The following is a 70589-nucleotide window of genomic DNA, read 5'->3' as shown; positions in this document are numbered from 1 at the left end:
GCCATAAAAAGCTTTAGTGAAAACAAAACAATGTTAGTAAGTTCTAGATTGCTTATATTCCACTTATATATATCTACTTATATATATAAGTAGACTTATTTTTAAAGTTTTTTTGTACTTAAGGGTCATTCTTTAGAAAGCAGTACAGGACGTTCTACTGTCTTTATTTTTTTTGGAGGGGGTGCCCCACATGGCTTGTGGGATCTCAGTTCCCCAGTCAGGGATTGAACCCACCCAGGCCACAGCAGTCCTAACCACTAGGCTACCAGGGGGACCTAGGACTTCATACTCTTGGCAGTAATGTCTGCATATGTCCTTGCTTTCACCAACCCTGGGAGTCAGAATCCATGCCACCTTGATAGATCAAATAATATCTCATTGTACAAACTATTATGTATAAAATAAGCTACAAGGATATATTGTACGACACAGGAAATAGAGCTAATATATTATAACAGCTATAAATGGAGTATAACATGTAAAAATTGTGAATCACTATATTGTAGACCCTGAACCTGGGTCTCCTGCTTTGCAGACAGATTCTTTACCTTCTGAGCCACCAGGGAAGCCAATTTATATAATATTGTACATCAATTATCAGTCAATAAAAAAAGGGAAAAAAATTGTTTGTTGGTTTGTTTGTTTTGGCCATCTCACAGAGCTTGCAGAATCTTAGTTCCCCGACCAAGGATTGAACTGGGCCATGACAGTGAAAGTGCTGAGCCCTAACCACTGGACTGTCAAGGAAGTCCTTTATTGTTGTTGTTGTTATTTTTTTATATAATTCCATTTTGAGATTTATTTAGTATATAATTTACATACATGACATACATGGAGGTATTTGGGGGACATATCTACACATTCATTCACTCATTTGTTTCTTCTCTCACTTATTAATTTGTTCATCCACTCATTCAAAAAATATTTAGCAATGATTACTCCAGGCATTGGGATGCAGACTCTCCCTGTGAGCTCACGGTCCACTGGGACAGACAGTTGGACAAATAAATGACAATAATGTATCCTGATAAATTGTACAATTAATGTTATATACATTCTTGATAATGTCATGTACACACACACACACACATATAATGACTATTTATAGATACTCTGGGGCCAAATAAAGAGCTGTTAGAAAGGCAATGGGTATTTATCTTACTTATTCTGTTTACTTAATATTTGAAGGAGTGATTTCAAATTTGTGATTATTTTGTATTTACTTCTGCATTTGGACTTGCTTTCAACATAAAAAAATGTTTGTTATTATTGTTTTAAATAGCATTTTGTGGTAGGGTTAACATTATTTTCATCTGTTTAGTGGCTGTTCATGGTTCTTCTTTCATGAGTTGCCTGTCCTTGATTCTGTCCCATTGTCCTATGCATGTCATTTTCATTTTCCCATCACTTTTCTTGGTTGAGGAGACAGCTGTGGGTGTAGAGACCTCAAGCAGAAGAAATCTAGTATGAAAAGTTCCTGCTTTTGCACTGTCTGCGTTGCTGACTTGGACTGGGGAGTAGATTTTGATCACGAGATGGGAAAGGAAAATAAGAAGACACCAAGTTTCTCGTGCAAACTGAAGAAGACCTGAGTAGAAAGAGCTTAAACTCTCCATTTTTGCCATCTTTTTGACCTCACACTTTTTGTGGAAAGTAGTCTGGGGCATTAGGCTGGAACTTGAGAGAAAAAAGAGGAAATGGTAACAGAGTCAGAGAAAGAATGGTTAGGTAGAAGGGGAACCTTTAGTGTGGTGGGCAGAAGCTAAGTTTAAGGACAATGTCAGGAAGGTGCACAACCCACTTCTTGCTTATCTGTGCCTAAGATCTTGGGTTAGACAATGATGTTTTTACATGCGACACCAAATGTGCATGCAACAAAATAAAATACTAACACATTGATCTTCATCAAAATTAAAAACTTTTGTGTTCCAAATGGCACCTTGAGAAAGTGAAAAAAGCAACAGAATGGGAGCAAATATTTAACATCATATATCAGATAGCATCACTGACTCAATGGATATGAATTTAAACAAACTCTGGGAGATAATGGAGGACAGAGGAGCCTGGTGTTCTTCAGTCCATGGGTCACAAAGAGTCAGACATGACTTAGAGAACAAGCAACAACAATTCAGATAAAGGACTTGTATCTGGAATATATAAAGAAACTCTTATGACTCAATAATTAAAGTTTAAAAATGGGCAGGGAATTCCACGGCAGTCCAGTGGTTAGAACTCTGAGCTTTCACTGCTGAGGGCCTGGCTTCGGTCCCAGGTTGAACCTAACAAGCTATCTAACCACTCCTCTGTTTCTGTCCCAGCTTACCAACAGGGGAATAAACCTTCCTAAAGAGATCAAATTGCCAACATCTGCTGGATCATGGAAAAAGGAAGAGAGGTCCAGAAAAACATCTATTTCTGCTTTATTGACTATGCCAAAGCCTTTGACTGTGTGGATCACAATAAACTGTGGAAAATTCTGAAAGAGATGGGAATACCAGACCAGCTGACCTGCCTCTTGAGAAACCTATATGCAGGTCAGAAAGCAACAGTTAGAACTGGACATGGAACAACAGACTGGTTCCAAATAGGAAAAGGAGTACGTCAAGGCTGTATATTGTCACCCTGCTTATTTAACTTCTATGCAGAGTACATCATAAGAAACGCTGGGCTGGAAGAAGCACAAGCTGGAATCAAGACTGCCGGGAGAAATATCAATAACCTCAGATATGCAGATGACACCACCCTTATGGCAGAAAGTGAAGAGGAACTCAAAAGCCTCTTGATGAAAGTGAAAGTGGAGAGTGAAAAAGTTGGCTTAAAGCTCAACATTCAGAAAATGAAGATCATGGCATCTGGTCCCATCACTTCATGGGAAATAGATGGGGAAACAGTGGAAACAGTGGCTGACTTTATTTTTGGGGCTCCAAAATCATTGCAGATGGTGATTGCAGCCATGAAATTAAAAGACACTCACTCCTTGGAAGGAAAGTTATGACCAACCTAGATAGCATATTCAAAAGCAGAGACATTACTTTACCAACAAGGTCCGTCTAGTCAAGGCTATGGTTTTTCCAGTAGTCATGTATGGATGTGAGAGTTGGACTGTGAAGAAAGCTGAGCACCAAAGAATTGGTGCTTTTGAACTGTGGTGTTGGAGAAGACTCTTGAGAGTCCCTTGGACTGCAAGGAGATCCAACCAGTCCATTCTGAAGGAGACCAGCCCTGGGTGTTCTTTGGAAGGACTGATGCTAAAGCTGAAACTTCAATACTTTGGCCACCTGATGTGAAGAGTCGACTTATTGGAAAAGACCCTGATGCTGGGAGGGATTGGGGGCATGAGGAGAAGGGGACGACGGAGGATGAGATGGCTGGATGGCATCACTGACTCGATGGACGTGAGTCTGAGTGAACTCCGGGAGTTGGTGATGGACATGGAGGCCTGGCGTGCTGCGATTCATGGGGTCGCAAAGAGTTGGACACGACTGAGCGACTGAACTGAAAGGAGGTCAAGGACCTGTACACGGAATACTGCAAAATTGATGAGAGTAGCTGAAGATTACACAAACAAATGGAAAGATACATAGTGCTCATGGATTAGAAGGATTAATATTACATTTTTGTTTTCTTTTTTTTCTCTTTTAAAATAAAAAAAATTGGAATGTGATTGCTTTACAATGTTGTGTTCGTTTCTGCTGTACAACAACATGAATCAGCCATAAATATACATACATCCCCTTCTTCCTGAACCTCCCCTATTCCACCTCTCTAGATGATCACAGAATACAGAGCTGACTCCCTGTGTCATACAGCAGCTTCCTGCTAGCCATCTATTTTACACATGGTAGTGTACATATGTCAATGCTACTCTCTCAACACGTCCCACCCTTTCCTTCCCTCACTGTGTCCACAAGTTCATTCTCTACATCTGCATCTCTAAAGAATTAACTGTTACAATGACCATACTACTCAAAGCAATCCACAGATTCAGTGCAATCCCTATCAAAATACCGATGGCATTTTTCACAGAACTGGATCAAATAACTATGGAATTTGTGTGTAAACATAATGAATCTTGAATATTCAAAACAATCTTGAGAAGGAAGAACAAGCTGGAGGTCTCACACTTCCTGATTTTAAACTATACTACAAAACTACAGTAATCAAAACATAATGGTTGGTTCAGTTCAGTCACTCAATCATGTCTGACTCTTTGTGACCCCATAGACTGCAGCACGTCAGGCTTCCCTGTCCATCACCAACTCCCACAGCTTGCTCAAACTCATGTCCATCGAGTTGGTGATGCCATCCAACCATCTCATCCTCTGTCGTTCCTTTCTCCTCCTGCCTTCAATCTTTCCCAGTGTCAGGGTCTTTTCCAATGAGTCAGTTCTTTGTATCAGGTGGCCAAAGTGTTGGAGCTTCAGCTTCAACATCAGTTCTTCCAATGAATATTGAGGACTGATTTCCTTTAGGATTGACTGGTTTGATATCCTTGCAGTCCAAGGAAATCTCAAGAGTCTTCTCCAATACCACAGTTCAAAAACGTCAGTTCTTTGGTGCTCAGCTTTCTTTATGGTCCAACTCTCACATCCATACAAGACTATTGGAAAAACCATAGCTTTGACTAGACAGACATTTTTTGACAAAGTAATGTCTATAATTTTATGCTTTTAATATGTTGTTTAGGTTGGTCATAGGTTTTCTTCCAAGGAGCAAGCATCTTTTAATTTCATGGCTGCTGTCACCATCTGCAATGATTTGGAGCTTCTTGGACTTTTGGCTAAGATCAAGTGTAAACATAATGGTACTGGCACAAAACAGATACTTAGATCAATGGAAAGGGATAGAGAGTCAGGAAATAAACCCACACTTATGTGATCAATAAATCTATGCCTTCTTTAGGCAAGAAAGTGCAATGGGAAAAAAGGAGTTTTTTCAATGAACACAGGAGTATTGTTAATACTGTGATTCTGGGGTTGAATTTATTTCAGAAAATGTTACTATTTTTTAGAACAGCACACTGAAATTTGTGGGCGTAAAATGACAAAATGACCAGGTTTTGCTTCAAAATAGTTCAGGGAAAATTAAGGGAAGGATGAGGTAAAAGAGACAAAGTTGAAAATTCTAGAATATGGGTATGAAGAGTTCATTATATTGTTTTTAACTATTTTATGTTCAAAATTTTTCATAATTATGAAAAAGAACCAGATTAGAGCCCAACTACTGAAAATGTAGTTTTCAAATTAGGAGCATTGACATCACCTGGGAGTAGGCATGTCAGACTTAGCAAATAGCAATACAGGATGCTCAATAAAATTTGAACTTCAGATAAACAATAAACAATTTTTTAGAATAAGTAGGTTTCATGCAATGTTTTATTTATACTAAAAATTATTTGTGAAAATAGCTTGGCAGGGTTTTGTTCTGTTTTTAAATAAAACTAAACATATAATTTCTTGGCTTGGCTAAGAAATTAAAAGATGCTAACTCCTTGGAAGGAAAGTTATGACCAAGCTAGACAGCATATTAAAAAGCAGAGACATTACTTTGCCAACAAAGGTCCATCCAGTCAAGGCTATGGTTTTTCCAGTAGTTGTGTATGGATGTGAGAGTTGGACTGTGAAGAAAGCAGAGCATGGAAGAACTGATGCTTTTGAACTGTGATGTTGGAGAAGACTTTTGGAAGTCCCTTGGACTGCAAGGAGATCCAACCAGTCCTTCCTAAAGGAGATCAGTCCTGAGTGTTCATTGAAAGGACTGATGTTGAAGCTGAAACTCCAACACTTTGGCCACCTGATGCAAAGAACTGACTCATTTGAAAAGACCCTGATGCTGGAAAAGATTGAAGGCAGGAGGAGAAGGGGACGACAGAAGATGAGATGGCTGGATGGCATCACCAACTCAATGGACATGAGTTTGGGTAAACTCTGGGAGTTGGTGATGGACAGGGAGGCCTGGAATGCTGCAGTCCATGGGGTCGGAAAGAGTCGGACACGACTGAGCGACTGAACTGAACTGAACTGAAACATGTAATTACTTTATGACCCAGAAATTGCATTCTTGGGCATTCATTCCAGACAAATGGAGACTTATGCTCACACAAAAACTTACAAGAATGTTTATAGCAACTTTATTCCTAACAACCCCAAACTGGAAACAACCCAGATGACATGCAAAGGGTGAATGGTTAAACAAACTGTGTGTCTCCATACCACAGAAGTAATATAGTGTCTAGGATATTTTAGACATTATATTATTTCTATGATAAATATTTTATTTATTTATTTTTATTTTTTATTTTAATTGTAAGCTAATTACTTTACAATACTGTGGTGGTTTTTGCCATGCATTCACATGAATCAGCCGGGTGTACATGTGTTCCCCATCCTGAACCTCCCTCCCCATCCCATCACTCAGGGCTATCCCAGTGCATCAGCCCTTAGCACCCCGTCTCATGCATCAAACTTGGAGTGGCAATCTATTTCACATATGATACTGTACATGTTTCAATGCTATTCTCTCAAATCATCCCACCCTCCCCTCTCCCACAGAGTCCAAAAGTCTGTTCTTTACATCTGTGTCTCTTTTGCTGTCTTGCATATAGGGTCATCGTTACCATCTTTCTAAATTCCATATATATGTGTTAATATACTGTATTGGTGTTTTTCTTTCTGACTTACTTCACTCTGTATAATAGGCTCCAGTTTCATCCACCTCATTAGAACTGATTCAAATGTATTCTTTTTAACAGCTGAGTAATATTCCATTGTGTATATGTACCACAGCTTTCTTATCCATTCACCTGATGATGGACATCTAGGTTGCTTCCTATTTCTATGATAAATATTTTAGTATCTTTTAAGGATAAGGGCTCTTAAATATATCCACAGGACTTCCTTGATGGTCCAGTGGTTAAGAATCCACCCGCCAGCAAATAAGGGACATGGATTTGATCTCTGGTCTGGGAAGATTCCACATGCTGTGGGGTAACTATGCCTGTGGGATAACTACTGAGCCTGGGAGCTGCAACTACTGAAGTCTGCGAGCCCTAGAGCTGGTGGTCCTCAACAATAGAAGCCACCGCAATGAGAAGCCTGTGCACCGCAGCTAGAGAATAGCCCTGACTTACCACAGCTAGAGAAAGCCCGTGCATAGCAGCAAAGATCCATCACAGCCAAACAAAAACAAAAAATCCATATCCATAGTGTTATTATGATGTCTATCAATTTTCAATAATTCTTTAATATCCTAAAATGTGCAATGTTGAAGTTTCCCAAATTTTCTAATAAATACATATGCAGTTTATTTGGTTGAATCAGGGTCAAAACAAGATCCACTCATTGCCTTTGGTTGATGTGTCTCTTTAGTCTCTCTGTCTTCTAAGAAGAACTGTTTTTAAGAACAGTTTTAGTTTTATAGAAAATTGGAGTCATAGTATAGAGTCAAGGACCCTGTAGTGTGTTCACTATTATTAACATCTTATGAGTAAAGTACATTTGTTATAATTCATGAATCAATATTGATAAATTATCATTAAAGTTCATAGTTGCCTTGGATTTTCTTAGTTTTTACTTATTGCTCTTTATCTGTGACAGGATTGCATCCCAGATGTCACATACATGTAACTGTCCTGTATCCCTGGGCCCTTCTTGGCTGTGACAGTTTTGCAGACTTTTCTGTGTTTGATGATCTTGACAGTTTTGAAGAGTACTGGTTAGATATTTTGTAGGATGCCTCTCTTTTAATATTAGTTTGGTGTTTTCTCATGGTTAGATTGGAAGCTTAAGTCTCCTTTAATCTTTTCTTTCCTTGGCATTTATTTGTTGAAGAAATGGCTTGTTTCCTGTAGAATTTTTCACATTCTAAAAAATGACCCAAAGAACTAAACAGACACTTCTCCAAAGAAGACATATAGATGGCTAACAAACACGTGAAAAGATGCTCAACATCACTCATTATCAGAGAAATGCAAATCAAAACCACTATGAGGTACCATTTCACGCCAGTCAGAATGGCTGCTATCCAAAAGAATAATGCTGAAAAAGAAAAAGCAATAAATGCTGGAGAGGGTGTGGAGAAAAGGGAACCCTCTTACACTGTTGGTGGGAATGCAAACTAATACAGCCACTATGGAGAACAGTGTGGAGAGTCCTTAAAAAACTGGAAATAGAATTGCCATACGACCCAGCAATCCCACTGCTGGGCATACACACCGAGGAAACCAGAATTGAAAAGAGACACGTGTACCCCAATGTTCATCGCAGCACTGTTTACAATAGCCAGGACATGGAAGCAACCTAGATGTCCATCTGCAGACGAATGGATAAGAAAGCTGTGGTACATATACACAATGGAATATTACTCAGCCATTAAAAAGAATACATTTGAATCAGTTCTAATGAGGTGGATGAAACTGGAGCCTACTATACAGAGTGAAGTAGGCCAGAAAGAAAAACACCAATACAGTATACTAACGCATACATATGGAATTTAGAAAGATGGTAACGATAACCCTGTATGCAAGACAGCAAAAGAGACACAGATGTATAGAATAGTCTTTTGGACTCTGTGGGAGAGGGAGAGGGTGGGATGATTTGGGAGAATGGCATTAAAACATGTATATTATCATATGTGAAACGAACCAGTCCAGGTTTGATGCATGATACAGGGTGTTCGGGGCTGGTGCACTGGAATGACACAGACGGATGGCATGGGGAGGGAGGTGGGTGGGGGGTTCAGGATGGGGAGCACATGTACACCCATGGAGGATTCATGTCAATGTATGGCAAAACCAATACAGTATTGTAAAGTAAAAAAAAAAAAAAAAAAATCTGCTAATTGCAACCCTGTGCCATTTACCATTTCCCTCTGCCTCCCTCATTTTTTCCCTGTAAGCTGGTAGTTAAATTTAAAGGCTTGATATGATTCAGAATCTATTTTTTGGCATGGACATGTCATAGGTAGTGTTTGTACTGTGTTTTTCCACCAGGAGGCATATAATTCTAGTTGGCAGTCATTGATAAGCATTGCCTAGGCCCATGGTTTTATTAAGGGTTGTAAAATAGTGATATTTTAATTCTATCACTCTGTCTCTGTTATTTTATTTATACAGAGAAATTATGCCTCAATTACTCTTTCAGTATGATTTATTTAGGAAAGGCATTTACTTTACTCTTCATTTTACCATGTTTCAGAATAATGAATTCATTCTCTAGTATTCTCCAAAGGTAACTAATGAATTTTTTATTTAGTATAATTATGAATAAATCCATTTAATGTGTGTTAATCCCTCTCAGTGATTATTTTTATTGATGCTTAATTTTTCCCATATTTGGTGAGTTTGAGCCTCAAGTTGACAAGATTCTAATACCTTTGATAGCCTTCTTGCCATCAATATCATTTCGTACATATATGGCTACTTTTTTTTTTTTAGTGGAACAATGGTACAAAAGATCTCAGTTTGGTTTTTACTTGTTTATTTTTTAAGATAGGAAGTATAACATGTTTGTTTGGTAATGGGTATGATTCCCTGCAGAGGTAAAGGTGATGGTGTGGGAGAGGGATTTTTGCTGAAAGAATATCTTTGAGTAGATAAGAGGGGATGGGTCCAGTGCCTGAGTGGAGGGTTGGTTATCAGTTGAAAGTGAAGAGGAGGGAGGGTGTATAATGGAGAAAAAGGAAATGTGAAATAATTGCCTTGAAAGTGTGTGATCGAGTGGCCAAGAAAATGGCCAACTAGAGGTTTGTGATGATATATACCCCATGTTTTTATCCAACCACTTCAATTGCTTGGGTGCAGGGATGGAGGAGGTGGGAAGTTCAATTCAGCCAGAACTGGGCTTTTGCCAGGCTGGTATGATGTGGGAGAGTGAGGGAGACTAAGCATGCAAGGTGGCTATTAATGGGTCATTAAATTTAAGAGGGATAAGGTTGGAACAGGGCAGTATCTCATATCAGGGGCAAAGGGGTGGGAAGTCTGGGGAGTAGAATAATTGTTGGCAAGAGGGCCCACGAGAGAGTGACTTGCAAAGTACAGGGGGTGTTGAGCATAGGGTGGGAGGCTTAAAGCTGAGATTATGGAGAGGTTAATTACTGGTCCAGATAATGAGAAGACCAAGGTATGACCGTGGGGCGGGGGCTGCAGCACAGGGAAAACAGCGTCAGTGGAGATGAGGAGACACAGGGGTCAGGGTGTGAGGCCGGGGTGCTGGATGGATTGCCTTGGTTGATGAGAAATCACCAAGAATGGTAGTAAGAATGGGATGAAGAAAAGACAATGACCCAGAGGCTGAACTGTTCAATGACGGTGGAGGAAAGGCAGTCACATCTGGAAGGCTGCTAAATGCTGGCAACTGGAGCAGCTGAAGGTGGTCTAGAAAGCAGCGGAGGGCCCCAAGATGTGTGGTGTGGGCAGGGAGTGGTCTGTCTGCAACCTGTGATGGAGGCAGCTGGAGGTGGTAAGATCACCAGGCTGGCCTGGTCTGCTCATAACCTGCCATTCCTGAGTGTTTGGGGTAGTAGGTAAATTCTCCAGTCCACAGCCTGTGCTGACCTCAAGGCTGGCAGTGACTCCTTTGTGTCCCGGGCCCCAGACTGGTGCAGTTGAGGGTCAAGGGCTGCCTAACCATGGCTCACGTTCCTCATGGGGACTCTGAGCCTGACCCAACTTCGGGTGGCAGGAATTTCTGTCTGCATTCAAGGATCTCTGGCTTCCCATGCTTTACCCTCTGGAGGTTCCCCATCCAGGTGGCAGATCCTGACAGTTACAAGTAGAGCCCTGTGTGTGACGGAAAGTGGTGTGAACATTAGCAGTGGACGCCCTGGGGAGAAACCCTGTGGTTCTCTATCCCCACAGCCCCCTCTACCATCAGATGGTCCTGGAGCCCACAATGATGTCTCCAGCCCAGATCTCAAGGTCTACATGTTCAATTGCGTCCTCCACTTCTTCTTGCTGGGATGTCTAGTAAGGAAGTCCACAGAATCGCGTCTAAATCCAAACTCTTGCTTCCCTGCTCCAGCAGCTTTCCCTGCACCACCTCCCCACCCTCCCGCACCCATCCTGACAAAGCTGTTGTCTTATTGCTCAGGCCAGATAGCTGCCAATCATTCTCTTTCTCTCACATTTCATATCCAGTTCACCTGCCAATCCAGTCACTTTTGCCTTCAAATAAATCCCCTACTGACCCCTTTTTATGCCCATTTCGAACATGGCACAACTGGTCAAAGCAGTGGGGCCCAAATAGGACTGGCAGAGGCTCTGCCCCTCCCTGGTCTTGCCTGGGTCTTGGCTGTGGCCTTCCTGCTGGTCTCCTGCTTCCAACCTTCTGAGTCTCTTCTCCAAATATTAACTGAGTGATGCTATTAAAGAGGAAGCCTTGTTTTTCCTGGGGTATGAAATGCCAGGAAACAGACATGTTGGTAGATGAAATGATATGAGTCCTAAGATTTGCTTCACAATAATCCAGGAGGAGGGGGAAGTGGGTGGGAGTAAACACGGCTGAAGCCAGGAGGTGGGTAAGCGGGTATTTATTATACTGTCATCTGTATACTACTCGGTCTACTTTTTATAAGTTTAAAACATTTTATAATAAAGGTAAAGGCTGATGGAGGTGGTCTTGAAGGACAAGCCGACTGAAGGAAGTGCAGGTCTGGGGTCCACAGAGCCCGAGACAGACACTGAGCCCTCTGCTCCCGTCATGGTCATTATGCATGGTGGGGCTGGTGGGGCTGGTGGGGCTGACTGGCCTGTCCTCTCTTCAGAGAAGGAGGCGGGGGTGCACAGAACTGTGGTGGGTTTGGGGCCCCCACGCCTGCATGCTGGGAAGAAGAGCATCTTCTGCCCTGTGAAGATTTATAGGGTGCTGATAAGACTCCTCAGGGTGATGGCTCTTTTTGTATGTGTGTCTGTTGATCTGAAATCCTGCAACCTTGCCAACTCACATTAGTCCTTGGAGCTTTTTTGTTTTAAGAATAACTTATTTATTTTTGGCTGCGCTAGTTCTTTGTTTCTGCCCGAGGGGCTTTTTCTAGCAGGGGCTACTCTTCATTGCAGTGCACAGGCTTCTCACCGCGGTGGCTTCTCTTCTTGCGGAGTGCAGGCTCTAGGGATGCAGGCTTCAAGAGTTGTGGCACTCGGAGTTATTGCCCCCTGGCACGTGGGATCTTCCTGGACCAGGGATTGAACCCATGAGGGAGTGAGGGAGGGGGAATTGCTTGTGGCTTCTCATTGGGTTTGGCCAATGGTAGGCACTAGGGGGATGGGAAGGAGAGAGGATGGGGTACTTCTCTCATATTGTCTCCCTGTCAGTGTCCAGGCTCCTCCTTTTGTCCTCTCACGTGTGTGTGTGTGTGTGTGTGCATGCCCGTGGGATGGGGGCTATAAACCTTCCCAGTGCCTCAGACTCCCCTTTGTTCCCTTCACCCAGCCCTCACTCATATTAACAGCTTCTTCTTTACAGCTCTGTCCTTGAAACTTCTCAGTGGAGTTCTGCTTCCCGCTGAGACCCTTCATCTCTCATTCTTCTCCCTCCTGTCCTCAGAGGGGCTGGACCAGGATTGAGTTTCTCCTGGGCAGGGCTAGGGGTGGGGGTGGTGGGGTGGTGGGGAAGACACTCCCTTCTCACTCTGGACTGTGCTTTTTCTCAGCAGAACCTGGAGGGTAGAGTTGGCAGCTTCATCTTCACCTCCCTGCCTTCTGGGATTCAGCCTTTAACTTCTCCCTCTACCCAGCTCTCTAAGTCAAAGTGTTTTCAGCGAGGAAGATGTCTCTAAGATGTCTCTTCTGAGAGGTCAGGCCATTTTCAGCTTGAAAGTGAAAGTGAAAGTCGCTCAGTCATGTCTGACTCTTTTCGAACCCATGGATTATACAGTCCATGGAATTTTCTAGGCCAGAACACTGGAGTGGGTAGCCTTTTCCTTCTCCAGGGGATCTTCCCAACCCAGGGATTGAACCCAGGTCTCTTGCATTGTAGGCAGATTCTTTACCAGCTGAGCCACAAGGGAAGCCCAAGAATACTGGAGTGAGTAGCCTATCCCTTCTCCAGTAGATCTTCCCGACCCAGGAATCGAACCGGGGTATCCTGCATGGCAGGCGGATTCTTTACCAACTGAGCTATCAGGGAAGCCCAATTTTCAGCTTAGTTCCAGGAATTTGGAGTTTGGGAGTCCAAGCTGAAACTGAGATCACTTCTCCAGCAACTCTGCCCAGGGCCTCCGTTAGGTGCATTTTATGTTTGGTGTACCTGAAGGTTCTCTTGTTTTGTGATTTTGTCCACTTCACCACGAGTCCTGTCAGGTGGCCAGGGTGTGAGGCTGCCTGAGCATGCCTTTTTGTCTTCCCCAGATGCCTGCCGTGGCTGTCAACAAATGCCCACTGAGCCAGTGATTGTGGGGAGTGTGTCCTGTAAGTTTCTATTAGGGATGTGGGAGAGGTGAAAGGGGAGGGGGCAGGTGAAGGAAGAAAGAATTCTGTTTGGAGGAAATGGCAGACCCAAGGCTGGGCCTTTGCAAAGTCGGGGTGTGTGTGTATGTGTGCGTGCTCTCATGAACGTGTCTTTAGGAGGGGTTTGGCGGGGGGGTCCATGAAGGGGGAGATCCTCCCTTCTCAGACTTCAGGGGAACAGTAAGACTGGGGAGCCTTGGGGCATAAACTGGTGCGTGGGGACCGGGTTGATCAGAGATGCTGATATTGTCGTGACACTTTCCTGTGGGAACTCAGTTTTGTTCTTAAAACAATACTATTTTATTAAAAATAACCAAACAAAATAAAAGTAATAAATAAAATAAATAAGAGCTAACTTTTCAGTAAGTCAATAAGTATTTGAATTAATTCTCCCCACCCCAGGACTCTCCTTCAGGTCCCTAACCCTAAACCCTACAGCAAGCCAGGGACCCCCTCTTCTGACTTCTGTGACAGACACATTTTGCGCATTATTTAACTTCATATACGAGGAACTCTGTAGCCTGCAGTCTTTTGTGTCTGGTTTCCTGTGTCCGTGTCCATTTTTCTAACATTCCTTGTCTGCATCTCCTTTCCTTCTCTCCCTCAGCGTCCTTCGCCAGAGAAGCCCTTTCTCAGTTCACCGCATTGGCCACAAGGGGGCAGCAGAACCCAGTGGAACCTGGGCTGACCTAGCAGAGCATTGCGGCTCTCGCCCGGGTTTCTCCTCCCACCCAGGTAGCATCCTCTTTCTGGGCTGCCTCCCAGGGAGCTGCCACAGGGTGGTGCTGCTCCCTCCCTCTCTGAAACCTGCTGCTTTAGAGAGGATTTCTGGAGCGAAATTTTGGAGTTTGGGTCTCCAGACTTTCTAGATCATGCACTCCTTTCAGTAATGTATTTTAAACATATGCCTAACATATACAAATGTTGTACAGATTGTAAAAATCAACACAAATAACACACTAAAAGAGATCGATTAGAGCATTTATAGTAGAACTTCTAACATTTCTTCTGCCTCCCTTCTTGCCCCCAGATCCCTAGGGCACCCCTGGGGCGGGTTCTCCCCTACCTGGGGGCTCCCGTTTAGGGCTCAGTTGAGCTTTAGGGGGGCCTTGAACCTGTGGGTTTGACACACACAGGCATGACTCTGGGCAGGTCCCTTCCTGAGTCTTTCATCTCAGCTGTAAAATGAAGAAAGTAAGAGTTTCCTCTGAGGATTATAATAAAGTATGAGCTGCTCAGAGTAAAATTGGCGCTGGGTGAACAGTGTACCTAAGTATTTGGTGACATCATTAGAGAGCAGGGCCTGGCCTCAGGGCTTTAGCCCACAACCCAGCCTGTGGAGACAAGTCTCCTGACATGAAGGAACAGGGTGGGCATCCTAGGGACTGTTGGAACCAGCCTCTCAGGGTTGGTCAGGCTTCTCCCGCTTCTATTGCACCAGACCTCTCTCCTCTGATTCTCTCAGGGATGGAGGCCAAAGTGCCAGAACTTCAGTCCTTTCCCAGAAATTGGTACTCAAATGCCTCCAAGCAAGACTTGCCTGATTTACCCTTGGCCATGGGTGGGCTTGACCTATGGGCTTGGGAGAGTGAGTAAGTACTTCCTAGGTCACTGAGTGAGTCATGCATGTGGGCAGTGCAGTAACTCATCTCTGTAAAATTCACTGGCATCTCAGTGACTGGGGAACGTGTTTGACACACTCTGGGCAGATCTGCCAGGGCTGAATGCCAGGGGGATCCTACCCCTAACTTTTGGCTTCTTCTCTCCCTCCCTCCCTTGCACTATCTTTTTCTGGTTCCTTTCCTTCTAATCTTTTATTTTCTTTTGTTATTCATCAAAGTAATAAAATTTATAACATTTTCTATAAGACTGTCTTCTTCCCCAGTCTCCCTCCTTTACCTTTACACATCTCAGGGTTTGAGTGGGACATACGTCGCCTGGAAGGAATCTCAGACTTTGGAATCAGAGTGAGTTGTCTACTCAGAGGGTGGTGGGGTTGGTGCTGTGGGCCAGATGGGCTCTGCAGCTGATCTCTGGATAGGCCGGGCAGCACTCACTCTCAGGAAAGCCTGAGGGGCTTAGGGTGTCCTGAGCTGCCTTTGCTGGATATTCTAGTTTTGGAGATGACAGCCTGTTCTGGGAGGAGCTGTTTTTACTCAGAGGAGGGGCAGAAGTGCAGGTTCAGAGGAAGGTCTTGGCCCCAGCTGTGCCCTTGCGCTCTGCCCAGCAGACTTCCAGGGCAAAGCCTGGTCACCAGCCAGGATAACTGTGCTGAGAGAAGAAAGGAAAAATTGTAAAGTCAAAACAAGCCATCACTTTGTGTGTGCTTGTGTTTGTGTGTCTTTACGTAAATAAGCAGAAAACAGTTCTTCAGCTTTTTCCTGCAGTACAGTGAACTTTTCACCTTAACACTGTCAATTAATTTATTAATTATCTCTTTAAGAAAAGGGATTTAATCCTTTTTATAAACTGTCACATTTTAAAATTACAATTCATTTTACATTCACATTTGTTTTATGGCTTAGATCTGCTATATGTGTTAAAAAGGAAAGTAAAATATTAACCCCGCTAATGTTAGGATAATTTGTAATTTGAAAAAAGGGCTTTCCCATAGCTCAGTTGGTAAAGAATCTGCCTGCCATGCAGGAGACCCTGGTTCGATTCCTGGGTCGGGAAGATCTGTTGGAGAAGGGATAGACTACCCATTCCAGTATTCTTGGGTTTCCCTTGTGGATCAGCTGGTAAAGAATCTGCCTGCACTGCGGGAGATCTGGGTTCGATCCCTGGGTTGGGAAGATCCTCTGGAGAAGGGAAATGCTACCCACTACCCACTCAGTATTTTGGCCTGGAGAATTCCATGGACTGTACAGCCCACTAACATTAGGATAACTTGTAATTTGAATATAAATGGCAACCCACTCCAGTACTCTCGCCTGGAAAATCCCATGGACGGAGGAGCCTGGTAGGCTGCAGTCCATGGGGTCGCTAAGAGTCGGACACAACTGAGTGACTTCACTTTCACTTTTCACTTTCATGCATTGGAGAAGGAAATGGCAACCCACTCCAGCGTTCTTGCCTGGAGAATCCCAGGGATGGGGGAGCCTGGTGGGCTGCCGTCTATGGGGTTGCACAGAGTTGGACACGACTGAAGCGACTTAGCAGCAGCAGCAGCAGCAGCAGGATAACCCCACTAACATTAGGATAATTTATAATTTGAAAAAGAAAAATCATCTGTGGCCAGTGAGCAGTCTTTCTTGTTAAGGCAGCTGGCACAGGACCCTGATGCCTTGGCGGGAGCGGGGGTGTGGGGTGGGCAGTGAAGTTGGCTGTTTTTGTCCATCTTGCCACTGTGTTCAAGTGTTCTTGCAGCGTGCTAAACATTCCCTCTACTTTGTCGTTCCCACCCATTCCCCCTCCCAACATGGACTCAAAGGGCTGGTGAGATAAGCTTTCTGGTCAGAAAACCTTGGGACTTTTCTGAGTCCAAGGTCCCTGCTTGCTCCTGCTTCCTGTGGAGTCGTGTGGAGCTGGGGGTGGGGTGGGCTGGCTTTGAAGGCTGGGGGAGGACATGGAGGGGCAGTCTCCCTGCAGCTCTAACCCCTCCCTCCTCTGTTAGGGGTCTGGACTAAGTGTCGTCAGTGACAGGACTTACTAATAAGAGGTTCATGACCTGGGCAGGAAAATGCACTGGAGGGGGTGGGGCTGGAGATGGGGTGGGAGACCCGAGAGGAGACTACTCTGAGACTGTGGAGAATTGATGGCAGTCTGGAAGTATGTACTGGCCACTGACGTGAATTTGTGAAAAATCTTAAATGTGTTGGAAGCACACTGGTGGGAGAGTGGTGTGTGAAAGATGCCCCTCAAGTTTCTGGCAGAGAAAACTGAGTGAACACAGGTGCCCTTTACTAGGTAAGGAAAATGCAGGATGGGATGAGCTGGAGAGGAAAAGCCAATCTCCTTGGGTTTGTTTGTTTTTTTGAGACCAGAGGATCAGGCCTTGCCTGGTATTCACTGGAACCGGGCTGGGAGGGGATCTGGATGGCACTGGGTGACACACAATCTTAACAAGCCTTAGGGCACTGTCTGTTCAGCCTGGAGCTGGTCCCGGAAGCTCCTGATATCAGGTTAACCCATGGGGGACCAGGTTGTGAGAGCTCCTGGGTCACCTGTTGGGGAAGAAAAATCAGCCAGGCTGGGGGCCATTCTCGGCGCAATTTACCAGCCGACATGGAATCGTTTCAGTGGTGAGCAGCTGGTGCAAACAGACCAGCAGGGGCTAGATGTTAGTCTTGGCTGTGCCACCCACGGCCCCGCTTCCAAGGTTAGAAGCCTGCCAACCTGGAGTGGAGCGCTTGTGGAGAACAGTCATCGAGTGTGTGTCTGTGTCCCCCTCAGGGTGGTTTCAGCTTCACTTGAATCCCCTCTCTTGTTGCTGCTCCGATCAGGCTGTTTCCTTCTTGATAACCGGGTGACTGTCCAGAGGGCAGGGCAGAGTCTGCCGGGACTGGTTTTTCCAGGTTTCACTTTCCAATGGTGAAGGAACCAGAGAAGGGCGGACTGAGCTGTCTGGGATCGTTCCCGAGGGTCCCACGGTCCAGTCTCTGCAGACACCCCTGGGCCGGGCTCTGCTGCTTCTCCACTCTCCTGAGACCACCTGGCCCCGGACATGAGGAACTCAGACTTGGATCTGGATCAGGATTGGGGCTCTGAGTGACTAACTTCAGGTGCGAATTCTGAGGGCAGATTTGGGGTCTGCCAGGGTCCCTGAACCTTCTCATGCTGCTGCGTTTAGAGACGCCCCTGAAGTCCTGGCCTTTCAGAGCAGGTAAGTGGGCTTTGAAGACACTTGTGGGTGAGAAGAGCAAGCAGGGAGCAGCAGGGTTGAGGAGGAGGCTGAGCAGGTGGCGGGGTGGGGGCAGGGTGGGTGGTGCTGGATGGTGGGGTGGCTCTAGGGAGACCCCGGACCACCACAGTGAGGGGGGTACCTTCACTCATTTGTTTCAGTGTTATTGCTGTAGCACTTACTAGTAATAGGCTGTTTTCTAATTCCATGTAGTGACTACAAATATAAATTCATGTGATTCTCATGAAAACCTTGAGATGGAAATGCCGTTAATATCCTCATTTTGCAGATGAGGAATAACACAAAGATGGTTGAGAAACTTGGCAGACAGGGGCCCAGTCTTGGGGGGAGGACTCAGCGTTTAGCCCTTAGTATCTGTCCTTCCCAGGACCCTAAGCTACCTCCTCCCTCACCTCAAACATTTAGTGTTTTGGGGTCTTTTCTCAGACAAGGACTCATTTTTTTAACTTCGGCTGCTCTGTTTCCACCGGGATCTCCAATCCCAATGCAGAAATCTTCTTTAAATTCAGTGGGGATGAGGATTAAGCCCTCTGTGGGGACTGACTGGGCACCTGGGTGCGGGCCTTGTCCTTGGTCCCTGCAGGAAAGGACTGGGTGGGGTTGAAGTGCAGGTGAACTAACCCAGCAGCAAAGGCAGCTCACAGTGCCTCTGAAGGACCCACAGTCCCCTCGAGGAAGACGTTTGTGGGGCCCCAAGTGGGAGCTGGCCTGTACTTCACAGTGAGGAGCTGAACCTGGGTCTCTGTCCCTAACTGGTGGACAGGCATCACTGGTGGTTGTGAATAATGGGGAGATGCAGGATGGTCCCAGCTCGGGGCCCCCGGTGCTGGGAAAGGAAGCACCTGGTGTTCTGGGCAGAGCGGGCTGGGCTGCAGGTGCCATTGGGGTGGGAAGGCAAGGGGGGCATTTTCCCAAGCAAACCTTGAGGTTGTTTAGCTCCACAGAGGCTTCCACAGGGCTGGGAGGAGCCCAGGCTCAGTGCTTTCTGGGTGTCAGAGTTGTGGGGAGCCCAGCACCTCATCAGCACAGGGATCCGGGGGGGGGGGCTATGCTCCTGCAGGACTGTTTCTGGCCCTGAGCCCTCCTCCCCACTGGGGTCCCTGAGCTCTGGGCCAGCCCTGGGTCTGCCTTCTGCCCTGTGTCTCCCCAGCTCTGAAGAGATGGAGGACTTCTCCCGCGGCTCTGGGCTCTGCCACCTCACCATGCTGCTCCTCCTCCTCCCGCTGCCCACTGGGGGGTCCACAGGTGAGTGTGTCCCCACCCCCTTCCTGTGTGGGTCCCCGGGAGCTAGGCCGGCTCTCTCCACCAGCAGTGGGTGGGTATTCAAAGAACCCTTTCTCTAGAATAATTATGATGCTTCCCCAGGCACTAACTGTAATTATATAATTGAGAAGAGTCTCTAAACCATAAAATAAGGGACCTTGACAGTTTCCAATGTGGAGATTATGATGTTTTCAAAAGTCAACTATCAGGACTTGCCTGAAGGTCTAGTGTTTAAGACATCATGCTTCCATTGCAGAGGCATAAGTTTGTAGCTGGTTAGGATGCCTGGTCATGCATGCCTTGCAGCAAAAAAGGCAACTATGAAAAATGTTACCATGGGAGAATGGATACACATGTATGTATAGCTGAGTCCCTGTGCTGTCCACCTGAAACTATCACAACATTGTTAAATGTCTATGTGTTGTGTGCTAAGTTGCTTCAGTCACGTCCAACTCTTTGCAACAGCATGGACTGGGGTCAGCTAGGCTCCTCTGACCACGGGGATCCTCCAGGCAAGAATGCTAGAGTGGGTTGCCATGATCTCCTCCAGGAGATCTTCCCAACTCAGGGATCAAACAGAGGTCTCCTGAATTGCATGCGGATTCTTTACTGACTGAGCCACCAGCTATCCTCCAATATAAAATAAAAAGAACAAAAATGTGACAGTAAGAAAGTGAAAGTGTTAGTCACTTGGTCGAGTCGGACTCTTTGTGACCCTGTGGATGGGGCCGCCAGGCTCCTCTGACCATGTGGATTCTCCAGGCAAGAATACTGGAATGAGTTGCCATGCCTTCCTGCAGGGGATCTTCCCAATCCAGGGATTGAACCTGGGTCTCCAGCGTTGCAGGCGGATTCTTTACCGTCTGAGCCACCAGGGAAGTCCATTAGGTGCTGTACTTGAACAAAACAGACAGATCCTATCTTTATAGAGCTTACAATGTAGAAGGAGGCTGTGAGTAAGAAATGCACAGAAGACTGTAACTGACAGTTTGTTGTAAGAGATGAGAGGAGGGGCAGTGGAGTGATGAGGCTGGAGGGAGGCAGCCAGGGGTGGGGAGGTGGGAAGCAGGCACCAGCATGTTCAGGGAGAGGAGAACAAAGACCTGGAGGAGGGGGTGAGTCTGTGACCGTTCCAGTGGAAGGATGGTTTCTGCAGGAGAGAAGAGCCAGTGCAAAGCTGCCTGTGTGCCTGTAATGCTCAAAGGACTGTGGAGGCAAGTCTTGGCTGGAGCAGAGTGTGTGAGAGGGAGAAACCAGGAGTAGGGGTCGGGGAGGCCCCGGGGTTCAACCTCAGTGGGCCTGAGGTCCACTGAGGGGACTGAGGAGCCATGGCAAGGCTTTGAGCCGAGTAGGGACAAGGTGTACAGCTGTTTAGAGTGGCCTGTCCTTCATGGTGAGGGGCTGACTGTGGGCCCTCACCCCATGGGAGTGGGGAGAGGAGACCCAGGGTGCTCATTGTACCATTGTCCTCTACGTGAGAGACGATGGTGACTCAGACCAACTCTGAGCAGCTGAAATCTTTCTTTGGAGATCTAGCAGGGCTGTCTCACACAGGGGTCATGTCGTGACCCATCCACCAGGTCTCAGAAGGACAAAGGCTCTGGAAAGATGTCAGTGGGGTGGATATGGGTTCCTGTGTGATGAGAAGAAAGGCAGCTTTTTAACGAAAACAGCATTCGGATCTGGGTTTTAGTGCATGTTTGAGCCGAAGAGAAAGTCATGAACACACATGATAAAGTTAGGGCTGGAATAGAGTAGCCCCGGGTGTGGCTGATGATCAAGAATTTCTGACCTAGAGCCCGGGTATGTTCTTTGTTCAGAGTTCAGTCCTGCCCAAGGAGTGGGGGGCAGGATAGAGCTGTGGTTCTCAATGTGTGGTCCATGGAGCATCAGTATCAGCCTCCCAGGGACGGTTTATAAAGGCATATCCTTGGGTCCACCCCAGACCTACTATATCAGAAGGTGTACTGGGAGTGGAGGGGGTCCCTGCCAATTGTGATTCCCCTGATCTCATGACGATTCTGTTGCATATTCACGCTGAGGGCCTTCACAGAAGGGCCTGGGGACAGGAGAACAGGAGAGTGAGGGATTCTCCTTGAAACTGTTTCTGGGTCACAAAAATGTGATCAGAGATGTTGCTCAGATTCAGAGTCATCAAGCTCAATCCATCAGTCCCGTGGTCATCTCATTCGAGACTGGGGCCTTCCCACCTGATGCTGTGTGTCCCCTGCCCTCGGTCTGCATCTCTCCTGCTCTCTCACTGCCGTCTCTGTGTTCACAGAGAAGTTCCGGGTGACTGGCCCTTTGCACCCCATCGTGGCAGTGCTGGGTGGAGAAGCTATGCTGCCGTGCTCCCTATTTCCAGCTGTGAGTGCAGAGGACATGGAGCTGAGGTGGTTCCGCTCCAAGTCTTTGGAAGCCGTGTTTGCCTATCAGAACCGACAGGAGCAGAAGGAGGAGTTGATGGCTCCTTACGCAGGGCGGACCTCGCTGGTGGGGGGCCGCCTCAACCAGGGATATGCTGCCGTGCGCATCCAGAGGGTCCAGGCTTCTGACAATGGGCTGTACACCTGCTTCTTCAGAAAAGGACACTTCTATGAAGAGGCTGGTTTGGAGCTGAAGGTGGCAGGTTGGTGACTTGGGTAACTAGATTAGCGTTTTGGGGTGTTGGAACTGGGAGGGATCTGAAAGATAAAATTCAGCTCCACATTTATCACAGGAGGAAGGGAAGCTCTTTGATCCATTCATTCATTCAGTGCAAATATATAGAGTCCCTCCTATGTGTCTGGGCTTCCCAGGTGGCTCAGTGGTAAAGAATCCACCTGCAATGCAGGAGACATGGATTCTATCCCTTGGTTGTGAAGATCCCCTGGGGGAGGAAATGGCAACCCACTTCAGTATTCTTGCCTGGAGAATCCCATGGACAGGGAGCCTGGAGGGCCACAGTCCATATGGTCGCAAAGAATCGGATCCGACTGAAGGGACTGAGCATGCACATACTATGTGTCTGATCCTTTCTAAGCACCTTGGATGCATCAGAGAATGTAATAAAAATCCCTGTTGTTATGAGTGTATATTCTCAAGTGGATGATCAAGCAGTCACAATGAAGAAACAGATTATAGGTGATGTTAGAATGTGGTAAGTGCTGAGGATGAGAAGCTGAGTGGAACAGGGGAAGGGGATCAGGACCGAGGGTTGGGAGTGAGGCTGGGCTGCAGTGTTACACAGTGGCGCAGGCCGGTCCTGATGGAGAATGTGTATCTGAACGTAGACTGGAAGGAGGGATTCAGCGTCTTGGACATCTAGGGGTTGCAAGTTCAAAGGGGAGGGAACAGCCAACCTTAATGGCCTGGGGAGGGTGTGTGGCTGGTGTGTTCTAGGGACACCTGGGGTCCTCATAGCTGGTGGGAGTGAGTGAAGGGACAGGGTGTTCAGAGGGGACAAGAGTGTGGCAGACAGGGACAGGGACTGGATATAAAGATGAGTGGAGATGTTGGAATATTTTCACAATCAAGCCATCATAGATGGGGCCAAAGCACATATTAGTTCTGGAATTATGAGTTTGAAGTCTATGTGAGGAGTCCATGTGGAGGTAAACCTGAGGATAGAAGGAAGCGGAGTTCAGGGCATAGGGGTGTCAGCTGACCTAATTTTCCTGGTGATTTACAAAGAGAGGCAGTGGGTGTGGAAGCAGATGCCCTGGGAGAGTGTGAGGTGAGGAGAGCAAGGATAAGTGTGGACCTGGGACCACATTCCTCCCCCTGTTTACACGGCATCAGCCCTTTCACTTGCACGACTGGGGAGAAGGGTCCAGCCCTCTGAAACCCTGGGGGTCCCCATGCTCCTTCCTTCTGTTCCCCGAGCAATGATGCCTCCTTGTTCCCTGTGGGAGCAGGCTGTCCCCAGAGCCCCCAGAATGCCAAGTGCAGGGCGCCCCCTGGAGTTGTGCACACGTAGGCACTGCTGGGTCCCTGGGCTCTACATCTTGCCTCCCGCAGGTGTGGGCTCTTCCCCTCAGGTGCGCATCACAGGGCCTGAGGAAGATGGGGTCCGCGTGGTGTGCACGGCCTCGGGGTGGTTCCCGAAGCCCCAGGTGCAGTGGAGAGACCTCAGCGGAGAGAAGTTCCTGGCATTCTCTGAGGCCCACACCCAGGATGCTGAAGGGCTGTTCAGTGTGGAGGCGGCGCTGGTGGTGAGAGACAGCTCTGTGGGGAACGTGACCTGCTCCATCCTCAACCCTGTCCTGGGCCAGGAGAAGGCCATGGCCATTTTCATCCCAGGTCAGAGGTGCTCCCGGCTTCCAGCAGGGCTGGAGGAGGGGGCCGGGTGTTCCTGGGTGTTCCGGGCTGTGCTGTCCTGGGCAGGAGCCCTGACGGGGTGTCTGGCTGGGCTACAGAGCCCTTCTTCCCCCAGGCCTCTCCCTGGAAGGTGGCTTTCTCGGTGAGCCTGACTGTGCTGGTGATCTTGCTCCTTGGGGCTGGATGTTACACCAAGAGAGAACATTCCATGAAGATGCAGGAGATGGGAGAAAAGGAGACTCTGTGCCAGACTAGCGAGCAGGACCGTCAGACAAAGGAGGAATTGCTGAAGGACGCAGGTAAGGCAGGACAGGGGTCAAGGCTGGTGAATGTGGCAGCTGGTGCTGAGATGAATGCGCTGACCACAGGGCCTGAGTGCAGGGCTCTGGGGAAATCCCAGTCCAGAGCAGGTGGCTGGGGAGACCTGGGTGGACAGCTGGAGCTGAGGAGGCTCCAATGGGTCTGCAGTTGTATCGTCTTCACCAGGGGTTACGCACAGAGAGGTGGTATTTGTGAATCTTTTTCTTAGGGAGTGGAGTTCATGCTTTTTTATTTTCACTCTCTTTCAGCTAAACTTCAGGAAGAACTAGGTAAGCTCTACTTTTCCTCTTGAGCTCTCTGCATCCCCTCCACAGGATACATTCTTGTTCTTAGCATGTTTCACTGGTTCAGACATTTCTGGTTCTTAGAAAACACCTGTTTTCTTGTGTTTTGCTTTTCAGAGAGGAGGAAATCTGCTTACCTGGCTGGTGAGTGACTCTCCAGATGTCCTTGGGTCTGTGTTACCTGTGCCAAGGTGTCCCTCTCCCTGTTTGTGTCTAGACATGTGGACCCCCTTTTGCGGAGTGCAAGTGGAGGCTGGGGGAGGCAGAACCCGGCTCCTAGGCCCCTTGCAGACCTGGGCTGGCAGGAAGCTTGGGTCTGATGGTGACCTTAGAATTTCTCATGCACCCTGGGTCTTATTCTAACCCTGATCAACCTGGAAATTACCGATAGCTTTGTAGCCTGAATGCATCTGGTTTTTGATCAGTACCTGAGGGCCACATGCCCTGAGATTTCACAGAAGGAGCTACACAAACAAATGGTGATTAACTTTGTGTGTGGCCTCCTTCCTCTATCCCAGCACACCATCCAGGGAGAGTCTCTTCTTTCCAGTTCCTCAAGATGATGATCAGAAAGTGATTGAGGGCTGATTGATACCTGGGCTGACGATGCATGGAAAAGTCATGGGCTGCCCAGAAAAATGACATGTATATCTAGAATGATTTCCTCTGGGAATGCTTGGCCAGTTTTACCTTGGAGTTGACCTTGTATCTATGTTCTTTTAAAATTCCTGCTTCATGTCAATTTTTCATATATATTTTTTTCCAGAAAATACTGATGCAATAATCAATTGTTAGAATTGTGGAGTAATTTACACTTTTTCCCCTAAAATCTATTCAAACAAATAGCTTCTGAGCCTGAGTAGCAACATGGAGTAACAGGTGAAACAGGAGTTTTGAAGGATTTTGAAGGAGGAGCAACTAGGTGAACTAGCCAAACGTCACGCAGCAGGGGACAGCGGTGGAAGTCATTCCAGAGTGCTGCAGGCCTCTGACCTGTGCTCCAGGGGATTCCCCACCACACCTGCTGTCTGCACGTGGCTGGAAGTCACCTATTCTCCAGCCTCTTCCCACTGTAGTTAGTCTCACCTGCAGAGCAGAGGGGAGGCAACGGCCAATAGAGTCACACTGAGCAGGTTTCTTCTGGCTGAGGTCTCACCAGAGTGTGTTCCCTTTCAGCCTGGAGGAAGGCGCAGCTGTATGCAGGTAAGTGGCTCTGAGTTCCTGTGGCCTCCCCTCCCAACCTAGACTCTGCCCCCTTCTCCCTGAGGGGACCCCACAGCAGGGTGGGGTAGTGTCCTTGGTCTTCTTGGCACCTTTGTAGCCTCCACCTGGAGACTGCAGGGACTCCTCGGCACACAGATGTGCCTCCATCCTGCCCGTGCTCTACTGCAGGGCACGGTCAGGGTTAGCAGCGCCTCCCCAAACACCTGGTGCAACAGGGACTTCTTGTGACAGTGACAGCGGAGGTGTCAGTGGTGAGGAGGGACGGCAGCAGGGAACGACTGTGTGGATCAGGGGTCGGTCATCTCTGGAAGATGTCAGAAGTCATGCTTGCCTGCTTATGGGAGCCTTGGTTTGAATCCTTCTTGCTCGACAAATCCTAGTCTCATTGGCTCTAGTTTTGGTTTCCCCGTTTCTCCCTGGTCCTCTGCAATATTGGTCTTCTCTCTGCTTCCTCATGCTCTGACCCCATGTCCAGGCTGGCTTTCATCCTCCACGCCTCCTGGTTGATGAGGAGCAGGTGTTCTGACTCTGGGGTCCAGCACCTCTGGGATATGTATGGACTCCTTGAATGAGGGTGTGAAAGATCTGAAATTATATGGAAAATCCCAAGTGTGTTTTTTTGCCATAAAACCAAAAATGTAACATATGATGGATTATTCATGACCATCATCTTCCATTTTAGGAGAATATTTGTCTGAAGGGCTCAGGTTCCTCCTCCCCTTTTCAGGGTTAATATAGAAGATTGGAAAAGGAGACAGTGAGAGAGGTTAAATTGCTTCTTGGAGAAGGGGTAGGGGAACAAATCACGGAAGAAAAGGTCAGGAGGAAGAGAGGAGAAGATATGAAGGAAATATAGGAATGTGTGGGGGGAAATGCACTGTAGAGTTTTTGAGTGGACAGAGTGACTGAAGAGAGGCCAAAGGTCAGAAGGTCAAAAGTCACAGCCACATGGTGTGAATCTGAGACGTGCCCTGAGAGTTTGCAAGCTTCATGACATGAAATGTAATGGACTCCTTGAGTCTTCTTTAAAATATTTAAGAGAAACTTACATTCCTAAGCCCTTTTTAGGTAACCATATAATGAGTTTGCCTCTGATAATGAGACCATCTGCACCTCCCAGAGGAGCTGGGGCAGGTGTGTGGTTGCAGGGATGCTCGTGCGGTGAGGGTGGTCTCGAGGACCCTTAGCAGTGGGGTGAGTGAAGGCTCTGCACCCTCTGAGCCCCTGTCATAGGCCCTGTTCCTGCTTGGAATGCTCCTGTTTAGGGTCAGGAATACAGAACTGTGAGAGAAAGTGGGGAACCCAGAGGGTGACAGAGGCCTGGGCACCAGATGGGTGAGAAGCCACCTCAGACGTCTTACTGATTCTTGCAGGGATTTGTTTCTACACAGTGATGATCGTGTAGTCTTCTTTTACCATCCTCACGTTCTCTGCCAAATTTAAGTCGTGTGTATTTTAATGTATACCTTCTATTCTATACCTTTCATTAAAAGAAAAGAAACTGTACCATGATACTAGAATCAGCATTTTTAAATATTTTCACTATATGCCATGTCTATAGGGATGGTTTTGTTCCTACAAAAATGGAAGGAGAAGTTATTCGTGTTTCATCTTTTCAGCGCTTGTCATGCTTCCTTATTTGAACGTCTCTCTCCCTCTCTGGAAACCTCTGCATGGTCTTCTACCTGGGTCAGATTTCTCCAGTGCTGTGCGCTGAGCTCTCTTCTCTCCTGGCACATAGTCATGCTCCAAGTTCAGCTTAGCCAGTTGTATTCTCTCTACCCATGGCTCAGGGACAACCTGCAAGCTCAGCCCAATGAGTTCTTCACTTGTGATCGAAAGCTTTTATCTCCCCAATTCTTTCTCTAGAAAGCCTATCTTTCATTATAGATATGTGGCTAGGGCCTTGAGAAAGAATAATTTGGTAGGCAAATATGGCAAAGATCTTTCTGTTCAGGTCAGTCTCCAGCTTCTCAATCCCTGAGTATTAAGGTTTATGGCTAGGTCTTCAACAAAAGGTTGCAAAATGATCATTCTGTGTGTGTGTGAGTGTGTGTGTATAAAAGAGCAATAAATGTATGAAGCGAATATTTCCAAACTGTTTCCCAACAAATTCTTCATTAGCAGCTTCAGTACCCACCCTAGGTACCCACCCTAATGTGTGTTTTATAGTCTTCGTGAAACCCTGATACGAAATGTGTGTTTTCCTTGTAGATTGGCGGAAGGAGGAGTTCCAGGAATGTGAGTGACTTTGTGTTTTTTCTGGATTTTCCTACTGCTGTCCCCATGGCCTCTCCTTCAGTTCTCAGTGGTGATATAGATGCTGGCACCATCAATAGCGTGGGGTGGGATGTGGTGGTGACAGTCACACACAGGTGGGGCTGATGACTTTGGCTGATATTGAATGCTAAATAGACATCCTTCAGCCCTTGAAGAGCAGGCTGGTCCTCAAGGGCTCTGTGACGTATCTCACCCTGAAATCAGTCTTGTGGGTCCATTTCCTGCTTGGAGGCCCGTCGACTTGAATCACAAGTTCCTATTGTCAGGGTGCTTAGCCTTCCTCCCATGGAGCTGGGATTCCGGGTTGAGGGGTGGTTGTGTGTTCTTGGGGAGGGGAGGACCTTGAACGATAGACAACTTTCTCCGCAGGGCCTGTCACTCTGGATCCAGGATCTGCCCATTCAGACCTTGTCGTCTCTGATGAAAAGACAAGTGTGACCTTGAAGGCCTCCTGTGTGAACACTGCAGATACATGCAGTGTACTGGGCTTTGAGGGCATCACAGCAGGGCGCTGTTACTGGGAGGTGGAGATCAGGGATGGAGACCAAAGTGAGTGGGCCCTGGGGGTCTGTGGGGAAGGTGTAAACAGGAAAGGGTTGTACATAGAGTCCCCACATAAGGGGTTCTGGACTGTGGGGAGATTTGAAAGAGGATATTGTGCCTGTGCTGTACCTCAGACTCCGCTATCCCTCATGCAGGCTCCCCACCCCAGGCTTAGGGTAGGGGTGTTCCTGGACCACCAGGAAGGGGATGTCTCCTTCTACAACATGACTGATGGCTCCCACATTTTCTCCTTCCCTCAGGCTTCCTTCTCTGGGACTCTCTTTCCATACTTCATGATTAGGTCAGGAAACGTGTCCACGACCATCTGCTCCAAGGTGGGAAGGTCTGCGGGGCTCCCTGTTGCCCTTAGCAATCCTTCTCTGGAGGAGCCTGTGAGCCTCCCAGGGGCGGGGTTCAGCTCAGGTTCTGGTGCTGATGGTCTCCCCGGGGCCGAGTCTCCATTGCTCCCCTGAAAGCCAGAGCCTGTGTCCCCTTAGGACCTGTCACTGTCCTGGACCCTCGCTGTGGCTCTTCCCCTTGCGACAGAGGCCTCTGAGGTGCAGCCTGGATGGCTGGGGGGTCTCGTCCCCCTGCTCTGGAGACAGACTCCTGGGCCTGTGGTTATAACAAATGTCAGTTCATGCCATGGACTCAGGTTTGGGAAGCTAGACGTGGACTGTTTCTGAATTAGTTTTGATTAGGCTGTAGTTTGCCATGGGAAGTCAATTTTCTGCTGGTAATAAATCTTTTTTAATGCTTTTTAGAAGAAAAGTATTTTTATTTATTTATTTGGCTGCACCAGGTCTTGGTTGTGGCATGTGACCTCTTAGTTGCGGCATGTAGGATCTAGTCCCTGACCAAGGATGGAACCCAGACCCCTTGCATGGGGAACACAGAGTCTTAGCTACTGGACCACCAGGGAAGTCCCTTTTATGGTGTTTATACACCATTTGGTTATTAAAGGGCACAAGAGCTGAATCACTCTGCAGAATAAAAGGGGGTTATTTTATTGAATCAGTGCAGAGGAACCCAGAACCGAAGGTGGGTCTCCAGTTGTATTTATGAGGATCCAGAGTCTGACCAGAAGCACTGGCTATCCAGAATCTTGCAGGGAAATGGATGGCTGATGAATTTTAGAGGAGTTAGCATTCTACTTTATATACTTCCTATTCTGGGGTGGATGAAACTCACCTATTTTTTTCAACCTCAGTAGATTTCTGTGAAAGAAGGAGAAGGATCTGGGTTTTGCTGTAGTGTCTGCATCAGGAGGAAAGAAAAGAACTGCTACCAGGATTAAGGTGTGAGTGAAGACAAGAGTTTTCAGAGGCAGGTGCATTGCAGAGAGCTCTGACCGTGAGCTCGATTCTAGTAATCAGTGTATTGCCTCTTAGTACCTCCAAGTCCTATGGTAAAGAGCAGAAAAGGAAGCAGGACTCTGAGGGACCCAGACCTTTGGAGATTTGCTCAAGCTCCTTAAATTTCACAGGTGCCTGGGGAGTAAGCCCACGGGCTGTGGTTCTGCTTCACTGAAGATGTAGAATGGCTGCTGTAGGTCCTAGTTGGATAGGCACTACGCAATTTCTGATTGTTTGTGTGTGTTTGTGTGTGTGTGCACAAACTACTTTATTCAACTCATTTAAAGGGGGATCAGTGCCTGTTACAACCTGTTCACAGAAGAATTCAAAGTACTACATATTGATAGATTAAAGCGTGCTTAAATTTATTTACAAATAGATGCAAAACTGGTCAATATTTAAGAAAGTATAACTGGACTCCATTGAATGCAATTTGGAATTCTATGGAATTGTTCTGATAGTTTCTAAAATGCTTATTTTTAAAGAAGCCATCTTTTATTACCCACTCCTCTATCATTCTTGAAATCTTTTCCTTGTATTGCAAAAAATATGTAATTATTTAAAATCTGGAAACTATTCTTTAAAATATTATTAAAAAAATCCTATAATTAGACAAATGTAAGGTGTCATGTTGGAGTAGGAAATTGCAACCCACTCCAGTATTCTTGCCTGGGAAATTCCTTGGCCAGAGAAGCCTGGAGGGCTACAGTCCACAGGGTCTCAGAGATCAGACACGACTGAGTGGCTGAGGACAGCACAGCATGGTATAGGACATGAACCACTTTCCCCCCCAACTCAGCATATTTATTTTTCACTGCCTTTTCTGGTGAGACAATAATTAAGGTATCCTTCAAAATGCTCTTTGAACCAGCTTTATAATTGTAGCAGTTCTGTAATGGATTAATTTTCTGAATAAATTCTTTGACTTCTCTACTTGTCTGAGAGGCATGTATATGACTTTATGAAAATTATATATTTTTATAATTTAAAAATTAATGAAAAATTTTATGTTAAATATAAGCAAAACCCTTTTAATACGGATAATCTTAAGGCTAAGTACATTGCAAAAATCCAATGTTAGTGAATAAAAATAGGAAACTGAAATAACAGGTATAATATACCTAAATATTCTTCCCCCACAGATTGGAAGAGAAGCCTGAAAAGACACACAGAATTTTCTAGATGCCCCAGAGAAGGCTGGGGTTTGGATCTTTATTCTAAGTTGAAAGCTTCTTGTATTCATGGATCCCTTTCTCATTATTTATTTACTGGCGATGCTGGGACTTCCTTTTTGTGTGAGGGCTTTCTGTAGTTGCAACAAGTAGGGGCTACTCTTTAGTTGCGGTGCCCGGGCTTCTCACTGTGGTGGCTTCTCTTATTGTGGAGCACGGCCTCTGGGGCTCACGGGCTTTAGAAGGGGCAGCATGTGGTCTCAGTAGTTGCGGCTCCCGGGCTCTAGAGCGCAGGCTCAGTAGTTGTAGAGCACGGGCTTAGTTGCTCTGGGGCATGTGGGATCTTCCTGGATCAGGGATCAAAGCCATGTCGCCTTTGTCAATTCAGTTCAGTTCAGTCACTCAGTCGTGTCTGACTCTTTGCGACCTCATGGACTGCAACACACCAGGCTTTCCTGTCCATCACCAACTCCCAGAGTTTACTCAAACTCATGTCCATTGAGTTGGTGATGCCAGCTCATCCTCTGTCGTCCCCTTCTCCTCCCACCTTCAGTCTTTCCCAGCATCAGGGTCTTTTCCAACGAGTCAGTTCTTCGCATCAAGTGGCCAAAGTATTGGAGTTTCAGCTTTAGCTTCAGTCCTTCCAATGAATATTCAGGACTGATTTCCTTAGGATGGACTGGTTGGATCTCCTTTCACCTTTGTAGCCTTGGTAGGAAGGTGGATTCTTTACCACTGAACCACCAGGGAAGCCCTTGATTCTTTTCAAGTGCTGAGGTGATTTTTAAAGTTTAAAGATGTGTTTTTTGGTTTATCATACATCTGTGTATAATAGTATATGTTTTACTGTACATTTTACATGTTTAAGTTTACCTTATGCACAAGTATGGGGCAGTACTTTATGAGCAACGTAACCAACTTTCAAGGGTTATTTTTTCCATATACAAGACTTGCCTGCCCAAGAATCAACTTTCTTGTGTAAGATGGGACTCCACTCCCTTGACATTTCCATGGAGAAACAGATTTATTTTTCTGGTTTATCTTCCCTGAACTCTATTTCTGCTTTACTGCTACATATCCAGTTGAAACTCAGGCTCTCTCTCCAGTCTCAATGGAGTATCTTCACTGTTTGGCTCCATAGAATCCTGTTCCTTACCTTTGACACAGTTATACCAATTTGCAGTCGGTCCTGATAATTTTGAGTGATGTTCATTTCCAGAATGTAAGTTTCATGGAAGAGGGCACGTACCTCCAAAGACTGGGGATTTTCTGCTGTCACGTTGTTGTTCAGTCATCCAGTTGTGTCCGACTCTTTGCGATCCCATGGACGGCAGCACGCCAGGCCTTCCTGTCCCTCATCAGCTCCTGAAGTTTGCTCAAGTTCATGTCCATTGCATCGGTGATGCCATCTAGCCTTCTCATCCTCTGACACCCTCTTCTCCTTCTGACCTCAATCTTTCCTAGCATCAGGAACTTTCCCAATGAGTCCGCTGTATACATCAGATAACCAAAATACTGGAGCTTTGGCTTCAGCATTAGTCCTTCCAGTGAGTATTCAGGGTTGATTTCCCTTAAGATTGAGTGGTTTGATCTCCTTGCTGTCCAAAGGACTCTCAGGAGTCTTCTCCAGCAGCACAGTTTGAAGGCATCAGTTCTTTGGCACTCTGTCTTCTTTATGGTCCAGCTCTCATAGTCGTATGTGACCACTGAGGAGACCACAGCCTTGACTATATGGACCTTTGCCGGCAGAGTAATATCTCTGGTTTTCAACACACCGTCTAGGTTTGTCATTGCTTTCCTGCTGAGAAGCAATCGTCTTCCAGTTTCATGGCTGCAGTCACCATTTGCAATGATTTTAGAGCCCAAGAAGAGGAAATGTATCACTACTTCCACCTTATCTTCTTCTGTTTGCCATAAAGTAATGGGACCAGATCTTAGTTTTTAAAAATACTGTTTAAAGCTAGCTCTTTCACTCTCCTCCTTCTGCTGTCATACAGAGGCTCAAAATAAATGTTTATTAAATGAATATATTTGTCATACAAAGACAAACATCATATGGCATTGCTTATATATGGAATGTGAAAAAATGGTAGAAATGAACTGATTTACAAAGGAGAAATACAGTGACAGACGTAGAAAACAAACTTATGATTACCTGTGGAGAAAGTGATGGGGGAGGGATAAATTGGGAAACTGAGATTGACATATGTACACACAATTATGTATAAAATAGATAACTAATAAGGACCTACTGTGTAGCATAGAGAAGTCTACTCAGTATTCTGTAATGACCTATATGTGAAAAGAATCTAACAAAGAGAGGATACATGTATATATATAAATAGGTACTCTAGCCACTATGGAGAACAGTGTGGAGATTCCTGAAAAAACTGGAAATAGAACTGCCTTATGATCCAGCAATCCCACTGCTGGGCATATACACTGAGGAAACCAGAAGGGAAAGAGACACGTGTACTCCAATGTTCATCGCAGCACTGTTTATAATAGCCAGGACATGGAAGCAACCTAGATGTCCATCAGCAGATGAATGGGTAAGAAAGCAGTGGTACATATACACAATGGAGTATTACTCAGCCATTAAAAAGAATGCATTTGAATCAGTTCTAATGAGGTGGATGAAACTGGAGCCTATTATACAGAGTGAAGTAAGCCAGAAAGAAAAACACCAATACAGTATACTAATGCATATATATGGAATTTAGAAAGATGGTAACAATAACCCTGTATATGAGACACCAAAAGAGACACTAATGTATAGAACAGTCTTTTGGACTCATGTGAGAGGGAGAGGGTGGGATGATTTGGGAGAATGGCATTGAAACATGTATAATATCATATATGAAACGAGTCGCCAGTCCAGGTTCGATGCGCGATACTGGATGCTTGGGGCTGGTGCAATGGGACGACTCAGAGGGATGGTACGAGGAGGGAGGAGGGAGGAGGGCTCAGGATGGAGAACACGTGTATACCTGTGGTGGATTCATTTTGATATATGGCAAATCCAATACAATATTGTAAAGTTAAAAAAAAAATAGGTTCTCTTTGTTGCACTGTGGAAACTAATGCAACATTGTAAATCAACCTTACTCCAATAAAAATTAAAACAGGAATTATTAAAAAAATTTAAAAAGTGTTGAAACAATGAACAAACAGAACAAATGCAATGTTCTCAAACTGTAGTAAAATGACAAGTGAATATAACTAACCCCATAAAAATCAAGGCAACAAAGATTTGAGCTAAAATACTGAACTCTAAAAAATAAAGAATCTGTTTGTATATTGAATGTATATGTTTTCTTTTTTGTATTGATGCTGAGTTCAGGTTAAATCTGTGGCCCATTTCTAAGAAGTGTAATTATAATATACTCTCACAGGACTTTATCTTACATTTCCATCTTTGTTTTCTTTTTTTAATTGACTCCTTCTACTTATTTGAGTTTGTATCATTGTTCTGAAATCATTTGTATGAATTGCTCTAAATCTTTACTTAGAATAAGGCAGTTTATAAATAAATACATAACAACTACACTTGAGTGAAATATTTAACTGAGTCATTGGACTTCCCTGATCACTACTTCCTCCGTGTCACTTTCTCCTTTTTGGCTCCTGCAATGCAAGCCCTTCCACTCATCTGTCCCAGTGTCTCTTCTTGGCCCTGGAGGGTGTCTTTGCACCAGTGTTAACACCGTTCCAGTTTCCCAGGATTCTCTCCTCATCTCCCTCTTGATGCTCTATCTGGGAGGTCCTGTTCACACCCCTGAAGTTGGCCCTCCCTCACCTGCTCAGGACTTCCTCATCTGCATCTCCTGCTCAGTCCCTTTCTTGAGACACAGAACTGCATTTTCCTCTACCTTCTACCATGTGACTCAAGAGACGGCTTTTGTTTTTTATTAAGAGGAGAGGATAAGCTAAGCCATTTAATTAGTAAACATTTCCAGATTTTATGTAGATTTGAGAATCACCTCTTTGTATAACAATGCAATTCAATGCAAAGTTGTTGAAAATGTCACAGATTCCTCTCATTTTTGTTTGCAGAAGGTTGTTTTCCTCTCTGAATTCTCTTGATGAATGTGCCCAAGATAAAAATCTGAGACTCTTCCTCATGCTTCCTCTTAATTATCACTTTGAGTGTCATCTCTGTCATCTCTCTCTTTCCAAATGTCACATACCTCCTCCCCAGAAGTTTCTGTTTTTGTTTTAGTTGAGAAGCAGAAAGAAGGAGACACAGGGGAGCAAAAGATAATACACAAATGGAATAAAGGCCACTGATGTCCAGTGTGCAGTGTGATGAATTTTTTCGTATGCACATAGCTGAGTAACCACACCCAGATCATATCGGATAGCTCCCTGGTGTCCCTCTCTAAGTGTCCCCTCAAGCTTCCAGGACCTCCTCCTCTGACTTCTGCCAGCACAGACGCATTTTGCCTGTGCTTTAACTTCATATATGAGGAATCCTGTAGCCTGCAGTCTTTTGTGTGTGGTTTCCTGTGTCCACGTCCATTTTTCTAACATTCCTTGTCTGCCTCTCCCTCCCTTCGTGTCCTCCTGCGGGGAAGCCGTGTTTTCAGTCCACAGCGCTGGCCACAAGGGGGCAGCAGAACCCGGTGGAACCTGGGCTGATCCAGCAGGGCAGCCCTTCTCTTGGCCCCCAGGTTTCTCCTTATCCCCGTAGCACCTCGTTTCTGGGCTGCCTCTCAAGCGGCTGCTGCAGGTTGATCCTGCTGTCTCCCTCTTTGATACCTGGTGCTTTAGAGAGGATTTCTGGAGTGGAAGATTGGAGCTTGGTCTCCAATTCTGGAGCATGCACTCCTTTTAGTAATGTATTTTCAACAAGCAGCTATCAAGTGTGTGGAAATGTTGTACAGATTCTAAAAACAAACACAAATAGCACATTAAAAAAGAGTAAGATGAAAGGTATTCTAACATTTCTTCTGCCTCCCCTCCTGCCCCCAGATCCCTGGAGCACCTCTGGAGCTGGTTCGCCCCTAGCTGGTGGCCCCTGTTTAGGGCTCAGCTGAGCTTTAGTGGGGCCTGGAGCCTGTGGGCTTGACACACATAACTCTGGGCAGGTCCCTTCATGTTGTTGAACCTCTGTCTCTCAGCTGTAAAATGAAGAAAGTAAGACTTTCCTCTGAGGATTATAATAAAGTATGTGATGTTCAGAGTAAAATGGCACTGGGCAAACAGTGTGCCCGAGTGTTTGGTGACATCATGCGAGAGCAGGGCTTGGCCTCAGGGCTTTAGCCCACAACTCAGCCTGTGGAGACAAGTCTCCTGACCTGAAGGAACAGGGTGGGCATCCTAGGGACTCTAGAACTGTTGCAGGAAGGGGGATCCCTTCCAGGGTCCAAAAATGGGCTCTTGTCTAACACTTGGAAATGAATTTTCTGAGGAAACACACATGCTGACAAAGCAGGAGATTTTATTTGAAAAGGGCGCCCTGGCGGAGAGCAGAAGGGTAAGAGAACCCAGGAGAACTGCTCTGCCGCGGGCTCGCAGTCTCGGGTTTTACGGTGATGGGATTAGTTTCCTGGTTGTCTTTGGCCAGTCATCCTGATTCAGAGTCCTTCCTGGTGGCGCACACATTGCTCAGCTAGCGAGAAGGATTCTGGGAGGTAGTTGAACACGTGTGTCAACTTTTGACCTTTCCTGAACTCTTCCGGTTGGTGGTGGCTTATTAATTCCATGTTCCTTACCAGGACCTCCTGTCATAAAACAATTCATGCAAATGGTTACTAGTGTGCCTGGGCAGAGTGGGCAGTTTTCAGTCATTGTTCCTCCTCAAATAGAGCCAGCCTCTCCTGCCTTTCCTGCCCCAGACCTCTCTTCTCTGATTCTCTCAGGGACGGAGGCCAAAGTGTCAGACCTTCAAGTGGTTCTCGGACGTTGGTACTCAAATCCCTCTGAGCAGGACTTGCCTGACTAACCCTTGGCCATGGGTGGGCCTGATCTATGGGATTGGGAGAGTGAGTAAACACTTGCCAGGTCACTGAGTGAGCGTATACTCAGGTTCTGTACTCAGGGCATGTACACAGGTCACTGCCTTGTGGGCAGTACAAAGGCTCACACTGTAAATTGTACACTGACATCTCAGTGACTGGGGACATGCATGAGACACTCTGGGCAGACGTGTGCATTCTGGAGTCCGGTCCCGCATGTGCCAGGATAAACGCAGGGGGATCCCACCTCTTCCTTTTTGTCCTTTTCTTCTCTCCCTTTCTCCTTCCCTCCCTCCCTTTTTCCTTCCTTTTCCCCTGCTCTTTCCTTTCCCAGACCCTCTTTCTGTCTGCCTTCTTTCCCTTTAGAACCTTACTGTTGAAGCTGAATCTGGCCCCTGTACCCCGACACCATATTAAATCTTGGAGACAGCGTGTTGGGTGAAGTAGAAAATAGTCGCTTTATTGTTTTGTCAGGCAAAGGCGGCCGCAGTGGACTAAAGCCCTCAAAACTGTGTGATCCTCCCTGAAGAGGGCAGTGAGGAGTTCTATAGTAATGTTTTCAAAAAAAGCATGATCAGCTCGTGGACATTCTTCTGATGGGTTAGTGGTGAGGTGAGTGGGAGTTAGCATCACCAGCTTTCTGGTTCCAACTGATCTGGGGTCTCTGTGCTTGTAGTCGGCATTCCATCCTTGTTAAACATTAACTTCTCCCCCTGATGAGGGTTTCAGTATCTCTGAAATAACTCAAAGATATTTTTGTGTGTTTCCTTTGATGGGGAATCAGACCTTGCCCCAAGGCTGCACTACTGTATCTCTTGACTGTTCCTCTCTTATCTCACAACCCTTCTCTTCCTTAATTAACAACCACTTGAACCTGCCTGTTGGACTCAAGGATGGTCTTGGAGGTTGAATGAATCCTATTTTCTGTAATCAGAGAAATTCAGGGCACAGAAAGGCTTTTGTGCCCAGGAGTCCCATGGGGTCCTGCTTGGTATCATAATCTTTTATTGGTGAAATAAAACATATTATATTTTCTGTAAGCCTGTGTGACTCCTCAGTCTCCCTCCTTTACCTTTTGTTATCGCAAAGAGTTGGACACAACTTGGGGACTGAACAACAACAACAACAATCTCAGGGCTCGGGTGGGAGCGATGCCTTTTCATGTTCCTGGAAGGAATCTCAGACTTCGGAATCAGAGTGGATTGTCTACTCAGAGGATCGTGGAGTCAGTGGCATGGGCCAGGTGGACTCTGCAGCTGACCTCTGGGTGGGCTGGGCAGCACACACTCTTGGGAAGGACTGAGTGACCTAAGCATGTCCTGAGCCGCCTTTGCTGGGTATTCCAGTTTTGGAGATGACAGCCTGTGGTGGGAGGGCCTCTCCTTCCTCAGCAGAGGGACAGAAGTGCAGGTTCAGAGGAAGGTCATGGCCCCCAGTGTGCCCTTGGGCTCCACCCAGCAGGCTTCCAGGGTAGACCTTGCCCACCAGCCAGGATATCATGGTTAGAGAACAAAAGAAATGTTTTAAGATTGAAATAAAATCATTGCCTCTGGAGTGTGTGTGTATGTGTCTTTCTAAAAATAGCTATCAAAGGAATTGTTTAAACTTTGCCTACAGTATAAATTAATCTAGTGAACTATTCAACTTAACAACGTGAAGGACAATAAGGTTTCCAGATTGTATATTATTTAAAATAGGAGTTTAATTCTTTTCATCTACTGTAACATTTTAAAAATCACAATTCATTTTATATCACTATGGTTTTATGGATTAGAAGTTTTTCTGAAACTGTTTTGAAAGCTCCTGAAGCAAATTAAAGATAAGGGATACTATGACTGTTAAATATTAACCCTGTTAGCATTAAGATAATTTATATTTGGAGAAAGAAAAGTCTTTTGTGGCGAGTGAGCAAGAAGCAGCTGGCACACGACCCTGATGCCTGGGGTGGCGGTGGAGGTTGGTGAAGTTGGCTGTTTTTGTCCACCTTGCCAGCGTGTTCAAGTGTCCTTCCAGAAAAATCTTTCCTGTACTTTGTCATTCCCGCCCCTCTCTCCTTCCAGTATGGACTCAAAGGGCTGGCATTCAGGGTGAGATAAGCTTTCTGGTCAGATCATCTTGGGGCATGTCTGAGTCCAAGGTCCCTGCTTGTTCCTGCTTCCTGTGGAGTTGTGTGGAGCTGGGGGTGAGCTGGGCTGGGTTTGAGGGCTGGGGAAGGACTGAGGGGGCAGTCTCCCTGCAGCTCTAACCCCTCCCTCCTCTGTGAGGGATTTGGACTAAGTGTCCTCGATGGCAGCACTCATGTCTTGTTTCATGTCTGTCTGCATATGTGAGAATGAAGTAGCATAAATGGAATTTGTGTGGCTCGGTTCTTGGCACATAGGGAGTATTCAATAAAATATGGTTGCTATAAAATTCCTCTAATGTTTCTGAGACCTTAAAAAGTCTTGTGGTGAAGGGATTGGTGGTGTAAGTGGGGCATAGATATTAGGGGGGCCCTGGAGGCTCATTTTTGAACTTGTCTCATTAGATCTCCTGCGGTTAATATAAATATTCCAAATATTCTTGAGTCCAGGTGGATATTATAGGGAGTGGACCTTTTGGGGAAGACAAAGTGGGATGTGTTCAGGTATACCCTGATGGTCTGGGTTTGCCTAGAGCTGTAACACCTCAGACCAGACTTCTGGGCACTAATCCACAATTTGTGGTTTTGTGGATCCGCCGGTCCTTACTCTGTGGAGACAAATATAATGGGTCGTTCAGAACCATCCGGAGTGAACACAGGCTGAGAGAGACTTGCTGAGTGTGCGGCTGTGAATGTGAGGTTTGGTTTTCTCATCTGTAGAATGAAGATAATAGTGACAACCACGAGGCAGAGGTGAGGAGGGAGAGACACGAGCCCAAGTCACCTCAGACCTGAACCTCGGACACTGGGACACTGGGCAGGCTGGAGGGAGCACTGTGCTTGTGTGTGCTTAGCCGCTCAGTTGTGTCTGACTCTTTGCGACCCCATGGGCCCAGGCTCTTCTGTCCATGGAATTCTCCAGGCAAGAATACTGGAGTGTGTTGCCATGCTCTCCTTCAGGGGATCTGAACATACTGACTCCCACCCTGCAGGCGGACTCTTTACTGTCTGAGTTACCAGGGAAGCCCTGAGGGAGCATTAGTGGTGGTTGAACCTGGTGTTGCCAGTCCATGGCTGTAACTAGTGAAGTCTTTATGTCTGGGGTAGACAGGAAAGCTGGAGAAGGCAATGGCAACTCACTCCAGTACTCTTGCCTGGAAAATCCCATGGATGGAGGAGCCTGGTAGGCTGCAGTCCATGGGGTTGTGAAGAGTCAGACATGACTGAGTGACTTCACTTTCACTTTTCACTTTCATGCATTGGAGAAGGAAATGGTAACCCACTCCAGCGTTCTTGCCTGGAGAATCCCAGGGATGGCGGAGCCTGGTGGGCTGCTGTCTATGAGGTCGCACAGAGTCGGACACGACTGAAGTGACTTAGCAGTAGTAGCAGCAGATAGGAAATCAGAGATGGGCAGATGGTGGGGCTGTTGTAGCCTTCCAGAGGTTGACTCTATTAGTTCAGAGTTAGCAGTCTTCCTGTTTCTCTGTGGACTAGAGTGTTCTGTGAAATTGGACAAGGTTGAGTAGCCCATGTGCTGCTGAAGAGACTCCTGCCAGTCAGCTCAACCAATGTTTATGGCGTGTTTCCTACATGCTGGGAAAGAGTGCCTCCTCTCCTGGATTCCATCGACATTCCTCAGGTGAACACAAGTCAGGGCTGTGGAGGAGACAGGGTGCCACCCAAACCCCAAAAGGCTTGTGTATGGATCTCATAATAGGGGTCAGGAGGTCAGCAAAGCATGCCTTGAGCAAGGTCATTTGAGGTGAGAGCTGTACAGTGGACCGTGAGGAATGTGGGGGAGGAGCAGGATCCCCCACCAGTGCTGGTGAGACCAGTAAGGGGGCAGCTGGGAGAAGCATGGGATGAGGTCAGATAGGAAGTTGGAGGCCTCGGAGCCATGGAGGTGAGGTTGAAGCAGAGGGGTCCCTTGAAGGGTGAGGCATAAAGTTGACATAAACTGACCTGTGAGCATCATGACATTGGAAAGAAAATGACCTGGAGGGAGTGAGGCTGGAGGTGGGGCGGGAGACCCATGAGGAAAACTCTGTGTCAGCAGAGAAATGAGAGTATGTGATGGCTGTTAGCATGAATTTGTGAAAATCTTGAATGTCTTGGAAACACGTTTCATGGGAGAGTGGGATGTGAAAGATGCCCTTCAAATTTCCACAGAGAAAACTGGGTGAACACAGGTGTCCTGTACTAGGTAAGGAAAATTCAGGAAGGGATGAGCTGGAGAGGAAGAGCCAGTCCCGTTGGTTTTGTTTTGGAGACCAGAATCAGGCCTTTCCTGGTGTTCACTGGGCCTGGCAGAAAGGGGGTCTGAATGACTGAGCCCAGGCCATGGGTGATACACAATCTTAACAAGCCTTAGGGCACTGTCCGTTTAGCCAAGGTTCTGGAAACACCTGAAGCCTGGGGGTTAGCCCCTGGGGGCCAGGCTGTGGGAGTTCCTGGGTCATCTGCTGGGGAAGAAAAGGAAGCAGCCAAGGTGGGGACTGTGCCCTGTGCACTTTACTAGCCGACATGGAATCAGGCGGGGGCTAGGTGCTTGTCTGTGTAGACTGTGTGCTGCACACAGTCCCCACTCCCGAGGTTAGAAGGCTGCCAGCCTGGAGTATGTCTTCCCAGGTGACGAAGTAGTAAAGAATCTGCCTGCCAATGCAGGAGACCCAAGTGATGTGGGTTTGACTGCATGGTTGGGAAGATCTCCTGGTGTAGGAAATGGCAACCCATTCCAGTGTTTTGGCCTGGAAAATTCCATGGACAGAGGAGCCTGACAGGCTCAGTCTATGGGATCACAAAGAATGAAACTCAGCTGAGTGACTGAGCACACATGCACAACCTGGAGTGGAGCACTTGTCGAGAACGGTCATCGAGTGTGTGTCTGTGTCCCCCTCAGGGTGGTTTCAGCTTTACTTGAATCCACTCTCTTGTTGCTGCTCCGATCGGGCTGTTTCCTTCTTGATAACCGGGTGACTGTCCAGAGGGCAGGGCAGAGTCTGCCGGGACTGCTTTTTCCAGGTTTCACTTTCCAATAGTGAAGGAACCAGAGAAGGGCGGACTGAGCTGTCCGGGATCGTTCCCGAGGGTCCCACGGTCTGGTCTCTGCAGACACCCCTGGGCCGGGCTCTGCTGCTTCTCCACTCTCCTGAGACCACCTGGCCCCGGACATGAGGAACTCAGACTTGGATCTGGATCAGGATTGGGGCTCTGAGTGACTAACTTCAGGTGCGAATTCTGAGGGCAGATTTGGGGTCTGCCAGGGTCCCTGAACCTTCTCATGCTGCTGAGTTTAGAGACGCCCCTGAAGTCCTGGCCTTTCAGAGCAGGTAAGTGGGTTTTGAAGACACTTGTGGGTGAGAAGAGCAAGCAGGGAGCAGCAGGGTTGAGGAGGAGGCTGAGCAGGTGGCGGGGTGGGGGCAGGGTGGGTGGTGCTGGATGGTGGGGTGGCTCTAGGGAGACCCCGGACCACCACAGTGAGGGGTGAACCTTCACTCATTTGTTTGAGTGCTATTGCTATAGCACTTACTAGTAATAGGCTGTTTTCTAATTCCATGTAGTGACTACAAATATAAATTCATGTGATTCTCATGAAAACCTTGAGATGGAAATGCCGTTAATATCCTCATTTTGCAGATGAGGAATAACACAAAGATGGTTGAGAAACTTGGCAGACAGGGGCCCAGTCTTGGGTGGAGGACTCAGTGCTTAGCCCCTCGTATCTGTCCTTCCCAGGACCCTAAGCTGCCTCCTCCCCCACCTCAAACATTTAGTGTTTTGGGGTCTTTTCTCTGATGAGGACTCATTTTTTCACTTCGGCTGCTCTGTTTCCACTGGGATCTCCAACCCCAATGCAGAAATCTTCTTTAAATTCAGTGGGGATGAGGATTAAGCTGTCTGTGGGGACTGACTGGGCACCTGGGTGCGGGCCTTGTCCTTGATCCCTGCTGGGTGGGTTGAAGTGCAGGTGAACTAACCCAGCAGCAAAGGCAGCATGCATGCCTCTGAAAGACCCACAGTCCCCTTGAGGAGGATGTTTGTAGGGCCCCAAACACTACAGATGGTGACTGCAGCCATGAAATTAAAAGACGCTTACTCCTTGGAAGGAAAGTTATGACCAACCTAGATAGCATATTCAAAAGCAGAGACATTACTTTGCCAACAAAGGTCCTTCTAGTCAAGGCTATGGTTTTTCCTGTGGTCATGTATGGATGTGAGAGTTGGACTGTGAAGAAGGCTGAGCGCTGAAGAATTGATGCTTTTGAATTGTGGTGTTGGAGAAGACTCTTGAGAGTTCCTTGGACTGCAAGGGGTTCCAACCAGTCCATTCTGAAGGAGATCAGCCCTGGGATTTCTTTGGAAGGAATGATGCTAAAGCTGAAACGCCAGTACTTTGGCCACCTCATGCGAAGGGTTGACTCATTGGAAAAGACTCTGATGCTGGGAGGGATTGTGGGCAGGAGGAGAAGGGGTCGACAGAGGATGAGATGGCTGGATGGCATCACTGACTCGATGGACGTGAGTCTCAGTGAACTCCAGGAGTTTGTGATGTACAGGGAGGCCTGGTGTGCTGCGATTCATGGGGTTGCAAAGAGTCAGACACGACCGAGTGACTGATCTGATCTGAAGTGGGAGCTGGTCTGTACTTCACAGTGAGGAGCTGAACCTGCGTCTCTGTCCCTAACTGGCAGACAGGTGTTGCTGGTGGTTGTGAATAATGGGGAAATGCAGGATGGTCCCAGCTCGGGGCCCCCGGTGCTGGGAAAGGAAGCACCTGGTATTCTGGGCAGAGTGGGCTGGGCTGCAGGTGCCATTAGGGTGGGAAGGGAAGGGGGGCGTTTTTCCCAAGCAAACCTTGTGGTTGTTTATCCCCACAGAGGCTTCCACAGGGCTGGGAGGAGCCCAGGCTCAGTGCTTTCTGGGTGTCAGAGTTGTGGGGAGCCCAACACCTCATCAGCATGGGGATCCAGTGAGGGGCTCTGCTCCTGCAGGACTGTTTCTGGCCCTGAGCCCTCCACCCCACCGGGATCCCTGAGCTCTGGGCCAGCCCTGGGTCTGCCTCCTGCTCTGTGTCTCTCCAGCTCTGAGGAGATGGAGGACTTCTTCCATGGCTCTGTGCTCTGCCACCTCATCTCTCTGCTCCTCTTCACGCAGCTGCCTACTGGGGCTTTCGCACGTGAGTATACCCCACCCCTCTTCCTGTGTGGATTCCTGGGAGCTGGGCTGGTTCTCTCCATTAGGAGTGGGTTGCTGTTTGAAAAGTCTCTTCTCTAGAAAAATTTTGATGGTCCCCAAACCAGTAATTGTCATTCAATTTTTGAGAGTCTTTAAGCCTGGTAGCTCAGACGGTAAAGTGTCTGCTTATAATGTGGGAGACCTGGGTTCGTTCCCTGGGTTGGGAAGATCCTCTGGAGAAGGAAATGGCAACTCAGTCCATTACTCTTGCCTGGGCAAATCCCATGGACGGTGGAGCATGGTAGGCTACAGTCCATGGGGTCGCTAAGAGTTGGACATGACTGAGTGACTTCACTAAGCCTAAATATAAAGACTATAAGGCTTATAAGTCTTTAAGCCTCAAGGCATATCAAAATGCCTTGATAGTTACCCAATGAGGTGTTCATGATGTTTTAAAAATTCAACTATGGCATATGTGACAGTATCTTTCATATCATTTTTTTGTGTAGTATCTTTATTTTACTTAACACATTCATTAATTATTTCTTTCCATTTCTCATATATTTACAGAGTATTGAACATGTGGTAGGTGCTTTTTATGAACAAACCAGGCAGATTCGTGTTTTTGTAAAATCTTACAACGTAGCAGGGAGCCATGAACAATAAATGCATGAAAGCAGTATAATGAATAGTTTTTTATACGCAATGAGAGGAGAAGCAGTGAAGCAGCATGGGGTAGAGGGCAGTCAGGCATGTGGAGGTGGGAAGTGGGCAGCAGTGTTCACTGAGGTTTTTGTTCAGTGAGACAGTGAGATAAGAATAAAACCTGGAGGAGGGGGTGAGCCTGTGAGGGTTCCAGTGGAAGCATGGCTTCTGCAAGACAGAACAGCCAGTGCAAAGCTGGCTGTGGGCCTGGATTGTTCAAGGGACTGTGGAGGCAAGTCTTGGCTAGAGCAAAGTGAAGGAGAGGGTGAGAAGTAGGAGCTTGGGTCCAGAAGCCCTGGGTGTCATCCCTATTGGGCCTTTGGTCCACTGAAGGGACTGAGGAGAGTTGGCAAATCTTTGGGTAGAGTAGGGATATGGTTTACAGGTGGAAAGAGCTGCAGACTTGGGAGTGAGGAGAGGAGACCCTGGGAGGCCAGTGTACTGTTGTCCTCCAGGTGAGAGACCATGGTGACTCAGATCAACTCTCATCAGCTCAGGAGCTGAGGAGTCATTCTCTGTAGATCCAGCAGGGCTGTCCTGCACAAGGTTCAGGTCATAGCTCATTCTCCAGGCCTCCGAAGGCAACGGGCTCTGAGAAGATGTCAGTGGGGTGAATATGGGCACTTGTGGGTGAAAAAAGTGAAGGTAGGCTTTAAATGGAAACAGTATTTGTGTCTAGTTTTTAGCGCACATTTGAGCTGGGGAAAAAGTCATGAACACAGATAAATTTAGCTCTGGAATAGAATAGTGTGGCTATACTAGGATGTGACTGAATGATCAAGGAGTTTTGACTTTGACCACAGGTATTCTCTTTGGTCAGGGTTCAGTCCTGCCCAAGATGGGCAGGATAGATCTGTGCTTCTCAAAGTGAGGCCTCAGGAACATCAGTACCAGCATCTTGGGGAATTGTTTAGAAATGCACTTCCTTGGGCCCACCCCAGACCTTACTGAATCTCTGGGGGTGTTGGCCCAACACTGTGGTTTTATAAGCCCTCTTGCTGATTTTGCTGCATGCTGAAGGTAGAAACCATTGAGCTAGAATTTTCCATGGAAAGGTGTGAAGACAGTAATACAGATGGATGAGGGACTTTCTTTGACATCTTTTCTGGGTCACAAACTCCAGTACTTTGGCCACCTCATGTGAAGAGTTGACTCATTGGAAAAGACTCTGATGCTGGGAGGGATTGGGGTCAGGAGGAAAAGGGAATGACAGAGGATGAGATGGCTGGATGACATCACCAACTCGATGGACGTGAATTTGAGTGAACTCTGGGAGTTGGTGATGGACAGGGAGGCCTGGCGTGCTGCAGTTCATGGGGTCGCAAAGAGTCGGACATGACTAAGCGACTGAACTGAACTGAACTGGGTCACAAAATTATCATCAATCTAGCTCAAAATAGCTGTGAATCATCACAGCTCAACCTATCAGGTCAGGGTCCATCCCACCCAACCCCTGTCCCCAGCCTGCCTGGGGCTTTCCATCATATTGAGCATGTGTTCTGAGCTCCCTCTGTGTCTCCTCCTCTCTCACTCCTGTGTCTGTGTCCACAGAGGAGTTCACCGTGATTGCTCCCCCGGACCCCATTGTGGCAGTGCTTGGTGGGGAAGTCCTGCTACCCTGCCGTGTATCTCCAGCCATGAGCGCCGAAGACATGGAGCTGAGGTGGTTCCGCTCCAAGTTTTCAGAAGCTGTGTTCATCTATCAAGACCGACTCGAGCAGAAAGAGGAGCAGATGGCTCCTTACGCAGGGCGGACCTCGCTGGTGAGGGACCTCCTCAACCAGGGAGAAGCTGCTGTGCGTATCCAGAATGTCAATGTTTCAGACAATGGGCTGTACACCTGCTTCTTCAGAAAGGGAGGCTTCTATGAAGAGGCCAGTTTGGAGCTGAAGGTGGCAGGTTGGTGACTTGATATTTTTGATCCTGGAGTATTGGAGTTGGGAGGAACTTCAGGGATAATGGCAATCAATCCCTCATTTTATAGATATGAAACAGGAGACTCATCCACGCATTCCATTATTTGGTACAAACATATTGAAACCCTACTCTATGTCACATCCTGTTCTGGGCACCTGGGATGCATCAATGAACCAAAAAATGTTCCTGTTCTGTGGAGCTTATATTCTAGAGGCAGTTCATAAATACTTTGATAAATAGGTTATAGAGGAAATTAGGAGGTGGTAAGTATTAATATTTATGATAAAAGGGCAAATATAACAGTGGAAGGGGACCAGGATGAGGTGGGGCAGGTGGGCTTGTGTTATGTAGAGCCTCAGGTTGGGATTTTTTGACAATTTGAGCAGAAGCTCAAAGGAAGTAGGGATTTAGCCACGTAGATATCTGTGGGACCAGAGTTCCCAGCAGAGGAAACACCTGGCGTGAAACCCTGAGGCAGGAGTGTGGCTGGAGCAGGAAGCCCCCGTGGTTGATAAGATGAGTGGAGGGTTGTAAGAGATGACAACAATTGAATAAAGATATGTTCCTGGCATGGGGTGCACAGAGAAAGGATTGATTAATGCTCTCTCTGGTGGTCAGGAGAATTTTGCAGGTAATAAACACTGAAAGGGGCACCTGAGTTCACTAGATCAGGCTGCAAAGAGGCCTTGAGGTTGATGGGCTGGAATATGAGAAGTCAGGGGAGAGGAGAAGAAAGGAGAGGAAGAGAGAAGAGAGGAGATAGAGTGTGGTGATTTCAGTTGCTAGCAGTTAACCAGAGTCCTTGGTGCTGCAGTGTGGTCCCTGAGGGGCACAGACAGTGGAAGCTGGGGGGAAGAGGAGAGGAGGCATTTGAGGAGCAAGGTAGATGCTAGATTGTAGAAGACTTTGCATGCTGTGCTATGGATGTTGATGTACCACTGAGGAAATTTTAAACAGAACAGTGCCTGGGACATTTCTTTGGTCAGCTGTGAAGAGGGTGAATGAAACGTGAGCCAGGCTAAAGGCATGGATATAGTTACGAGGGTCACAGGGTCAGAGGATGACCCCCAGAAGAGGCAATGGGATCACATAGAGGGACGAGGGGATCAGACATCTGTGATGTTTAGAAAGTAGAGCAAGCTGAGTGAGTGGGTTTGGGGACACAGAGTTTGGGGGGAAGAGGAGACTGCAGAAACTCTGAGAGTTTTGCTTTGGCTGTTTGTTGTTTAGTGGTAAGAATACTGAAAATTATGTGTGTTGATTGAAGAAAAACACACAACTTAAGAACTGTGAGCTGTGTTTTATTCAGGGTCTTACTGAGGGGCATATAATCTAGGAAATAGCTTCTCAGTAGCTCGGAGAAACTGCTCCAATGAGGTAGGGGGAGAAGCCAGTTTATACAGGATTTTGGCTAGGGAACAAGTGCAGTCAAGCATGCTTAGTATGCTAAGTGGCTTCAGTCGTGTCCGACTCTGCGGCCCCATGAACTTGTAGCCCACCAGACTCCTCTGGCCATGGGATTCTTCAGGTAAGAATACTGGAGTGGGTTGCCATTTCCTCCTCCAGGGGATCTTCCCAACCCAGGGATCTAACCCGCGTCTCCTGTTGCTCCTGCATTGCAAGTAGATTCTTTACTGCTGAGCCACTGGGGAAGCCCAGAAGTCAAGCGTACACTTCAGTAAATGGTTACTGTTTGCCACAAGGATCAGATATCTCAGTTAACAATATTAGCACTTTTCTAGGAAGATGGGGTCGCACAGAGTTGGACACTACTGAAGTGACTTAGCAGCAGCAGCAGCAGGAAGATGCAAGAATCTAGGTTCACTAAATATTTTTTCCTGAGACATCTCTAAGTATCTAAGGGGCCTGTTTTTCCAAAGCACAGAGTGCCTTGCCCTATTTTCACCCTGAATTCCATTCAGAGTGTACTGTCACTGAGTGACTAAAAGGTTAATGACTTGATTCTTGTAGAATTGGATGGTGGGCAAGATTCTTTGCTTTATGTATGTTAGTTATCTGTTGTCAATGCTGTATCACATTATCACAAAGATAATGTCACGAAGATCACAGTGGTGTATAACAATAACCACTTATTTAATTCAGGCATGAAGGGAGTACAGCTAGTTTGGGCTGTATTTGACTAATCTTATCTGGGTTTATTCATACCTCTTTGGTCATGTTGGGCATAAAACAAAAACAAAATCTCCCAAACCAGAAATCGTCTTCACAGTTAGTGGAGAAAGAACACGGTTTTGTTACTGAATGGGCATTCAACAAGAATGTGATAGACATCACAGGCAATCGAATAAGAGATTGTAAAGACAGAAAGATATCTCCCCCCTTTTATAAAGCCAAGCAGATACAACCCATTATATACTTGTTTTTAAGATGAACAATAACTATTCCTCATGTCGGAGGACTTGATAGCACCATCTGTCACACAGTTCACTCTAAATTTTCCTGGTAATTGAGCTGACCATATATGTTAGCTAATTGGTTTAAGCCAGAGGAAAAACAAATTCTTATGTTTTTATGACAGGAGGTATTTTTACACCTTGTAGCTTGGTGATGGCTGAAGCTGGGCTCCTACCCTCCGACAGGGAAGGGGAAAGTGGGGTGCTGTTTCTCTTGAACTTTATATTTACAGATGGCTCCTAGGTCCAGTGAAAGACATTCCTGGGTCAAAATTCTTATCTAGTTCTCAAAAAGGATTTATATACATTTAAAACTGGGGAGAAAATACATACAATTACAGATTTTCTCAAGTAAATATTCTAAGAAAAACAAGGGAAGGGGAATCTCTGCTCTTATTTTCAACAGGGAGAATGAAGCCTGTTATTTTTAATTCATATTTGTCATTACAGTCAGCTGAGGAGGTCACATAAGAACCTTTGCTGGGTCTGTTCATGTGGGTTTGTTCAACTGGCTATTGATTGATCTAGGAAAGTTTCAGCAGGAAAGGCTGCACTAGAGTAAACATGTCCTCCCCCTGGTGGAGAGCAGCCCAACAACACAAGGACTTTACGAGCTAGTCACGTGACCTAATCTCTTATTGGCTAGTTGAGTCACAGGACTGGTGCAGAGGCAGAGCGTGGAGGCACCAAACACTGTGGCAGACAGGGAGCTGGATATAAAGAGGAGTGAAGAGTCGGTAATATTTTGATGCAGAATCCATCACGGATGGAGCCAAATCACATATTCAGTTCTAGAATTATGAGTTGGAAGTATATGTGAGGAATTTGGGTAGAGGGAAACCTGTGGATAAAAGGAAGGGAGGTTCAGGACACAGGGTTGTTCGATGACTTAATTTTGGTGGTGATTTACAAAGAGAGGCAGTGGGTGTGGAAGCAGATACCCCGGGAGAGAGTGTGATGTGAGGAGAGTCAAGGATAAGGGTGGACCTGGGACCACATTCCTCCCCCTGTTTACAAGGCATCAGCCCTTCCAACTGCATAGCTGGGGAGAAGGGACTTAGCTCTCTGAGCCCATGGTCCCCGTGCTTTTTCCTTCTGTTCCCTGAGACAGGGCCACCTCCTTGTTCCCTGTGGGAGCAGGCTGTCCCCAGAGCCCCCAGAATGCCAAGTTCAGGGCACCCCCTGGAGTTGTGCACACATAGGCACTGCTGGGTCCCTGGGCTCTACATCTTGCCTCCCGCAGGTGTGGGCTCTGCCCCTCAGGTGCGCATCACAGGGCCTGAGGAAGATGGGGTCCGCGTGGTGTGCACGGCCTCGGGGTGGTTCCCGAAGCCCCAGGTGCAGTGGAGAGACCTCAGTGGAGAGAAGTTCCTGGCGTTCTCTGAGGCCCACACCCAGGATGCTGAAGGGCTGTTCAGAGTGGAGGCAGCTCTGGTGGTGAGAGACAGCTCTGTGGGGAACGTGACCTGCTCCATCCTCAACCCTGTCCTGGGCCAGGAGAAGGCCATGGCCATTTTCATCCCAGGTCAGAGGTGCTCCTGGCTTCCAGCGGGGCTAGAGGAGGGGGCCGGGTGTTCCTGGGTGTTCCAGGCTGGGCTGTCCTGGGCGGGGGCCCTGATGGGGTGTCTGGCTGGGCCACAGAGCCCTTCTTCCCCCAGGCCTCTCCCTGGAAGGTGGCTTTCTTGGTGAGCCTGACTGTGCTGGTGATCTTGCTCCTTGGGGCTGGATGTTACACCAAGAGAGAACATTCCATGAAGATGCAGGAGATGGGAGAAAAGGAGACTCTGTGCCAGACTAGCGAGCAGGACCGTCAGACAAAGGAGGAATTGCTGAAGGATGCAGGTAAGGCAGGACAGGGGTCAAGGCTGGTGAATGTGGCAGCTGGTGCTGAGATGAATGCGCTGACCACAGGGCCTGAGTGCAGGGCTCTGGGGAAATCCCAGTCCAGAGCAGGTGGCTGGGGAGACCTGGGTGGACAGCTGGAGCTGGGGAGGCTCCAATGGGTCTGCAGTTGGAACGTCTTCTTCAGAGGTTACAAACAGAGAGGTGGTATTTTGTGGATTTTTTTTCTTAGGGAGTGGAGTTCATGCTTTTTTGTTTTCACTCTCTTTCAGCTAAACTTCAGGAAGAACTTGGTAAGTTCTGCTTTTCCTCTTGAGCTCTCTGCATCCCCTTCATAGGAGACAGTCTGGTTCTTAGCTCACCTATTTCCTGTGTGTTGCCTTTCAGAGAGGAGGAAATCCGCTTACCTGGCTGGTGAGTGACTCTCCGGTGTCCTTGGGTTTCCTGTCCTACCTGTGCCAAGGCGTCCCTCTCCTCCATTCTGTCTAGGCACAGAAATGTGGACCTGCTTCCCTGGGAGAGAAGTGGAAGCTTCTAGGAGGCAGAACCCATGCATGGGCTCTCCCAGGTCTGGAATGCTGGTTCCCACCCATTTCTTGGGATCCTGGGTGTAATGATGACCCCAGAGTCTATCATGCATCCTGGGTCTTATTCCAACCCTGACTGACCCACTGTATTAATAGTTTACTATCCTTCTGTGCATCTAGTTTTCAGTCAGTACCCAGAAGCAAAAGTCATGTGCTGTGAGATTTCATTAAAGGAGCTATACAAATGACCAGCTTGATTAAGTTTAGGAGTGTGACCACCTGTCTCCATCCCAAAACACTGTCCAAGGAGTCCATTCCCTCTAGTTTCTTTGGGTGATGATCAAAAAGTTATGGGGCAGAACTGGGGTGACCATGCACAGAAATGCCATGGAATGAGCTGTCAATACCCCTGAATAGTGTTTATCTCTAGCAATATTTCATCTGAGAAAGATTAGCCACTTTTACCCAGAGCTCATCTCACTTCTTAAAATAGTTCCCATGTCAAGTTATTTTGCAAATGTATTTTTTTTCCAGGAAAAAAACTGAATATAATAATGCTTTCTTAAAATTATATAATAATTTATATTTTACTCCCTAAAATGTTTCCACACATAGTAGAATTTTTGACCCTTAGTAGCAGAAGTGAATGTAGATAGAATAAGAATTTTTGAGGGTTTTGAGGCAAGAACAGCTGAGTGACTTGCTAAACATCACACGCAGCAGTGGGACAGCGGTGGAAGTCAGTATGGAGTGTGCACAGGCCACCTGACCTGTGCTCCAGGGGATACCCCACCACACCTGCTGTCTGCACGTGGCTGCACCTCCTCTCCAGCCTCTCCCCCACTGTAGTTAATCTCACCTGCAGAGCAGAGGGGAGTCAAGGGCAAATAGATTCACACTGAGCAGGTTTCTTCTGGCTGAGGTCTCACCAAGTGTGTTCCCTTTCAGCCTGGAGGAAGGCGCAGCTGTATGCAGGTAAGTGGGTGTGAGTTCCTGTGGCCTCCCCTCCCGACCTAGTCTCTGCCCCCTTCTCCCTGAGGGGACCCCACAGCAGGGTGGGGTAGTGTCCTTGGTCTTCTTGGCACCTTTGTAGCCTCCACCTGGAGACTGCAGGGACTCCTTGGAACACAGATGTGCCTCCATCCTGCCTGTGCTCTACTGCAGGGCACGGTCAGGGTTAGCAGCACCCTCCCCAAACACCTGGTGCAACGGGGACTTCTTGTGACAGTGACAGTGGAGGGGTCAGTGGTGAGGAGGGATGGCAGCAGGGAACGACTGTGTGGATCAGGGATCGCTCATCTCTGGAAGATTTCAGAAGTCATGCTTGCCTACTTAAGACTCAGTTCTTCCCAAGGTGGCCCTTGATTCCTGATCCGTCTTGTTTCAAAATGCCTTCCCTTTTTGTCTCTAGTTTTGTTTCTCCTATTTCCTCCTGGTCCTCTGATATGTTGACTCCCTCTCTACCTCCTCATGCTCTGCCTCTGTGTCCAGGCTGGGTTTCATCCTCCAAGCCTCTTGGTTGCTGAGGAATTAGTTGCTGTAGAGCAGGTGTTCTGAATCTGGGGTCCAAAAACTATGGGGTGTTTATGGGCTCCTTGGGTGACGGTCTATGAAAGTTCTTAAATTCTATTCAAAATCTTCTGTATATGTTTGTGTGACAGGGACAAAAATGTAACAACCATGATCTTCCTTTTCAGAGAATTCTGTATTTGCTGATGGGTTCATTCCTGGTTGAGTTTATTAGAGGCCGTGGGCCAAGATTGGGAAAGAAGAAATGTAGAGGAGACAAAATCATTTCACAGAGAAATGGTGGGAAGCAAATCAGGGAAGACAAGACCAGATGGAGGAAGAGAGGAGGAGATAAGGAGGAAGTGCCGTGTCTGAGATTTGTCTTATAGAGATGGAGTGGCTTGTAGTGGTGGAAGACAGAGCACAAGTCACAGCCATGGTGGTTTGTCGGGGAGCACACAGAGGGTGTACAAGTTATTTGGGTGCATAAAGTGTGATCAACTCCTTGATATCTCTTTAAGAAATTTCAGTAAAGGCATATTTGTTTTTAACCCATTTTATTTATTTATTTTTTTTCGTTATTTACCTTGATTTATTCATCTGTATAAGAAATACAGAATGTTAATACATTAGTATATTATATTTCATATATATTTTCTCAGTTAAACTTCACAAATACTATTGCAGATATATTCTCTTCTTACATTTTCACATATAGAAAAGAGTGAGGCGCAGGAAGACTAAAAGCAGGTAAAGCCATTTTAAAGTAACCATGTAATTCAGTTTACCTCTGATAATGAGACCATCTCAATCTTCCTGTAGTGGTTAGGGCAGGAGTGTGGTATGGGGCATCCTAATGTAATGTAAGGTTGTTCTGAGAACCCTTTAGCTTTGGGGTGAGTTAAAGATCTGTACCCTGTAAGCCTGTGCAGTATGCCTTTTCCCTGATTGGAATATTTCTGTTTACAGACAGGAATATAGATCGTGAGGGACAGAGAAGGGTAAACTAAGGGTGAAAATGCCTGGGAGCCAGATGCCTGAGGACTTAGGATCCCACCTTAGGGATTCTTACTGATTCACCCTGGGATTTATGTTAAACATGGGGATCAGATAGTCCTCTTTTACTATCTCTCCCTTACCTACTAGATTAAAGAGCATGTGTTTTAATGTATACCTTGTGTAACCTTCTGTTTTGTAAAGATAAAACCCATTAAGCTAGAATCAACATTTTCATATTGACAAGTGTCAAGTGGGAGGTGGCCAAGTGTCAGATCTCTTTTTATTCATAAAATTGGAAAAAATTGTATTAATGATTTTCTGTAGCAATTAAGTGAAGAATAGCATCACACTTGATACATGAGGAGTCTCACAATTAAATGCCAACTCTCTTTTTTCATATTCCCTCTTTTTCTTGTTGTTAATCTCTATCACTTGTGGTATACAAATTTATAGTTAGGAATCAATTAGTGTCTTGGTGAAGAACAAATAAATTAAAGTCCATTTTTTCTTAAAGGGTCACATGAGTTAGGTCACTTTATGTGATCTTATTTCCATCAGGCAAATAAAAGGAATGCTAATTTCTGCATGAACCTGTATTAAGTAGGAATGGTATAATAAATTTACACCCCAAAATTGCAAAAAAAGAGCATTTACTAATTTCCATAAATGTTCTAATCTTGTCCCCGATTCTCTACCCTGTTGGAGGCAACAGCTCTCTCACTGCAGACATTTCAGTGTCTTATGACATATAGGCTTTGGTTTGGTTTGGTTGTTGAGCTTCCTTTCTTTTTCCCAAAAGTGAGTATGGAGGTTGGAAGAAATTATTTGGCCTTGGGTCAGTTGGGAAAGGGATCCTTATGTTCTTCTTTAGTCATATCAGGCCATTGCCCTGGGGACACTAGTCTGATCTGGTCCTTAAGATTCTTGGTTTGGGGCTGGCCGAGGATCAGCAGGCCTTGGCTAGGTATTTGGGTTTTCTCCCCCTCACCTTTGGTCACATCCTAAGGTTCTTAATCACGTCTGTAAAGTTCCCTTTACCACAGTGTATCCACACAGTCTGAGGTTTAGAACATGGACACCTTTGGGATCCTCTTGTTGTGGTTCTCCTGAAAACTTACAGCTTCTCTGGGCAATTATAGGGGGAAGCAGATGACTAGATCCAATATTTTGGGTTTTCCTTCACAGGTAGAACTGTTTTTGTTCCACTAACCCTATGAAAAGCAGAAGAGAATTCATGAGTGTCTTTCCTCTCACTGCATGTCTGTCTTTCTCACCTCAAACATCCCTCTCCTCTCCTTGAAATCTCTCCATTGTCTCCTAACTGAGCAAGATTTCTCTGATGCTGTATCCCAAATTCTCTTCACTAATGACTTATAGTCATTCTCTGAGTTCAGTTCAGCTAAGTTATATTCTCTCTACCACTGACTTAGAGGTAATCTGCACACTCAGTTCAATTAGCTCTTCATAATTGCTTAAGAACCTTGGAAATTTTGATCTCCCCAATTCTTTCTCCAGAAAACCTAGTTTTAAGGATGTGCGGCTAAGGACTTGAGAAAATGTTATTTTATAGTGAAGTTTGGGCAATGACTTTTATGTTCAGATTGATATCAAGCCTCTTCACCCCTCAGTATTAAGATTTATGGCTTTGCCTTCATGCTAAGATTGCAACATGATGGTTCTCTGTGTGTTTATGAAAAGAAATACATGCATCAGTTGAATATTTCCAAAATATTTCCCCCTATAACTCTCTCAAAAATATGCTTCATGATACTAAGTACTGACCTTGATATGTACAGTTTCTACAAACCCCTGATATGAAACGTGTGTTTTCCTTGTAGATTGGCGGAAGGAGGAGTTCCAGGACTGTGAGTGACTTTGTGTATTTTCTGGATTTTCCTACTGCTGTCCCTGTGGCCTCTCCTTCACTTCTCAGTGGTGATGTAGATGCTGGCACCATCAATAGTGTGGGGTGGGATGTGGTGGTGACAGTCACACACAAGTGGGGCTGATGACTTTGACTGATATTGAATGCTAAATAGACATCCTTCAGCCCTTGGAGAGCAGGCTGGTCCTCAAGGGCTCTGTAACATATTGCAACCTGAAATCAGTCTCATGGGTCCGTTTCCTGCTTGGAGGCCCATAGACTTGAATCACAAGTTCCTATTGTCAGGGTGCTTAGCCTTCCTCCCATGCAGCTGGGATTCTGGGTTGAGGGGTGGTTGTGTGTTCTTGGGGAGGGGAGGACCTTGAATGATAGACAACTTTCTCCACAGGGCCTGTCACTCTGGATCCAGGATCTGCCCATTCAGACCTTGTCGTCTCTGATGAAAAGACAAGTGTGACCTTGAAGGCCTCCTGTGTGAACACTGCAGATACCTTCAGTGTACTGGGCTTTGAGGGCATCACATCAGGGCGCTGTTACTGGGAGGTGGAGATCAGGGATGGAGACCAAAGCGAGTGGGCCCTGGGGGTCTATAGGGAAGGTGTGAATAGGAAAGACTGGTACAGAGAGTCCCCAGATAAGGGGTTCTGGGTTGTGGGGAGATTTGAAAGAGAATATTGTGCCTGTACTATACCTCAGACCCAGCTATCCCTCATGCAGGCTCCCCACCCCAGGCTTAGGGTGGGGGTGTTCCTGGACCACCAGGAAGGGGACGTCTCCTTCTACAACATGACTGATGGCTCCCACATTTTCTCCTTCCCTCAGGCTTCCTTCTCTGGGACTCTCTTTCCATACTTCATGATTAGGTCAGGGGATGTGTCCATGACCGTCTGCTCCAAGGTGGGAGGGTCTGAGGGGCTCCCTGTTGCCCTTAGCAATCCTTCTCTGGAGGAGCCTGTGAGCCTCCCAGGGGTGGGGTTCAACTCAGGCTCTGGTGCTGATGGTCCTCCAGGGGCCGAGTCTCCATTGCTCCCCTGCAACCCCGAGGCTGTGTCCCCTTAGGGCCTGTCACTCTCCTGGACCCTTACTGTGGCTCTTCCTGGAGCTTCAGACCCCTTGTGACAGAGGCCTCTGAGGTGCCTCCTGGATGGCTGGAGTCTCACCTCCTGCTCTGGAGACAGGCTCTTGGGCTTGTGGTTATGAGAATTTTCAGTTCATGCCATGTGCTCAGGTAACAGATTATAAAAGTTGACTCTCTGAGTTGGTTTGGGGGTAGCCTGAAGTTTACTATGGGACATTGTTTTTCTTTTAGTAATGAAAAATATTTCATAAAGTTTTTATACTGTTTGGATATGCTAAATGATGAGATGTTGAATTACTCTGCAGACTAATATCGTGTTTTTGTTGTTGCTTAGTCACTAAGTTGTGTCTGACTCTTTTGTGACCCCATGGACTGAAGCCTACCAGGCTCCTCTATTCACGGGATTTCCCAGGCAAAAATACTGGAGTGCAGTTTGCAGTTTGCCTCTCCAGGAAATCTCCCTGACCCAAGGATTGAACTCAGGTTTCCTCCATTGGCAAGTGGATTCTTTTAGTCTGAGCCACCAGGGGAGCCTGGTGGTGTTACTTTATCCAGTTTGAGTTTGTTAAATAGAACCCAGAGAGTGACGGTTGGTTCCCAGTTCTATTTTGGAGGATGGACACTATCAAATTAAAAAAGCTGGCCAGCAAAAAATTTCCAGGGAAATGGGTGGCTGATGGAGTTTTTTTTTTTTTTTTTCCAACACAGAACTTATTTTATTCAGTTTCAGAGTTCTCAAGATGCAAAGCTTTATGAAATTATCTCTCCTCTATACTTGACAATTTTTTTTTTATTCTTCCAATTTTATTTTATTTTTAAACTTTACATAATTGTATTAGTTTTGCCAAATATCAAAATGAATCCGCCACAGGTATACATGTGTTCCCCATCCCGAACCCTCCTCCCTCCTCCCTCCCCATACCATCCCTCTGGGCCGTCCCAGTGCACCAGCCCCAAGCATCCAGCATCATGCATCGAACCTGGACTGGCAACTCGTTTCCTACATGATATTTTACATGTTTCATTGCCATTCTCCCAAATCTTCCCACCCTCTCCCTCTCCCACAGAGTCCATAAGACTGTTCTATACATCAGTGTCTCTTTTGCTGTCTCGTACACCGGGTTATTGTTACCATCTTTCTAAATTCCATATATATGCGTTAGTATACTGTATTTATGTTTTTCCTTCTGGCTTACTTCACTCTGTATAATAGGCTCCAGTTTCATCCACCTCATTAGAACTGATTCAAATGTATTCTTTTTAATGGCTGAGTAATACTCCATTGTGTATATGTACCACAGCTTTCTTATCCATTCATCTGCTGATGGACATCTAGGTTGCTTCCATGTCTTGGCTATTATAAACAGTGCTGTGATGAACATTGGGGTACACGTGTCTCTTTCCCTTCTGGTTTCCTCAGTGTGTATGCCCAGCAGTGGGGTTGCTGGATCATAAGGCAGTTCTATTTCCAGTTTTTTAAGGAATCTCCACACTGTTCTCCATAGTGGCTGTACTAGTTTGCATTCCCACCAACAGTGTAAGAGGGTTCCCTTTTCTCCACACCCTCTCCAGCATTTATTATTTGTAGGCTTTTGGATCGCAGCCATTCTGACTGGTGTGAAATGGTACCTCATAGTGGTTTTGATTTGCATTTCTCTGATAATGAGTGATGTTGAGCATCTTTTCATGTGTTTGTTAGCCATCTGTATGTCTTTTTTGGAGAAATGTCTATTTAGTTCTTTGGCCCATTTTTTGATTGGGTCGTTTATTTTTCTGGAGTTGAGCTGTAGGAGTTGCTTGTATATTTTTGAGATTAGTTGTTTGTCGGTTGCTTCATTTGCTATTATTTTCTCCCATTCTGAAGGCTGTCTTTTCACCTTGCTAATAGTTTCCTTTGATGTGCAGAAGCTTTTAAGGTTAATTAGGTCCCATTTGTTTATTTTTGCTTTTATTTCCAATATTCTGGGAGGTGGGTCATAGAGGATCCTGCTGTGATGTATGTCGGAGAGTGTTTTGCCTATGTTCTCCTCTAGGAGTTTTATAGTTTCTGGTCTTACGTTTAGATCTTTAATCCATTTTGAGTTTATTTTTGTGTATGGTGTTAGAAAGTGGTCCAGTTTCATTCTTTTACAAGTGGTTGACCAGATTTCCCAGCACCACTTGTTAAAGAGATTGTCTTTAATCCATTGTATATTCTTGCCTCCTTTGTCGAAGATAAGGTGTCCATATGTGCGTGGATTTATCTCTGGGCTTTCTATTTTATTCCATTGATCAATATTTCTGTCTTTGTGCCAGTACCATACTGTCTTGATAACTGTGGCTTTGTAGTAGAGCCTGAAGTCAGGTAGGTTGATTCCTCCAGTTCCATTCTTCTTTCTCAAGATCGCTTTGGCTATTCGAGGTTTTTTGTATTTCCATACAAATTGTGAAATTATTTGTTCTAGCTCTGTGAAGAATACTGTTGGTAGCTTGATAGGGATTGCGTTGAATCTATAAATTGCTTTGGGTAGTATACTCATTTTCACTATATTGATTCTTCCAATGCTGATGGAGTTTTAAGGAGTCTAATATTTTGCTTTTTGTATTTCCTATTCTGGGATGGATAAAACATACCCGTTTCCCCCAAATCTCAGTAAATTTTTGTTACCTGTAAAAAACCTGTGTTGTGTTCATTTAAAGAGTTAAGGAGAAGGATCTAGGTTTTTCATTTCTGTTAACAGCAGCTGAAAATAAGAGAACTGCTATCTGAATTAAGGTGTAAATGAAGAAGAGAATTTTCAGAGGCAGGGTGAATTGCAAAAAGCTTTGACCAAGAGCTGGAGCCATGGTCATTGTGTGCCCCTTATCATTGTATTGCCCCTCTGCACTTCCAAGTCCAGTGGTAATGGTTAATGGAAAAACACAGGCTGCTTCAGGCAGCCCAGTGCCTGTGGGCCTGTGGGCCTGTGCGGGGTTAGTGGGGCGGGTTCTTCGAGCACAGCACCGGTTGAAGTGAGCTGTGAGGCTCAAGGGACAAACAAGTGCTGGTCAAGCTTAGAAATGACTTACGTGGATCATCAGAATTGCATTTGTGGTTTTCCAGACATTAAAGAAAATGAATAGAGTGCAAAATTTCTTTGGAGGTACTTCATACTGGATACTAAAAGGAGATAGTTTTGTATGATACATGGATAATCCACAGAACATACCTTCTGGATTGGTGATTGTGGAGCCATTAAAAAAAAAAAAAAAAAGAAAGTGTTAGTTGTGTCCAGCTGTTTGTGATCAGATGGATTGTAGCCTCCCAGGCTTCTCAGTCCATGGAATTCTCCAAGCAAGAATACTGGAGTGGGTGGGTAGCTATTCTCTTCTACAGGTGATCTTCCTGCCCCAGGAATCAAACCTCTTTCTTCCCCATTACAGGAGGATTCTTTACTGTCTGAGCAACAGGGAAGTTCTCTAATTTACCTACATTTCAAAGTTATGAATGCAGGGATTAGGAACTATTTCCTGCAAGCCAATGATCAGTAGGACCTAGTAGAATGGATAAATGTGTTGAACAAAGCTATAAAAATTACAGTATCAAAGCAATCAGTCTCACAGCCTCATTCTGATAACAGGTCACCAAGGTGAATGTGGGAAGAAGCAAATGTTTTACAGAACTGACACTGTTGGTAGCGTGGCCATCATTACTCAACTCAAAAAGAAGCAAATGAAGGTGGTCAAACTATTGATAGAGATAACTTGAAGCGGTCATAAATCTATCTTCCTTACTTTACTCCTAAACCACCTTCAGATAGTGCAGTTATCAAAGCTGGATATTGTGTAAAACAGAGAACAGTGATGAAAAACTGGAAGAGAAGATATTTTCAACTGGATAAAAACACAACAGGTTACTTTAGATCTGAGCTGGAAAAGAAACCTCTCCATGTAAAACAACTTAAAGAGGTTCATAAAGTCCAGGAACATAAACCAAGTGACGTAATGATGAGAGACAACCTCTTTGAAATTGTAACATCCTCTGGAACTTTCTATGTGCAGGCTGATAGCCCTGAAGAAATGCACAGTGGGATTAAAGCAGCCTCAGGTGCCATTGTAGCACAGTGGGACCTGGCAGATCAGCTCCCCTAGAATAATGTCTCACACTGAGTTACTTATCTTGCTAATGATTGCCTGTGTCTGACCACCAACCACTCCTCTTTGCAGGAACATTCCAACAGTCTTTCCAAATCTAAACACACTCTCTGCTCTGCCAGTGTGCAGCAGCCACTGCACATTCCACAGCCTCTCACAGCAACTCTACTCTTTGATCTCAAGTTTTACCATGGAGAAGCTAGGATTTTATGAATCTCTTGCCAAGTTCAAGCCATGGAATTTCAAGGTCTAGACTGTCTCTCCAAGAGAACCAGCTTCCAAAGTAACTGAACAAGCTCTGCTGAAACCTCAAAGAAAAATGGCCCTCAGAAACAAAATTATGACCCTGTGGACTTGGATAATGCAAGCCTTCCAGACAGTGATGTGTGAGGTAGAAACACATGTAGCCTGATATGCCTTATCAGCTCTCAGTGTCCTTTCTGAGTTTTCTCACCAAAGATGATAAAGGGGAAATGGGTTTTAATGCATATAGGATCCTGCCTTGTTGCTGTACTGTTTATAAGCTGGTAAGCCAAGAAGCTAGGGAATGGCTTAACTAAATGTAATTTCTTAAAAGAAAAAAAAAAAAAGAAAAAAAGCCCAAAGTGTCTCAGTATCAACTGTCTGAAGCTTTGTTCTCAATGGGGTGATAAAAGTGTGTGATGTTTTTTCCTAATGAATTGGAAAATTAAAATATTTCACAATTTAAAACAGGAACAATGCTTATTATTTTGGTTGTATTAAAAATGCTACTGTGACTTCCTATTAGATGTTCAATTTCTACACATTCTTATTGGTTAATATTATTGAATGAAATATTGCCAAAGATATCTAAATCATGATGTCTGTGTGCTGTAAAATTTATACTACGGTGTGGACAATTTTGAAATTATAGCCATTTTTGATGCTCTGGATCTCAAGGTGAGTGATGTGTCTTGTGTAGAGGATGTATGCTAATCCCAAGCTCCTGATTTATTCCTGTCCCCCCTCACCCCCAAGTCTCCCTTTGGTAACCATAGATTAAACAAATTTATTTTTTATCTTACCCTCTCCCTTGAGTTCTTTCTGTAGTTCTTTGCTTTTGATTCAGTTGGTGCTCAGGCTGTCTCTCTAGTCTAAATGGAATGCATTCATTATTTGGTCTCACAGAATCCCTTTTCTTGATTTTGGAGCAGTTATTTCAATTTACAGTTAGTCCTGACTACTTGATTGATGCCTGAGTTTCCTCCAGAGTATAAGTCTCATAAGGGACATGTATCCCCAAAGTCTAGGGTTATAGTTCCTGTTATATATGTATAATTAATAAATATTTGTTGGATGAATATAAATTATCATTTCCCCTCTCTGTATACTCTAATAGAAGCTCAGCAAACTTGTAAGAGGAACTATGAAGAATGTTGGCGATGAAGAAAATTGTGAGAAAAGCAGGACATGAGGAGAATAATATGAGAAAAGAACATGGTGAAAAGAAACTGAGGGAAAAAAGACAGTGGGGGCAAATTTTGAGGTAAAAAAGGCTGAGGGGAAAGTGTAAGCTCATAAGTCAGTGACAAGGAACTTATGAGAAGAGGAGACATCGAAGGGGAAATGTGAGAAGAAAATGAAGTGAAAAAGAAAACATGAAGGGAAAACGTGGTGAGGTGAAATTATGAGGAAAAGCCTCTTGAGGGAAACTTGCAAGAAAAAATTATGAGGAGAAACTGGGAGTAATCAGTGAGGAAGAATCTTTGAAGAATGAAAGGATCTGAGGAGAAAGTTTGAGGAGAGGAGGCAGAGTAAAAACTTTGAGTGAGAACAGTCAGAGAGTACCATGATGACTGAATGCTGTGATAGAGAAAATTGATGGGAATGACATCAGAAACAACACCCAGTTGTGGATGTGACTGTTGATGGAAGTAAGGTCCGATGCCATAAAGAGCAATATTGGGTAGGAACCTGGAATGTTAGGTCCATGAATCAAGGCAAATTGGAAGTGGTCAAACAGGAGATGGCAAGAGTGAACGTTGACATTCTAGGAATCAGCAAACTAAAATGGACTGGTATGAGTGAATTGAACTCAGATGACCATTGTATCTACTACTGTGGGCAAGAATCCCTTAGAAGAAACGGAGTAGCTATCGTAGATAACAAGAGTCCAAAATGCAGCACTTGGATGCAATCTCAAAAACGACAGAATGATCTCTGTTCGTTTTCAAGTCAAACCATTCAATATCACAGTAATCCAAGTCTATGCCCTGAGCAGTAATGCTGAAGAAGCTGAAGTTGAATGGTTCTATGAAGACCTACAAGACCTTCTAGAACTAACACCCCCAAAAGATGTCCTTTTCATTGTAGGGGACTGGAATGCAAAAGTAGGAAGTCAAGAAATACCTGGAGTAACAGGCAAATTTGGTGTTGGAGTACAAAATGAAGCAAGGCAAAGGTTAATAGAGTTTTGCCAAGAGAACACACTGGTCATAGCAAACACACTCTTCCAACAACACAAAAGAAGACTCTACACATGGACATCACCAGATGGTCAAGAGAGAAGTCAGATTGACTATATTCTCTGCAGCCAAAGATGGAGAAGTTCTATACAGTCAGCAAAAACAAGACCAGGGACCGACTGTGGCTCAAATCATGAACTCCTTATTGCCAATTCAGATTTAAATTTAAGAAAGTAGGGGAAACCACTAGACCATTCAGGTATGACCTAAATCAAATCCCTTATGATTATACAGTGGAAGTGACAAATAGATTCAAGGGATTAGATCTGATAGAGTGCCTGAAGAACTATGGATGGAGGTTTGTGACATTGTGCAGGAGGCAGGGATCAAGACCATCTCCAAGGAAAAGAAATGCAAAAAGGCAAAATGGTTGTCTGAGGAGGCCTTACAAATAGCTGTGAATAGAAGTGAAAGGCAAAGGAGAAAAGGAAAGATATACCCATCTGAATTCAGAGTTCCAAAGAATAGCAAGGAGAGATAAGAAAGCCTTCCTCAGGGATCAATGCAAAGAAATAGAGGAAAACAACAGAATGGGAAAGACTAGAGATCTCTTCAAGAAAATTAGAGATACCAAGGGAACATTTCATGCAAAGATGGGCACAATAAAGGACAGAAATGGTATGGACCTAACAGAAGCAGAAGATATTAAGAAGTGGTGGCAAGAATACACAGAAGAACTATACAAAAAAGATCTTCATGACCTAGATAATCACGATGGTGTGATCACCAACCTAGAGCCAGACATCCTGGAATTCGAAGTCAAGTGGGTCTTAGGAAGCATCACTATGAAGAAAGCTAGTGGAGGTGGTGGAATTCCAGTTGAGCTATTTTCAATCCTAAAAGATGATGCTGTGAAAGTGCTGCACTCAATATGCCAAGAAATTTGGAAAACTCAGCAGTGGCCACAGGACTGGAAAAGGTCAGTTTTCATTCTGATTCCGAAGAATGCTCAAACTACTGCACAATTGTACTCATGTCACATACTAGCAAAGTAATGCTCAAAATTCTCCAAGTCAGGCTTCAACAGTACGTGAACTGTGAACTTCCAGATGTTCAAGCTGAATTTAGAAAAGGAAGAGAAACCAGAGATCAAATTGCCAACATTTGTTGGTTCATCAAAAAAGCAAGAGAGTTCCAGAAAAACATCTACTTCTGCTTTATTGACTATGCCAAAGCCTTTGACTGTGTGGATCACAACAAACTGTGGAAAATTCTGAAAGAGATGGGAATACCAGACCACCTGACCTGCCTCTTGAGAAATCTGTTTGCAGGTCAGGAAGGAACAGTTAGAACTGGACATGGAACAACAGACTGGTTCCAAATAGGAAAAGGATGCGGTCAAGGCTGTATATTGTCACCCTGCTTATTTAACTTATATGCAGAGTACATTACTGGGGTTCAGCCTCAGTTGGATCCAGGGATTCCCTCAGGATGATGGCGTCGGCGATTACAATAGCAAAGCAAAGAGATTTTAGAGGCTTATAACTGGTTTACGTGGAAAATCAATATAACCTGTGACACCAGGTTTGCTCTGACCATGGAGGCTGCAGGCGCTGTCTTGAATCGCTGAAGGTGCCCACCTTGGGCACCTTCTCAAGTGGGTCTTAGAAGCCCAGGCAAGTGGTCTCAGAGGACCTCTGTGCTCCAATTATATTGGCCTGAAGGAAGATCAGAAGAGAAAAGGAGGAAAAGGAAACAAGAAAGAAGGACACGGGGAGACCAAGCTTTGAGCAAGGCCCATAGCTTTATTTTCAAAGGGAGCTTATATACCTTAAGTTGTGCATAGACGATAATAGGGGGTGTAAAGTCATGCAAAGTCAGCTGTTTTTGATCCTTATCGAGACCAGGCTTTCTTTTCTGCAAACTTACCGTACACAAATGGTTTAGGTGATTTACATCATCTTCTGGCCAGAAGGCCTGTTAACATTTTATGACTCTGATAAAGGTTTGTCAACCATAAGACTTATTTTCTCTAAGAGTAATTATTTTAAAGTTTAGCGCCATCCTCCGAAGGTGTTAAAGTTGCATTCCTATAGGGCAGAGGTGCAGTGGGTTTACAACAAGGAAAGAATTTATTACCTTAAGGGTCTAAAGTTGTTAGCACCAAGGCCACTACTTATTTTTTCTATGTACCAACTACATTAATTAATACACTTCTGAGGATACAATACAGGGGATGTGGAAACTTGGCAGCAAGCATTGGCTCAACAATGAAATCTTCTACTAGTTCTAACAATTTCTAACTCTCCGAGAGGCTCTATACTATTTGAATATCTTAAGCTTCCCGTGCCTCTTGCGGTTGGGAGACTGTAAACAATCATCTGCGTAGCTGTAGGAGTCCGGGTAAACCTGTCAGGCAAGTTAGAGAGCCATCTGAAGGGTTTGGATTGAAATACTCCTATTATGCCCAAGAGGCTAATTAGCTAGAGCTCTAAGTTGATTTCCTTCAGAGAAAGGTGGTCGGGGATAGCCTCCCGTTAATGTCAGAGGAGTTGGTGAAAGTCATAAAATAGTAAAACAGACAGATTCTGGTTTTGGGGTAGATGCTCAGGCAGGTCCAGGGGGGCCCCTTGAGTCCTGACTCGCCTTTGCATATCAGGCCTCTCCGCATGACCTTTGTCATGGGTGGGAACTCCCATGCTGGCTCCCGGCAGTACATCATGAGAAACGCCTGGCTGGATGAAGCGCAAGGTGGAATTAAGATTGCTGGGAGAAATATCAATAACCTCAGATATGCAGATGATTATCACCCTTATGGCAGAAAGCGAAGAAGAATTAAAGAGCTTCTTTATGAAAGTGAAAGAGGAGAGTGAAAAAGTTGGCTTAAAGCTCAACATTCAGAAAACTAAGATCATGGCATCCAGTCCCATCTCTTCATGGCAAATAGATGGGGAAACAATGGAAACAGTGACAGACTTCATTTTTGGGGGCTCCAAAAATCACTGCAGATGGTGACTGCAGCCATGAAATTAAGAAACACTTGCTCCTTGGAAGAAAAGCTATGACCAACCTAGACAGCATGTTAAAAAGCAGAGATATTACTCTGCCAACAAGGGTCCATATAGTCAAAACTATGTTTTTTCCAGTAGTCATGTATGGATGTGAGAGTTGGACTATAAAGAAAGCTGAGCACCAAAAACTGATGCTTTTGAACTGTGGTGTTGAAGAAGACTCTTGAGAGTCCCTTGGACTACAAGGAGATCTAACCAGTCCATCCTAAAGGCGATCAGTCCTGAATATTCATTGGAAGCTCTGATGCTGAAGCTGAAACTCCAATACTTTGACTACCCGATGTGAAGAACTGACTCATTGGAAAAGACCCTGATGCTGGGGAAGATTGATGGCAGGAGGAGAAGGGGACAACAGAGGATGAGATGGTTGGATGGCATCACTGACTCAATGGACATGGGTTTGAGCAAGCTCTGGGAGTTGGTGATGAACAGGGAGGCCTGGCGTGTTGCAATCCATGGGGTCACAAAACTTAGACATGACTGAGCAACTGAACTGAACTAAGGGGAAACTGGATAGGGATAAGGACTAAGGGAGGATGTATGAGGGAGTGGTCTGAGAGGAAAGTATGAGAAGAGAAGGCAGAGGGAATCCTTGAGGAAGAAGGCAGTGAGAGGGACAATTGTAGAAAAGATATCTAGAGGGAAACTGGGAAGGGAGAAGGCAGTGATGGAGAATCCTTGACAAAGGAAGGCAGTTATGGGGAAACAGAGGAGAGAAGTCAGTGAGTGGGCAATTGTGAAGAGAAAAGGTGATGAGGAAGAGGTTTTGAGAGGAAAAGTAGTGAGGGGGAAAAGGAAGAGAGAAAGTGAGGGAAAATAGTGAGGGGAGAAGGTAGAGAGGGGGAAAACTAAGGAGACAACAGTGAGCAAGTAACTGAGGAGAGAATTTGGTGAGGGGAAACTGTTGGGGGAAAAAGATGGTTGGGGGAAACACATAGAAGCAGGTGGTGAGGGGGAACTATGAGGTGAAATGGTGGTAATGGAAATTGTGAGGAAATCAGATCATGAGGGGAAAATGTGTGTAAATAAGTTGGTCTGGGGTAACTGGGAGAGTTAAGTGAGGGAAAACTTTGAGAAGGAGCCTGAGGGGTAAGTGTGAGCTGATAAGTTAGTGACTGAGAACATGTAAGAGGTGTAGGCATTCAGGTAAAACTTTGTTTTTGTTATGCTTTTATTTTATTGGAATGTAGTTGATTTGCAATGTTGTGTTATCTCTGGGTATACAACATAGTGATTCAGTTACACATGTACATATATTCATTCTTTTTAGATTCTTTTTCATACAGATTTTCACAGAATATTGAGATTTTCCTGTGCTACATGGTAGGTCTTTTTGGTTGTTTATCTTTATTTTTTCTTTTTTAAATTTTTATTTAATGAATGACTGAATATATTTTTTGGCTGTGCCAAGTGTCTTGTGGGATCTTAGTTCCCTAACCATGGATAGAAACTGCATTCCTTGCATTGGAAAGGAGGAGTCTTAACCACTGGACCCCCCAGGAAAGTTCTTATCTTTTTGAAAATTTTATGTTTATTTATTTGTTTTTAGAAAAATTAATTTTATATTGGGGTATAGTTGATTAACAATGATGTTTTATTTTTAAATGTTCAGCAAAGTGATTCAGTTATACATATACATGTACCTCTTCTTTTTCATATTCTTTTTCCTTTAGCTTATTGCAGAGTATTGCACAGAGTTTCCTGTGCTATACATTAGCTCCTTATTGGTTATTTATCTTATATATAGTAGTGTGTGTATGTTCATTTCTAGCTCCTGACTTATTCTCCTCCCTCCCCACTTTGCTAACCTTAAGTTTATTTTTAATATCTGTAAGTCTGTTTCTGTTTTGTAAACAAGTTCATTTGTATCTTTAAAAAAATTAGATTCCACATATGAGTGAAGTCATATGATATTTGTGTTTTTCTGTCTGACTTACTTCACTTAGTATAATAATCTTTAGGTCCGTCCTTATTGCTACAAATGGCATTATTTCATTCTTTTTTATGGCTGAGTAGTATTTCATTGGACTTCATTGAGTGGGATTACTGGGTCATATGGCAGTTCTATTTTTAGAGATATTATGACAAACGAAGGCAGTTACGGGGAAACTGAGGAGAGAAGGCAGTGAGGGGCAAAGGTGAGGAGAGAGGGTTGTGAGGAAGGGGTTGTGAAAGGAAAAGTCAATGAGGGGGAAAGGAAGAAAGAAGGTGAGGGCAAACTGTGAGGGGAGAAGTAGTGAAGGGGAAATTGTGAGAGAAAAACCCAGTGAAGGGAAAACCTGAGAAGAGAAGCTGGTGAGGGGAAGAGTTAGAAGGGTAAGCAGTGAGGGGGACATATGTGAGGGGACAAGGCTATGAAGGTGGAACTGCGCCAGGAGAAGGCAGAGAGGGGAAACTGAAGAGAGAAGGTTGAGGAAAAACTATGATAATACAAGGTGGTTAGAGGGCAACCCACTCCAGTATGCTTGCCTGGAGAATCCCAGGGATGGGAGCCTGGTGGGCCGCTGTCTCTGGGGTCACACAGAGTCGGACACGACTGACGTGACTTAGCAGCAGTAGCAGCAGCAGAGGGAAACAGTGAGGGGAGAGGTGATGAGGAGGAATATGTGGGGAGGACACAGAGGGTATAAGTCATTAAGGGCAAACAGTGAGAAATAAAGGGCCTGAGGGGAAAGTGTGAGGAGAGAAGGTAGTGAAGGGAAACCGAGAGGGGAGAAAGTAGTTAGGGGGAAACTGTGAGAGGAGAAAGTCCAAGGGAAAACGTGAAGAGAAAAAGTGGTGAGAGGGAAATACGTGTTGAAGAGGACAAAGAGGGGAGAGACTTTGAGGGAGAAACTGAAAAAAAGGTACTGAGAGGGAAAATGCATTGGAGAAGCTGGTGAGGAGGACAGTGAGGGGAGAAAGGAATGTGGGGAAACTGAAAATAGAAGATGGTGAGGGTGAAAGTGAAGGGAGAATTGGGTGAGGGGGAGACTATTATGGGTGAAGGCAGTGAGGGAGAAACTGAGGGGAGAGGAGGTGAGAAAGAAATTGTGAAGGGAAAAGGAAGTGAGGGAGAAACTGTGAGAGGAAAAGGGAGGGGAAAATTTTGAGAGGAGAAGGCAGGGAAGGGGAATGTAGGGGGTGAGATTATGAAGGGGAAATTGAGAATGTGATGAGTATTAAGTACAAGCAGAAAAGGCAATGTGGAGAAATTATTACCGAACCAAACTTGGGTTCACTTGCCAATGCAGTAAAGTCAGTCTACTGACACCGGGTTGTAGTGAAGGAAAGTGCAATTTTTATTGTAGGGTGAGGTACAGGGAGTTCCAGACTGCTTGTACTCTAAAAGCTGTATTCTCAGATGGTTCAGCAGTGCATTTTTATTTTTTTGATTTATTTTAAAATTTAATTATTTTTGTCTGTACTGGGTCTTCGTTGCTGTGCAGGCTTTTCTCTAGTTGCTGCAAGCTGGGGCTACTCTTCGTTGTGGTGCGAGGGCTTTTCACTGCAGTGGTGCCTCTTGTGGAGCACAGGCTATAGGGTGTGAGGTGTGAGGGCTTCAGTAGTTGTGGCACACGGGCTCAGTAGTTGCAGCTCCTGGGCTCTAGAGCACAGGCTCAATAGTTGTGGAGCATGGGCCTAGTCACTCTGTGGCATGTGGGATCTTCCCAGTCTAGGGATGGAACTTGTGTCTCCTGCATTGGCAGGGGGATTCTTTACCACTGACTTACCAGGAAAACCCAGCAAATCATTTTTAAAGGCAAGCTGAAGGATGGGCTTCCCAGAGTGTGGGATCAGCTGCTGCCCGATTCTCT

The 70589-nt window shown here is 45.7% G+C and overlaps 2 protein-coding genes and 1 pseudogene across 3 annotated transcripts; all 3 read left to right on the top strand.

The window, feature by feature from the left end:
- Positions 1 to 17856: 17856 nt before the first annotated feature.
- LOC133236461 (butyrophilin-like protein 1) lies at positions 17857 to 57408 on the top strand. 2 transcript variants are annotated; one of them, XR_009732898.1, is made up of 11 exons: positions 17857 to 18266; positions 19456 to 19550; positions 21850 to 22197; positions 23568 to 23849; positions 23966 to 24166; positions 24437 to 24457; positions 24590 to 24616; positions 25649 to 25675; positions 27911 to 27937; positions 28346 to 29174; positions 57333 to 57408. XR_009732898.1 is itself a non-coding variant. In XM_061398488.1 (10 exons), the coding sequence occupies exons 2-10, from the start codon at positions 19466 to 19468 to the stop codon at positions 28990 to 28992; spliced, it is 1665 nt and encodes a 554-aa protein (XP_061254472.1). In that variant the 5' UTR covers positions 17857 to 18266; positions 19456 to 19465; the 3' UTR covers positions 28993 to 34351. The 2 variants fall into 2 exon arrangements, 1 of the variants encoding a protein (XP_061254472.1); XM_061398488.1 differs by lacking the exon at positions 57333 to 57408 and having other exon boundaries at positions 28346 to 34351.
- On the top strand, positions 41971 to 57335 carry LOC133236460 (butyrophilin-like protein 1). The gene is made up of 10 exons (XM_061398487.1): positions 41971 to 42460; positions 44213 to 44307; positions 46563 to 46910; positions 50586 to 50867; positions 50984 to 51184; positions 51457 to 51477; positions 51572 to 51598; positions 52660 to 52686; positions 56058 to 56084; positions 56493 to 57335. Exons 2-10 carry the CDS (start codon positions 44223 to 44225, stop codon positions 57161 to 57163), a joined length of 1689 nt encoding a protein of 562 aa, XP_061254471.1. The 5' UTR covers positions 41971 to 42460; positions 44213 to 44222; the 3' UTR covers positions 57164 to 57335.
- A 2323-nt stretch (positions 57409 to 59731) lies between the features above and the next one.
- On the top strand, positions 59732 to 62340 carry LOC133236459 (pleckstrin homology domain-containing family A member 1-like; annotated as a pseudogene).
- The last annotated feature ends 8249 nt before the right edge of the window (positions 62341 to 70589 follow it).

Source organism: Bos javanicus, chromosome 23 (assembly GCF_032452875.1).
Source record: "Bos javanicus breed banteng chromosome 23, ARS-OSU_banteng_1.0, whole genome shotgun sequence".
NCBI classification, from domain to species: domain Eukaryota; kingdom Metazoa; phylum Chordata; class Mammalia; order Artiodactyla; family Bovidae; genus Bos; species Bos javanicus.
Note: the sequence above shows the minus strand (reverse complement) of the source record. Positions and strands in the feature narration are given on the sequence as shown.

Bases quoted from the DNA above. Each gene is read 5' to 3' on its own strand.
- LOC133236461 (XM_061398488.1), top strand. From the start codon at position 19,466: ATGGAGGACTTCTCCCGCGGCTCTGGGCTCTGCCACCTCACCATGCTG. The intron at 19,551-21,849 runs GTGAGTGTGTCC...CTGTGTTCACAG, and splicing joins GCCCACTGGGGGGTCCACAG to AGAAGTTCCGGGTGACTGGC. The intron at 25,676-27,910 runs GTAAGTGGCTCT...TTTTCCTTGTAG, and splicing joins GAAGGCGCAGCTGTATGCAG to ATTGGCGGAAGGAGGAGTTC.
- LOC133236460 (XM_061398487.1), top strand. From the start codon at position 44,223: ATGGAGGACTTCTTCCATGGCTCTGTGCTCTGCCACCTCATCTCTCTG. The intron at 50,868-50,983 runs GTCAGAGGTGCT...GCTGGGCCACAG, and splicing joins CATGGCCATTTTCATCCCAG to AGCCCTTCTTCCCCCAGGCC. The intron at 51,599-52,659 runs GTGAGTGACTCT...GTTCCCTTTCAG, and splicing joins GAAATCCGCTTACCTGGCTG to CCTGGAGGAAGGCGCAGCTG.